At 37.8% G+C, this 72,089-nt stretch overlaps 2 protein-coding genes, 4 long non-coding RNA genes and 1 pseudogene across 6 annotated transcripts; 2 read left to right on the forward strand and 5 right to left on the reverse strand.

Moving 5' to 3' along the window:
- The first annotated feature begins 10,955 nt into the window (after positions 1 to 10,955).
- On the forward strand, positions 10,956 to 11,627 carry LOC112203540. Its single transcript, XM_024344498.1, has one exon. The coding sequence runs from the start codon at positions 10,956 to 10,958 to the stop codon at positions 11,625 to 11,627; it is 672 nt and encodes a 223-aa protein (XP_024200266.1).
- A 928-nt stretch (positions 11,628 to 12,555) lies between these two features.
- On the reverse strand, positions 12,556 to 13,163 carry LOC112166724. Its single transcript, XR_002923390.2, has 3 exons — positions 13,097 to 13,163; positions 12,911 to 13,009; positions 12,556 to 12,827 (listed from the first exon to the last, which is right to left on the reverse strand). It is a non-coding gene; the product is annotated as an uncharacterized LOC112166724 (long non-coding RNA).
- Positions 13,164 to 13,782: 619 nt separating this feature from the next.
- Positions 13,783 to 14,278, reverse strand: LOC112166723. Its single transcript, XR_002923389.2, has 3 exons — positions 14,184 to 14,278; positions 14,032 to 14,088; positions 13,783 to 13,905 (listed from the first exon to the last, which is right to left on the reverse strand). It is a non-coding gene; the product is annotated as an uncharacterized LOC112166723 (long non-coding RNA).
- Positions 14,279 to 17,829: 3,551 nt separating this feature from the next.
- On the reverse strand, positions 17,830 to 20,126 carry LOC112167523. The gene is made up of 4 exons (XR_002923819.2): positions 19,733 to 20,126; positions 19,571 to 19,646; positions 18,965 to 19,079; positions 17,830 to 18,128 (listed from the first exon to the last, which is right to left on the reverse strand). It is a non-coding gene; the product is annotated as an uncharacterized LOC112167523 (long non-coding RNA).
- Positions 20,127 to 26,631: 6,505 nt separating this feature from the next.
- LOC121049101 lies at positions 26,632 to 27,248 on the reverse strand. The gene is made up of 3 exons (XR_005799320.1): positions 27,172 to 27,248; positions 26,986 to 27,093; positions 26,632 to 26,772 (listed from the first exon to the last, which is right to left on the reverse strand). It is a non-coding gene; the product is annotated as an uncharacterized LOC121049101 (long non-coding RNA).
- Positions 27,249 to 60,349: 33,101 nt separating this feature from the next.
- Positions 60,350 to 62,640, reverse strand: LOC112203541 (annotated as a pseudogene).
- A 744-nt stretch (positions 62,641 to 63,384) lies between these two features.
- On the forward strand, positions 63,385 to 65,913 carry LOC112167648 (3-hydroxybutyryl-CoA dehydrogenase). The gene is made up of 4 exons (XM_024304699.2): positions 63,385 to 63,622; positions 64,553 to 64,774; positions 64,940 to 65,052; positions 65,147 to 65,913. The coding sequence occupies exons 1-4, from the start codon at positions 63,437 to 63,439 to the stop codon at positions 65,514 to 65,516; spliced, it is 891 nt and encodes a 296-aa protein (XP_024160467.1). The 5' UTR covers positions 63,385 to 63,436; the 3' UTR covers positions 65,517 to 65,913.
- The last annotated feature ends 6,176 nt before the right edge of the window (positions 65,914 to 72,089 follow it).

Here is a 72,089-nt window from a genome sequence, read left to right on the forward strand (position 1 = left end):
ATGCACAACTCACGCCAAAAACGAGGAAAACCTTTCAACTCGCAAATAAAGAAAACATACCATGCTTCCAAAAACAATACTCTCTTCCCAAAAGAAACAACGAAAGTCACACCGTGACAAAATCATATAAATCGTTAACCTAACAATTCAAATATGATAAATCGATCCAACCTAGATAAAACAATAATTAGGTCCAACCTGGACAAAACAGCAAATAGGTCCAACCTGGACAAAACATCAACACAAATAAATCATACCTATCGTTAACCTAACAAGTAGAATATGATAAATCGATCCAACCTGGATAAAACAATAATTAGGTCAAACCTGGACAAAACAGCAAATGGGTCCAACCTGGACAAAATATGTACCCAGGAGTCTTAAGTAACATACTTAGATCCCTGAAGTACGATGGCAGACAGACAAGAGCTTTAACTGAATCGTAACCTGTCACCCGGCCAAGGTTCATCCTTACGATATAATATTGCCATGAGGATGCAACCTGCAACCCCGGATCCTTAGGCCAACCTGACCTTCAGATCAAAACGTCAAATCAAATCAAAAGGAGAAATCACAACCTGTGACTCTCAAATCCTCAGACCACCGGTCGTCAGATCAAAACGTTAAATCAAATCAAAAGGAGAAATCAAAACCTGTGACTCTCAAATCCTCAAACACTTTTCAAAACAATAGAAATACCATTTCCCACCATTTGTTTTCCAAAGCCACAACCCAAAACAATAAAAAGCATCATTTCATGCATATTGTTTCACAAATTCACAATCCACCAAAACATATATATTTCACGTAAATATATATATATATATATATATATACGTAGCCATCCGCTCAGGAATGCCTACTAATACCAACTATAGTTTGCAGTTAACTAAATAACTCTCAAAACGATAAAGGTAAGCCCGTTCGTGAATGAACTTCGTGAGATTACTCACCTCAGAATCCCGCTGCGTCTTCTATACAGAACCGAAATAATACTATCACCAACAACCCGTCCAATTCACCTTTAGAAACACCTAATCACCAATGATCTCAAATCAGTAACGATTCACAAATGATTTAAGTCTGAAACCCTTGTTTTTGAACTAAAATCCCCAAAGAGGCGCCAATCGAGGCGAAACCACATCCGAGACCTCCCAAAGTCTCCGGAATACGTCCACGATCGATGTGACCAAACCACAAGTCGATCGAACGCTCAAATCCTCACGGATAGAATAAATCGATCGGTATGAAACTGCAAAAATCATAACAATTCCAAACGAACTCCAAAACTTGCATATTATATATCGAAATGCTCGTATCAACGAGTAGAACATATATAATACCAAAAACAGTTCCTTAAGTGGCCGGAACACCGCCGCCGGCCAAAACTCAATATGTCACAAAACTCCCAACATCAAAAAGCTTCATCTAAGCATGCTTGTGAATTCTCATAACTAGCTCGAAGTCAGAAAACAAGCATAAAGGGTCTAAAACTACCTCACAAGCTTTGGATTATTGCTCAAACTGAGTTGAACCAATTTCCATGTAAATCGATCAAAACAAACACCATAGATCGATCAGGAAGCCTATTCTGAACTCAACCAAGGAAGCATGAAGCCACGAAGTCGCCGGAGTTGTGTTTTCCGGCCGGGTCCGAAAACACTAACTGAACCGCCTTGCAGCGCCGCACACGGTGGATATCGTCGCTAGAGAACACCACAGGGATGACCGGACAGAGGAGGCGAACCAGCTGACCAAGTTTCATGGCTAGAGACCGCCGCAGTTCGCAGGAAAAGCCGGGTCGGGTCGGGTCACCGGGTTCGGGTCGGGCAGTCAAAAAACTTCGACTCTGAAGATATCGACCGAGAGAGAAGAGAGAGTGAGGATTTTTTCCGGAAATGGAAATATGGAATTATGAAATAATTTCCTAATTTTCTCTATTTATACTAAAATGGAAACTTCTTCCGCTACCCATAACTTTCTCATACGAACTCCGATTCTCGCGTTCCATATGTCCACGAACTCGTATCGACACGCTCTACAACTTTCGTGAAGGAAGTTTTCTGAGAATCCCAACAAATAAAAAGTCAACCTTTGCGCCACCTCTAAAGTCACATTTTCCGAATGAAAATTCGTCCGAAACACTTCCGCTCCATCCACGAGCCACGAAACCGTCCAATAACCATAATTTAGCTTCCGGAAGATCCTTGGAAAATAAATACGAATTTCTGGGGCATCACACCGGCTTTGGAACACCATGACCACTTTCAGTACGGGCATCTGTACGTAAATCATAATTAAGTGATGAAAACTTTGTATCCAAAAACTCAATTTAATTAAAAATTTTGAGAATTGGGAGTAATATCTAAACATCTCTGATAACAGTATACCAACGTGCTTCTATATTCAATTAATTTAATGAAAAATATTGTACTGATTACCAACTGGAGATATATATATATATATATATATATATATATTTTTGTGCAGCTTAATTGTATGAAGTGTAATATAGGATTGTGAAATCTTCAAAAATTAAATGAGGTTCAACTACTGATTTTGGAGGTATGAATAGAACGTAAAAGAAGAAGTTTTTATTGATTTTATGGGACGATGGGCATTGTGGGAAAATTAGGGAGGTATAGATAGCAAATTTGTTATCTATAAAAGTAAGTTGGAGGTCTATTAAGTTGGGAGGTCCAGATGCCAACTTTGGAGGTATGAATAGAAGCTTCCAATTTTAAATACACCCCTCAATTACTAAATGCACATCCCTGATTTTTTTATCAAATTTTCATCTATGCCCCTCCTCATTAAATAAATAAATAGGAAAGACTTAAGGGAAAAAATAGGACGACTATATATCATAAATTTTTATTTAATACATTCTTTTTGTTTTATTGTAGAATTAATTTTGGCACATATCAATATGGTCATTATTAATTACCCTTCTTTCTCACATAAATGAGGTTGATATATCGCTAGAAGATTGAATAACTTAACTTTCTTACCTTGGTTGTTTTTCAAGTTGAAAAACTTGATGCTTCTAAGATTTTAAAAGGGTCGTGCTATTCACACACTCATTTTCTCTATTCATACACCCCCTCTTTTTTTTTTTAATTCAATTTTTGTTTACAATTACCCTAACTACCCTCCCTTGCAATTATGTTTCTTTTTCTTTTTTTATTTAGCAAGTTAATCATGAATCAAACATCATTATGCAATAAATCAATTTTTTTAACCTTTATAAATGAAGGAAAAATAATACGTTAATTAAGTTGAATGACGTGTTATTAAACAAGGAGTATGCTTCACATATTCATCCAACTGAATCTAAATTGCAAAGTTTGTCTTCATACAAGTAGGAGGGGTAAGACGCATGCTTTACTCCTTTGTTGTCTCGGCCAATATTGCACCTAGAGTTTCTCGGCTCTTATAGATTGGCTATAAACTATTTTCAAACGCAGTTTGCAAATTTGGTTTTGACTTGAGTTGAATGATAATTTTGTAAACTACTAAAGTTAAAATGAAACAAAATTATCAATCAACTCAAGTCAAAACCAAATTTACAAATTGCATTTGAAAATAGCTAGAAATTTCCCAAATTTGCAGACTAAGTTTGAAAATGGCTTATTGCCAATCTATAAGAGATGAGAAACTCTAATAAGCTATGTGCAATATTGGAACCCAAGACAACAAAAAGTAAAAAGCATGTGTCTTACCCCTCCTACTTGTATGAAGACAGACTTTGCAATTTAGGTTCAGTTGGATGAACGTTATTACTTGGAAAGCATATTCTTTGTCTAATAATACATGTCATTCCACTTAATTTTTCCTTCATTTATATAGGTCAAAAAAATTTATTTATTGTATAATGATGTTTGATTCATGATTGACTTGCCAAATAGAAAAAAGAAAAAGAAACATAATTACCAGGGATGGTAATTAGAGTAATTTGTAAAAAAAATATAAAAAAATTAAAGTAATAGAAGAATAGAGGGGTGTGTAAATAGAGAAAATGGGTGTGTGAATATCAACACCCTTTTAAAATAATCAATATATGTTAATATCTTCGTAATCGATATAGTTATGGCCAATATAGAAATCGCTAAAGAATGAGCCATGGTGGTTGTTTTGCAAACAAAGTGATTGATCATGATGTATTCATGTATCTAAGGTATATTTGATGGTTTTATAACTTCTTTCAATATGTTTCAATCAATTTAGTTTGTTATTTTTTTATTTTTTTTTATACGTCCAACCAATTTGGTTACTTGCTAATTCTTCATGTTGACTACAATTATTATATCTGTCATTGACGTTCACGTATGATCTTGAAGAGACGTCTATTGTATTATGAAGACGAGGAGAATATTTAATCTATAAGAAAATATTTAATTAATATTTTGATATATAAAGCATTTAATTCTTATTTTATTTTTAAAATGACAACAAATTTGTGTAAATCCTCTATTGCTTTTACAATAAATTTAACTATAACATGGCTTTCCCTCTCTCTCTCTCTCTCTCTCTCTCTCTCTCTCTCTCTCTCTCTCTCTCTCGGGCAAACCCTAGCCACCGTGGGTTGGGAATCTATCAATGGTGTACGACGCTACAACCAAGTAGACACCCTATCTCTGCCTCTCGCTGCCATCTGACGGCAATCCAACGTCGAATTTCGACGAATCCGGGTTTGGTTTCTCTCTCCATGGAGACTCACTGAACTGAATTCAACACAGAGAGTGGGGTGTCGTGGGCAGCCTCTGGATTTGGATACTAGAAGGGGAGTCGGTTGGGGTCTGGCCGGGCAGGAAGTGTCTTAAAGATCTATTTCGTTTGGTGATGCACAAAGTATGGCTTCGTGCTGTTATGAAGCTGGAGTTGCAAGCGCTGATCGAAGTGAAGCAGAGGTTCTGATCATGTTACAAGCAGGGCCTCAGTGCCCAGAAAATGGCTGCGGACACCTTGAGGACGGTGGATGAGGCGGCGCTGGGGTTTAGGCTCCACGATTAGGTGGAGGTGATGCTTTGTTGTTCAGGGCCAAGTTGCGGTTCTGGTGGCTCGAGAAGGAAAAAGAGCTCCTTGGCGCTCAAATGTGCAGGCACGCAGGCAGCGGTTTCGATGGCTGCTGACGTTGTGCAGACGACTATGGTGGTTTGGGTGATGGCTACGGTCGGGTTGGTAGTAGCGAAGACGTGCCTCACTAGTGCAGGGGTGCCTAAATCATTTGGGTGTCCAAGACTGATTTGGTGGCCCAACCCAAACTCTGAGTGGGAGCCCAACGTAAAGATGGAGGCCTAATTGGCTAAGGGCCTGGATGTGGGCTCAACTATGGGCTCAAAGTGGGACTTGGGCTCTTTCATGGTTCAAACTAATGATCTCTAATTCTCTAGGGTTTCATAAATGGGATCCCGGAGGTTTAGATCTAGCAGAATATGTTTATTTTAACATATTGGTACTAGCGAATCTTCTGGAGTAGTACTAAAGGAGGGTTCAAGCTATTATCTAATAGCGGAGCACTGGATGTTCAATGAGTGGAGCTATCTCTATGTACCACCATGGGTACTACCACATCTTCTTGTTCTGTCTGTAGATGGCTGCGGAAGGGTATGTAATGACCACTCTGGCTTGAGGCTAGCACAAATTTCTTATCGTTTATTAACACTCCAGTAAGGTTATCTGGATGTGTTACATTATGATTGTAATGAACTCTATTGAGTTTTCTGTTTTATAAAGATAATTATCTTATTCAAAAAAATTCTTATTTTATTTTTGTGGACTCTTCTTTATTTGTTTTTATTTATTTATTAATAAGGATGAGTATAGATGGAAGTTTGATGACAAAAAGATATAGCTGGTGTCAAATTATGATTTGGGGGATGGAATTGAGATAATAAGTAATATTTGGAGACATTTTTTTTTTAATCAAAATCAAAACGATTTTCATTTATCTCAAGCCATAATGGTCATTACATACTCTTCTGATGCCATCACATAGAGACACATTAGACAAACAAAAAGTTGTGGTGGTACCACGGTGGTACATAGGAATGTGTCCACTCATTGAACATTCGTGTTCACTTATTCCTAGCAAGCCTATCACACTATGAAAAGTATACATAGTACATAGACCTACTACATAAATATAGAACATAAGTGTGATTAACTGAGTCGATCCTCCCAGATCTCAAATACAAAACCTTGAGAAAAAAACAAAGTCCATCAGTGTGGTCCATAAAAAGTCCCAAATCCAATAAGTATTTCTATTAGTTTTGGGCACCTCAAGCCCATATGATTGCAGCACCCAAACTTCCTTGGGCCACCAAAACCATTTGGGCCCCAAAAATGATTTAGGCATTCCCAATGCCACACCCTTGCTAATCGCGGACTGACGGAGGAGCTCCGCATCTCCACCTACGCGAAGTTGGAATAGCGGTTTGTTGACGGGCTAGATAGGTCAGGTCACCCAGATTTTCTTGAGGGATCTCTTCTTACACAGATTTGTATTTAGAGAATTAATTCTCACCTAGAATCGCCTTGAGGTTATTTCTCTTCACCCAGAATCGCCTTGAGGAAATCTCTCCTCACACAAATTTGTATTTAGAGAATTTCACCCAGAATCAAGGTTTTAAGTTTCTTCGAAACTGCCGAAATTTCATTCGAAATTTCCATAAATTTGAAGTACCGAAACGAAATTCATATGCTATATCATTTCCGTCAGAAGTTTCCTGAAATTTACCGAAATTTTCCGTACATTTCCGCGAAATTCTAAATTTCTGAAATATCTACACACACAAAATATATTTAAAAATTCAAACCGAAATTTTGAATTTCTGTGAAATTTGTATTTCACAGTTTTCCACTTTTCGCTGACAAAATATGAAATTTTGATTTTTTTGATTTTTTTTTTTCAATCCTCCTTCATAACATAGAAGCTCTCTTTCTATCATCCACCATATAATAATTAAGAAGGTATGTTGAAGGCTTTACTGTTCTTTTTACTAGTATTTTCTTACTGCGTGGGAGGATGGAGGAAAGTATCTTGGTTTCTAGGGCTTTTTGACCACCCTGACCATAATGATGTCTTTTAAATTTTTCGTAGGCTTGGAGTTCAGTTTTCTCACAACAAAGTTTGAATGAGGTCATACTGCCATAGTACCTCTTTGCTTTTATCTGCTACCAAAGCACTCATGCTCCAAGTCTCCAACCACATCATGATTCTATTTGCAATCATGGCTGGATACACCCAAAAACCCATCAAGTCATGTTTATTCACACTTCACACAATACTTCACAATAATTCTAAATCTACCTATATGGCTATATCTATCACTCTCTCGTCTCTCCTATAACTTCTTATCACTAAATTCACAAAGCAAGCCATAAAAAAAATAGAGAAAGCAAAGACTGTGAAGAATTGGAAGAGATGCAAGCTAGAGCTGAGAAAAAGAGTTGAAGACTCAATACAATAACAAGCTTGGTTGATTTTAAGTTCCACAAGGTATGTTGAAATTTATATATATTGTTGGTTGCATGATTTTTATATACGAAAAGGTAATTATATTTTAAATTGTTCCTTTGTTATGAGATTTATTATTTATGAAAATGTCTAGTAATCATGTTTTTGTAATTTATGAAACTATTTAGTATCACTTAGTAGATAAAATATTGTAGTCATCACTCAGTAGATAATTTAATGGATGTAGGAAGTTAGAATCAATCAAAGATCTTAATCTTATTTAGTGCCTACCTATATTTCATACATAAATTGTCAAGATGTGTTCTTCAATTAGTTTCAATAGGTAACTACAATATGAATACAAATTAAGATAATAATTTTAAACATAATGAGAACACTTTAGTATAAATAATTTGTTCATAAATTTTAGTTTGTTTTTTGTAGTTCTGATCCTGTGGGGAGCAAAAAAGACCCAACTTGGAATTATGCTTTTCCATATCAAGGCCAAACTAAAGGTACAATATGCAAGTTTTGTAATACGATCATAAAGAGTGGTGGTATCACTCGATTTAAGTTCCACTTGACTGGATTAGATCCTGCCAAGAATACACGAGTTTGTGATAAGGTGCCACCAGAATTTCAAAAATTAGTAAAAGAATGGATAAGGAGAAAATGTACTGCAAAATATCAAAAGGATTCAATAATCCGTGATACTCGAGAAGAATTGCGATCAGGGTTATCACAATTATTGAACTCTGAAGATGAAGATGAAGATGAAGGTTTTGTAGGTCAGTAGGATGTAGATCCCCGTGATTATAAAGCTGCTATGAGAGCATCAAGACAATCAGAATGGGAAAGGGAGCAATGTATAAGTAGAGGTGTTTCAGGGCCTGGCGGAACAAGTCGAAGCCAACCAAAATTTGATAGATCAAAAAGTGTACAATAAGACCATGGAGACCAACCTCAAGCTTCATTCCCACAGTCACTCTATAAATCCAATGCTGCAAAACAAAAGAGCATCATTGACTCCATGTCAATGGGAAGCCTCAAGGAGAAGCTTGGTCGATTATGTGGGAAGTTTTTCATATATACCAATGTCGCTGCGTACAAAGCGGAATCTCATGAGTACAAAAACATGATAATTGGAGCACAAGAGTGTCCAAATGTTCCTCCGCCAAGTTCGTTTCAGATAATGAACAAATATTTGGCCATGGAACATAAGGAAATAACTGAATATATAAATAGCCAAAGAAAAATGTGGAAAACATATGGCTGCACCATAATGGCTGATGGGTGGTCCGGTCCAACAAGAATGCAAGTTATCAACTTCATGGTTTACTGTAAGGGTAAGAATGTGTTTTTGAAGTCTGTCAATGCGTCAAGTGATATAAGGGAGCACAAATACATTCCCAAGCTATTTAAAGATGTCATTGATGAAGTGGGGAAGGAGAATGTGGTTCAAATATGTACCGATAATGGCTTAGCATTTGTGAAGGCTGGTAAAATATTATCGGAACGTTATAACTTCTATTAGACTCCATGTGCTGCACACTGCATCGACTTAATGTTTGAAGATATTGGTAAAAAGAAAAAGGTAAGTGATGTGATTACTATTGCTAGACTCGTGACTGTATATATCTACAATCACGGATGGGTGCTTGCTCTTATGAGAAAAACATGTAATGGTGATTTGATTCGACCAGGACCAACACGGTTTGCCACTAATTACATTTCTCTTCAAAGCCTTTTCCAAAAGAAGGCTAGACTTAAACAATTGTTTACTTGTGATGACTGGGTAGGGGTCATCATGGGCCGGGCTAGGGCCGGCCCTACCCTAAATTTTAGGGCTTAGGGTCGGGCCGGGCCGGGCCGGGCCTAGTCAAAGTCAACAAAATTTAGGGCCAGGTAGGGTCGAGCCGGGGCTTAAATATACTAACCCTTACCCGCCCGAAAAGCCCGATCGCTAGGGCCGAAAGGGCCGGGTCGGGCCGACCTTCCAAATAGGGCCGAAATGGGTCGAAAAGGGCCTTAGTTTGTTTAACAAAAAAAAAAAAAACATTATTTTTCTTCTTCTCAAAATATGGCTCAATGGTATATTTAGGTAATAAAAAAACTCATTGTTTTTTATTGAGCATATTTAATACACACACACACACATATATAGGAATTAACTTATAACATTTATTAATATTAGTTAAGGTGGTTATATTCAATTAACAATCTATATGAATCTCCCAATATTAATTGTTGTGTAACAAAGCAAATAGAAATTAAAGAAAACAAAACTTATGAAATCAATTACAAAGAAAGAGATAAATTGCATATTATAGAAAAAAGAGAAATATAATTAAAAAAATAGAAAAAATAAAGAATTATTAGGGCTTATTCGGGCGGGCCTAAAGGGCCGGGCTGGGCTTCATTTTCATGGCCCATACCCTACCCTATTTTAGAAAGGGCCGGGCCGGCCCGCCCTAATGCAAGGGCCGGGTCGGGCTTCAGCCCTACAGGCCGGGCGAGTTTAGGGCCAAAGGGCCAAATGATGACCCCTATGACTGGGTTACTAGCAAATATAGTCGAAGCAAGGAGGGAAGACGTATAGAGGAACTCGTTCTTGAAAACATGTTTTGGGACAATGTGCAAGCAGTGATTTCTATTTACGAGCCATTATACGGTGTTCTTCGAATAGTTGACACAGAGGTTAACTCGACAATGCCAATGCTGTATGATTTATTTAAGAAGGTGAGAACAAAGCTGGAAGAAGTTAGGAATACAGTTTGGGTCAGAAAAATCATCGATGATAGATGGTTTAAGCAATTGTGTCATCCATTACATGCAGCAGCTTATTATTTGAATCCAATGTTCTAGTATAGTGAAGGAATTGGTGATGATCCAGAGCTACTAGACGCCCTTCACTCAGTTTTTGCAAAGTTAGACCCAAACTCTATAGGCATCGCACAATTCGGAAATGAGGTAAATTTTCTATATTTGATTAATTGTTATTTTCATTTACGAACATTCATAATTCTTTCTCATGCAGATTATAAGCTTTAGAGACTCATTATACAGATTTGGAAGACCAGCTGCCATTGCTGCGAGGAAAGCAATGACTACATATGAATGGTGGAACATGTATGGGGGTGATGCACCTACACTTCGTAAATTGGCAATGAAGATCCTATCTCAAACCACATCATCTTCTGCTTGAGAGCGAAATTGGAGCACATTTGCTCTTATCCATACAAAGCAACGAAATCGTTTGGCACATAACAAACTTGAGCAAATTGTGTATTGTTATTACAACATGAAGCTACAACTGCGAGATGCAAAAGCCGCTACAGATAGAGTTGCGGAGACCAGTTATTTAGACCTATTCAATATAGCTGCAGATATAGGTGCAGAGGAAACTGCTGATCCAATATACCATTTGGTTTGACCTTTACATTTAGATGATGCAGCAGGAAATCCAAATCCAAATATAGCAACTCATGCTCGTGGAATGGGAATTGATGTGGATACGATAATGAAGAAAGAAGTAAGAGATCATTCTGATGAAAGTGTTGGAAGTGGTTATAAATTATCAAGAGGCACTAGTGAAAAATCAATTGATGATGATGATGGTGATGGTGGTAATACTGGTGGTGGTAGTAGATATCATGCCTATGGTGGTAGTGGACGTGATAACTCGTGTGACAATAGTAGTTATGACGACACTAATCGTGAGGCGAATTATGGAAATGACAGGGGGAGTGGCAAATCATGGTACTACAACCAATATAGTAGTGATGATCATACTACTTATCTTGGTGCAAATCCTGAATACAATTCTGGAGCTAGAGATACACAAGGAAGACGCGATAGTCATTTGTCTCTAAATGAGTTTGACTCAGTTTCTTCAAGTCTTCGCTCAATGGACATAGGAACTCAATATAGTGATAGCCCTAACCGATTCCATTCTCATTATCCTCATCATGAAATGAGTTCTACCTCAGAAAGTACTTACGGAATTGGATCAAGCTCACAAGGTGGAAGCACATATGGCCTTTTTGATCATTCTTCGTCCCAAATGCCGCATGCTTCATACAATGAAACACCATATTGGGTAATTCCACAATTCCGATTTATGGATGGCATGTGGGAAGAGATCAACACATATACATTACCCATGTGATGAAGTACCAAAATCATTTCTAAAATTCATGTACTTGGGAGCAGTATTGTATGATACTAAATGCACTACTAGAATTATGGCCCCAGACATCGGCCAAAAACCGATGAGAAACAAAAACCCAACCGATGTCTTTGTGGGTGATGAGAAAGATCCGGAAAATGCAGACATCGGTTTTTAGCGGATGTCTAGTATTCGGGTAGACATCGGTTCCTTATTATAAACCGATGTAAATAGGTTTAAATGATAACAAACTTGCATGCTTTACTATTGTTAAACCCATATTTTATTGTATTTAAAGCTTAAAGAAATATAGATTATACAACACAAGTTTGCGTTTTAACATCGTTATTGATTTAAGAACCGATGAGTAATACTGTTACAGACATCGGTTCCCATAAACATTTCTTGTTCTTCATGATTTTGAAGCGTAATCTGCCACATATGCCGATATATTTACTTATATTAACATCAGTGTGTAACAAAAAAACGATGTTAATAATCTATTGCACATCGTTTCTATTCAAAAATCGATGTCTGGATATTTTAGTAACATCGGTTTTCATTTCGGAACTGATGTCTGGCACTCGGTAGTATATCGTTTTTGACAATGAACCGATGTCTGGACATTTTAGTGACATCGGTTTTCATTTCGGAACTGATGTCTGGCACTCGGTAGTATATCGTTTTTGACAATGAACCGATGTCTGGATATTTTATAACATCGGTTTTCAATTCGGAACTTATGTCTGGCACTCGGTTTTATATCGTTTTTGACAATGAACCGATGTCTGGATGGAACTGATGTATCTGTATTACTGGACATCAGTTTTTATGGCTAAAACTGATTTCAACTTTATATCTAGACATCACATTCTATAAAGAGGATGATGTCCACAAAATAGAACTGTGATTATAAATTGCAAATTGGGGTATTATATCCGACAGTCATCATCCTTAACAATTTACAAAATGGGCAAAATAAAACCCCAATTCATGCACCTATATACTACAAGGCTAGCCTAGCAATTAGTATTCTTGTTTGTTCATAATTGCTACAAAAAAAGTTAATTAAAAGCTAGTCTAACTCAAAATCAAGAAACTGGTCAGAACCTACAGCAGAGTCTGTAAGTAGTTGGCTACTTCAATGCGGACCTCATCAAGTTGTTGTTGGGTATACCCTTTCCGATCCTTTACCGCCCACTACAAATACATATAACAATGTATGTCATAATGATACACCAATATTTAAAACATAGTTTTTTGTCAAATGACAATGCTTATACCTTGGTTGAAAACGAAAGCGTGTCATCATTAATAATATCCTTCATGTACCGCATAACATAATAGCCACACTCAACTCCACCCGGCTGCTTAGGTGCGCCCTATTTATTCAAGTTATTGAATTAGAAAGAGAATTATCATAGTAAAACATATATTGTAACTCGATCAACCACAAATACTATGCTTACCGGAAGTAATTTTAACTTAGGCACTTTGTTAACCCTCCCCTTTTCAGCATTGTAAGTTTTAACTGCACTGCATACCATTAGGTAACTCTTTTGTGTAACTAAAAGCTCACACAAACTTACCCTACAAAGAATGAATTAGTTGCTTGTAGACAGGGAAGCAGGGGTCATTACCCACAGAAGATTGAATAACTGGACTAATGAACACAAAACAGATTAACTACTCTGACCAGAAACCAAAATGAAAACAAAAACCTAACCTAAACTGCTCAGATATCAACGAAATTTTATAGATATTAAGCTAACATCCTAAACTGGATACTGGTAAATTTTTAGGGATTTTGGAGATCATTTTCTATGGTAATTAATTAAAAGAAAACTGAGGACAGAAACCTGCAAAAACAGAAACTAAAGAAATAAACAACAAGATGATTTTTGGGCTTTTGGTTTTGAGACAACAATCGAAATAAACAAGTTAGAGACAACCTATCCACTCCAAAACAATCAAGCAACAAAGCTTTACAACTTGGTGAATTCTTTTTTGACTTCCTACTTCCCCTACCAGTACCCTACCCAAATCTTGACTTCTCCCTACTGTGAGAATCTCACCCATAATTGGAATGGTAAATGATCAATTTAAGAAGATAACTAAGCCAATCCCATTGTAAAATGAAGATAACCAAGCTTACCCACTTGCTTCAAGACTCTCTAGGAGGAGACTTCAAGAGTTTCTTCAGATTAGTCTTCATGAAAATGACTTGAGTGAGACCATCTGCTCACTGAACTTTGCAAGTAGAGGATAGAGTTGGGTCCTGCAAAGAGACAAATGGACACTTCTGAACTTTTAAAATACAAACAGATGTTTCCAACATATGCAACTCAGATTGAAAAAGTTAATTCAGTAATTTATTAACGAGTTAGAAGAATTACGATCTTACCTCATTATAGTCAACAAACAATTTATTTGCCCGAAGATAACCTTCAATCATTTCCACCTATAATTCAATAAATAAATCACTTATCTGAAATAGAAAAGAAAACAATTGGGAAGCTAATTGCCATAACTCTTGTTACTTGGTAAAGTACTTACAGTTTCATCGCTTCTACCAGTCAATTTGAGATATTGTAAGGCATAAGGAATTAGTAACAGTTCAGAAGAGTGTCAAGCATGCTAGCTTTAGCATGTAAGTACCGAAGTACGCATCAAGAAAAAGCCTGACACAAGAAGCAACCCTTTTTAAAATCAAATATGTGCTGGTATATTAGTTAGGACTTGACATACCTGACCAAGCAATTGACAAATTACTTCTAAATCACACCAATTACCAATACCAAAGGGTAATGGCACACCCTTAATTTGGCATAAAAATTGAAGCCTGTCTCTAGTGAACCAACACACAGGAACAGAGGACCTTGTTTTTTGTTTAATTAACTCGAAATGAGCCCAAATTGAGCATAAGATTCTATTCTCCACTTTTGAAATACAAGTTTACAAGAGAAACCCTTTATCACATAAATTAAATTTCAGATTGGACTACCTTTAACTCTTGCCTCTAAGCAATCTTTCGGGTATTAATAAGAGTATGTATGTTTATAAGCAATGGAAGATTTTGAGTTTAACAACACAGTTACTCCAACTATAGTACAATACCAAAGTTCTGAATTTCATTACCAGAGAAAACCAAAGGATAATGAAATTCTGGACCTTCTTGATCCTCATCTGTCAAACTTGATACAATACTTTCTGATAACCATTTCTGCTAACTAATCTATACTTTAGCCTATAAATATAGACTAGATTACATATATGTAAAAGCATTGAAATCTTTTGAATTGAAACACATTCACTCCATAATAAACAAGACCAATTTCTTGTCTGTCAAACTCAATACCCAAAGGCAGGCAAACCTCACAGGTGAAAACCATAGCTCCAATCCAGAAATGAGACACATTAACTAGACTTAACGAGAAGAAACCCACTAACAGAACAGAGAAAAGCTGCAGAAATATTCCACTTTCAGCTGATGAGGATTTAAGAAACAAGAAAGACATGGGACAACCTCCTACCAGATGAAAGCATCAACTACAGCACACTAAACAGCAGAATTCTTAGTGCAGTTAAAGAGTATTTACCGGTTCAATGAATTTTAGAATATTAGCAACACAAAGCAGTTCTATAAAGGATCCGCTTCTAAAAATAAGAAAATCAGGCACCTGCTAATCTGTTACGATTTTCTCCTGACCACTGAATAACCAAGCAATCCTTGTTGAATTTATATCTGAAAACAAAGATAAAAAGGAAAAACATAAGAGTATAAAAGTGCGTATGAGCGAATATCATATACAAGCCAGAAATATATGTGAGTAGTAAAATCATTATAACATTCCAATACAGTCTAAGTTGATCGATATTAACATCTGCAACGGTATGATTACGATATGCTGTAGCTCCTTGCGGCAGTGCTCCAGCTCATTCTTTTTCATATCAATATGATTCTCCAATTCAATGTTCTTTAGTGGAAGCTGATGCTTTTCTCTCTGCCATAGCTAGTCAATCATGAAAAATACAAATTAATCTTAAAGTTTCATGTACACATGTGATTGCTCCAACCAACCAAATTACCAAGTAAAAGAAAACAAAGTACAACAAACCTTTCTCTCTTGTGCCAACATTAGCTCCAGTTCATAAGTGTCCTTCTTTTCCTCTGTGCTAGTTGTCTCATTCTGAAAGAGAGGCTACATTAGCTCCTAGCATGTCAACAAAACAAGTTCTGAACACTAGAGAAATAAACAACCAAAAAGTTATTCTGCAAAGGCAGAGATGCTAATTAATCAAGACAAGTATCAGAACCAAGAAGCAAATAGTAACGGCTCCAACGAATGCCTATGCACCCAACCTTAAAAAACAGAGACTCACCCATATTAAAAACTTCATTTGTTCTCAGATTCTCTCAACCCAGACCGCTCCTCTCTGAGTCCAGCATCTAGGTTGAGTTACCATTTTAGTAAAAACAAACATTTTAGAAACAAAGGAAGTAGGGAAGTATATATACACTCTCTGAATATGCCACAAAACAACGTAAAAAACTAGAAATGTCTTTAGCAACTAACTTACATACATATCATATATATGTAAACTGTCTTCAAACTGACTTTGGAATGTTAAGTGTAGCAACAAAGACATGGGTAGAACACAACAGGGCACTGTACATTAAAAACAAAAAAAAATGGGACTTTGGGTTTAGATTAACACAACACAACTACATATGGAGTTGACTAAGTGACACAGCAAACACACTTAACCATCATCGCCATACCAAAGCAACACGCAATCAAAACTTGCCTTGATTTACAAAGTCAGGTTGGCTGCTCGTGCTACCAGCGCCGCTACCATAGAGGAGGGTCTGGTGTAAGGTGCTGATGGATGAGATGCTTCTCTGGGACTGAACAGCGCTGTTGTCCAAATCATACGTGCTGCTGCTCCAAAAATCATCCGATATGCCAGGTCTCTTCACCGACCGGCCTTGAATTTTCAACCCGTTTGAAGGCTCGTCGACAGCAATAATCGGTGTGGGTTTCGTGCAACATCCAAAACAACCACTGCTCTGTTAAAAACTGGGTTAAACCATATGTACCCCAATTTCCACCAACAAAGCACCATAGTGTATTGATACCATAGTAACCATTCTCAATATGTAAACCACTAAACTAATCCTGCTTCCCTTCTCTCTCAACCCATTTTGAAAAAGAAAAAAAATATATATCAATCAAAATGGCCGAGTAGTAAACACACTCCATTCAAACACAATTATTAATGCTTCTTCCAAAGTCCAAACATATATAAGTTACTGCATGTTAACCATCAATGGGTTAAACCATATATAAGTTACTCCATCAATGGGTTGAGAGAATCTGAGAACAAATGAAGTTTTTAAATATCAACCTTAAAAAACAGAGACTCACCCATATTAAAAACACCAATGAAGTTTCCTCCAACTGTTTCCTACAACCGCAACAGTCGCAAAAAAGATACAAAACAGATACATAACTAAAGATACAATCTTCAAAATCTACGATATGGGATCCAAAACCAATACATCAAACAATTCAATGCTTTACCAAAACAGATACAAGTCTACAAATGCAACTCAATTTCAAATTTTCAAGTCCAAAGTCAAAACAGAAAGGCAAAAAGTGACTGATGCAATTCGAACCCAGAAATCCAGAAGGACAAAACAGATCACATATCCAATTTTCATCTCATATCAATCATATGTATAGCGTATAGCAAAAGAAACAGATGCAATTCGAACCCAGAAATCGAAGCAAGAAACACTACTAAAAAGAATTGCTTTTGCGACGCCTATTTTGCGACGGAAAAAACTTTTCGCGACGGAAAATTGAGCCTTTTGCGACGGAAATGTTGGCGTTGCAATAGGTGGCTTCACAAAATCCATTTGCGACGGTAAAATGCCGTCGCAAAAAGTATTTGCGTCGGAAAACTGGTGCCGTCGCAATGGCTAAACTATTTGCGACGGATACTTTGCCGTCGCAAAAAGATATTTTATTTTTAAAAAAAATTGGGGTGAATTTGTTGTGACGGATACTTTGCCGTCGCAAAAGAATATTTCATTTATAAAAAAAAAAAAAAAAAAAAAAAAAAGTGCTAGGCCTAATCTTTATGATGAGCAGCCAATTATTCACAAGTAATTTGTGAAACACCGCATTGTTGCATATATATACATTGCTTCCTTCCCTTCCTTTCGTATTAATTTTCCTATCCAAGTTAGTATACTGTGAATGTTGCTTTCAAGTTTGGAGAAACAGAAAACCATATTTATAGATACAAAACACCCAATACTCTGTCAAGAATTTGCAACAACAGAAAAACCAATATGTATAATTTAACAATAGCCATCCAACTGCTTCTATTCTAGGTACAAACAGAGAATCAAGCTTGTTGTCCATATTATCCTCACCAGTTGTGAGTTCGCTTTGTAACGCCAAGAGTGATAGCTAGCACTGCAATAATTGACTGAAAATGAAGTATATAGTTCCATGTTAGGGCACGAAATGTATAAAAACCTCACTTTAGAGAAACCAAGAAAGACGAATACACTCAACTTTCACAAACGAAAACATTAAGTACTGGATAAGGGATGAATACAGGATAAGCTAAAGAAAAACGGGCTGCATGCCTCCAACCGCATTTTCTACTTTCACAAACAGACATGAGGAGAACAGGAAACCTCAGACATGCACCTAGAATTACCCTTACGACTAACAAGGCTCATAAGTAGCAAGATGTGCACATTGCGTGATAGGTTTAAATAGTCCTATTATAAGAATATGGTGCCATGAACTAATTAAACAAATCCCTAAAATGGTATGTAGCTTCAAACAGGCAGAACAGATACAACTGCAATATATATTGCAAGCACACAAATTTTAAAGGACTACTAGAAGTTCAGGCAAATTGCACGCTACAACAAACTTGACTGGAACACAAACTTTCCAAACAATCATAATCAACACTATGTTCTAATCCAAAATGCCAGTTTCTATAATATATGCAAAATTCCCTTATATCATTAAGCTTATCCTGAGTTTGAATAGAATATCAACAAAAACTAGATACGCATACAGCCACTCTGTAACCTTGGTGGCAAAATTCAAGAACGTGAAGATCGAAGCTATTTGCCAATTCATGAACATGGAACTGTACTTATGAGGAAACGCAAACAACAATGAAAACTGCTTCTGGAAATCCATCATTACAAAATAATCACAGTTATAAATATACAGGGATATATTTGATTAGAAAACATTACTTAGCAGTTAGCACGTAAAATGAAATGAAGGAAAACTTACTGCTAATGTGCATGCAACATATCCAGGTTTTTCTCTGTAGTCCACCCTCACACAAAGTAAAATAAAAGTTCCAATATACCAGGGGATGCCACCAAGAAAGAACCCCATTATAAACCTTCAGAGACAGTGAAATTGTATTTTGTCAGTTACAACCAGCCAGAATATGCTAATTGAAATATGCATTCAAAGTCAAATATACAATCGAAGTTCATAATGAATAATCTACGATGTCTTTCATATCAGATATCATGATCCCTTCTTTTTTCTTGGTCTGAAGATATCATACTATCTGATTTAAAAACTAGCACAACTCTTTAAATTGCAACGAACTTGTTTGAAGAAATAACTCTGCTCCTGTAACTCTGTAAGCACAGAGTTATCCATTCGATTAATCTCTTTCAGCTCGAAAGTGATCACTATGATTTGCACAAACAACACAATTCATACCGGAAAACATTTTTGCTTAGTTTGATCCCCAAAACCATCAATCTTAATTCTTTAGGGTTTATTTATACACAAATTTCAGTGCCCTAAAACACAGAATGGCACAAACAAACAATAAAAAGTAAAAAACTGAGAAATAAGAGTGAAAGTGAATCAACTCACAATAACCAGCCGCTTCCAAGACCACAGCACGGAAGCCTTCGTTCCCTCACAGGCCTTCCCTTAACAACAACATAACCTGAACAAAGATCAAACCAAAAATCTTAAGCTCGAAATTGAAATTGGAAAACAAACGAGCTACGGATCATCGATTGAGATCGTTACCGGTGACAGTTTGGTATCCCTGGTGGTGGTGGTGGTGGTGGTGATGGTGGCGCTGGGGAGGTAGAGGAGGTCGGTCGGAGGAGCCTAGAGGAGGGACTGGCGTAGGGAAATCGACTACCGGCTCGGACGGTGGCTGCGAAGGGGGGTAGTTGGCGACGCCTTGGAAGGTGTCGTAGTACTGCTGGCTCTGGTGGTCGGCGACAAGTCCTCGGGTCTTGGAATTCGCGTCATAAAGATTAGGCCTAGCACTTTATTCAGTAATAATTGGCTGCTCATCAGAGGACGACACTGACGAAGTCCCACTGGAAACCGATCCGGACGCAGATCCCAAACCAATCCCCTGATCATTTCCCACTCCCTGCGCTGACGACATCGACAGCCGCGGCAGCGGATGTCCCTTGGAGCTGCCGCCATCGGAATCGAAACCTAGGGACGACGAGTCGTTTATAACCGTCCCCAAATCCTTACTGACTCTCGGCGAGCCACGCAGCGTCAACTCATCGAAGCTCCTGTCTCTCTTGGTCTTGAGAGAGAGGAGGCCGAGGATCACTAGGTGGATAAAGCGTGAGAGAGAGAGGATGAAAGAAAATCAGTTTTGGTCTAGATCTAAAGGATTGAATAGTCTTATTATTATTATTTTTAATTATACAAGCGACGGCGTGACCGTACCGTCGCAATAGATGTATAATTATGCGACGGCAAGGTTACGTCCGTAGTAAAAATTCTCTGAGATGCGACGGTAAAATAACCGTAGCACATGCCGTCGCAAAAGTTGACTTTTCACGACGGAAAACGTTTTCGTCGCAAATTTCCGAAGCAATTGCAATTGTTTTTAGTAGTGAAAGATGGCAGCAATTTACCAAGCTTGAACTTTCCAAAATCGAGTCGAAAACTGAAATTGAAGCTGCTTCACCTAGTAGAGTTCGAGCCAAACCCAGACTTGAAGATTGAAATTGAATACCCAGAAGCAGAAATTAAGAGGAAGCCATAAATCGATTAAAGAGTGAAGACCCAGAAGCAGAAATTAAGAGAAACAGAAACCCAGACTCACCCGCGCACCGTCAGTCCATCACGGCGTCACCGTCGAAGAAAGAAAAGGCGTCGTGCGGCGGTGTCAGAGAGAGAAACAGAGAGAGAGAGAGAGAGAGAGGAGAGCGGGGCTACGGGAGAGAGAGAGAGAGAGAGAGAGGTGAGCTTTAGAACCATGATGGCACTTGGTGCTCGAAGTCGCACCAATCGAGGAGGATAAACTCCTTGGAGGCAGGTTGGACTAGTTGGGGTTCGGATCTCGGAGCAACGACGTGGTGGTGTTGGAAGAGAAACACCGGCAGAGGCGATGGCGCCGGTGAGGGGACGGAGGCAGTAGTTCAATGAGGGAGAGACAGTAGCCGTGGAAAGAGAGCAGGAGAGGGAGGAGAGCGCTAGGGTTTCAGAGAAGAGCGAGAGAGAAAGAGCTGAACGTAGAGAACGAGCTCAGGTCGGGGACGCGAAGGAGGCAGTCAGAGACTCAGAGTGAGAGTCTATCGATTAGGGTTCGAAATTTTTTAGATAAAGTGACTAAGTGTTGGGGGAATTAAAATTTTAGACCTCGCGTTTCTCAAACTTTTAAACTTAGTCCCTCCGCATTTTTGTAAATTTTTCGTACGAAACTTTTCTTATCGGTTTCTTTGATGACTGATGTCCATAATAACAATAGAAATCAGTTTCTTCACAGTTAACATGATTTTTAACATCAGGTGCAATCCTGACCGATTTAATAGTGGTGATGTCTAATGACATTATTCTAGTAGTGATGGGAGCAGTTCGACAACATGGATCGAACCACATCGTAGTAGCTCTTATTACTAATATTTTATATTTCTTTTGTTGTACTCTTGTTTATTTTGATTCACGGGGTTTTGGTATTACGTCCCCCCCCCCCCCCCCCCCCCCCCCCCCCCGCGGTTGTATTTTTCTAATTATTAGTGAAAAAGGCATGATGGCCAAGCCTCCCACTGGGTTCCAGCCATAAAAAAAAAAAGATAAATCACATTCACATTATCAATATACAGAACATTTATAATTACATATAGAATTATAGATAGTGTTTAGCAACTTACTACAGTTTTAGTTAATTACTCGTCGTCTCGTCCATATTAAATATCACAATTCTATTATTTATGTATAATTTTAGAGAGTTTTCATTGTAAATAGGTTTATTATAGGTTAGTTTAATCTATGTAAAAGTTTCATTCAAAAATATCATTTTATACATGCAATTAATGTGATTTCTTTATTTTTAACCGAAATTTCCACCGAAATCGAAACTTTCTCCGAAATTTCCTTAAATTTGAAGTACTGAAATCGAAACCGGAACCGAAATTTGAAATCTTGCCCAGAATCTCCTTGAGGATATTTCTCCTCACCCAGATTTGCTTTGAGGAGATCTCTCCTCACACAGATTTGTATTTAGAGAATTACTTCTCATTCAGAATTGCTTGAGGGTATTTCTCCTCACCCAGATTCAAGGAGATCTCTTCTCACACAAATTTGTATTTAGAGAAACTTCTCACCCAAAATTGCCTTGAGGGTATTTCTCCTCACCCATATTCGAGGAGATCTCTTCTCACACAGATTTGTATTTAGAGAATTACTTCTCACCCAGAACTTGCGGGAATTTTTCCTCACCCAGATTTGCCTTTAAAGAGTTTCGCTTCACCCAAATATGCCTTTAGAGGTTTCACTTCGAGGTATTTTTCTCAAACATGTAAATTTGCCTCTTTATTAGGCCACATCCTAACTAGAACCCGTTGTTAAAATTTTATACCCTGATATAACCTTCATATTTATATATATATATATATATATATTCCATAATGTATATTTCTCGTTGAATAACTGAGTTTTTTTCCTTTCTATTCTTTGTTTTTTCCATAAGATTTTATAGATATTTCTTTATTTTATCGGGGATATATTTCGAATATCTAATATATAGGCGATATTTGACAATATCGGAAAAATTTCTCAGAAACGGTGGAAGATAAGATATTTTTCCCTATGATATATCAGTCCCTCCAGAAAAGGAGATATCGAGGGATATATTGGAAATATCGCAGATATTTCAATCCTTGTTCATGCCATGCAAAATATCTCTAACGAGGATGGATAGACACCAAAGTTAAAGTCTCCCTCCTGACTTTAGTGGAGAACTCTGCATCACTACTTCAATCCCTGAATTCATCTCGATCCAAGACAGCACTTGATATGCCTACAAGTGCCACCATCACTTTAATCCCTGAAGTCCATCTTAATTAGAGACACCACTTGTTATACCCACAAGCACTCTATCACTATAATCCCTGAAGCCCATTTCAATCCGAGACACTGCTTATTATCCTCACAAGCAAGGTTTTAAATATCTGCGATATTTCCGATATCTTTTTTTTTCGACGGACCGATATATCTTGGAGGGTAAATATCTTATCTTCTACCGTTTCTGTGAAATTTCTCCGACATCGTCAAATATCCCCGATAAAGTGAAGAAATACCTGTAAAATTTGTTATAAAAATATATAAAAAAAACTAAGTAATTCTCTAAATGAAAATCTGTGTAAAGAGAGATCTCCTTAAGGAAAATCTGAGTGAGGAGAAATCCCCTCAAGGTGAATCTAGGTGAGTAGAAAATCCCCTGAAGGCGAATCTAGGTGAGGAAAAAAATCCCCTCAAGGCGAATCTAGGTGAGGAGAAATACCCTCAAGGCGATTTTGGGTGAAAAGTAATTCTCTAAATGCAAATCTGTGTGAGGAGAGATTTGGTACTGTGTAGTCTATGACTATGTCTGTACCTTTGTATGTAGTTTGTAACTCTGTAGTTGAATAATAGAAAGAAGATAAAGGTTCAATTATTCAAATGAGGTCAAATGACATTAGAGAAGGTAGTCAAGACCTCTTCCACAAGTTGTAGAAACTGCAACTAATGCTGGAATCAACATAGAGAGAGTCTTATATGATGAAGTTGTTAAAAATCCAGAAGATAATTCAGATAGTGATGATGCGTGGGGTGGTACAGCAACTCTAGATAGTTCTGATGATGGTGGAGAGGGTGGAAGCGGAACAGGTAGTGGGAGTGAAAGATATGAATATGGACAATCTTCTATGGATGGAGGATTAAACCAATTTACATGTGAATGTAATTTTGATCATACCACCCAAGATGAAGACCACGGAGTGAGAACAGCTAGTCATGGTGCTCAAGAGAAGACCCGATATGGCAGAAAGACTAGAGGTGTAACTGATGATCAAAGTACCCCATCTGATGTTTCTTTAATTGCCTTAAGTTTTGACTCTATCAGTTTAGGCACAGAGCGCAGTGGGATTTTAAATGAATCTCATGAAGGCAACAATCAATTTGGTTATGATGCTTATGGATATAATCAATATGGAGAACTATATGATTAGTCATCCAGTTGGGTTCATCTTTATTATCCCCTTATAAGGGAAACAGTCGGCAGCTCTAAAGAGATCTATAACTATCATGTTCATCACTACAATTCGCACTATATGGGTCATATGTTTTGGTCTGATTATTGCATTTTCGTAGACCAACGAGCGGCTTTTTAACAGTCTAGAGTCTCTTTTTGGATGTAGATGAAGTTGACATTAATATGTATTTATATATAATTCTAAATTTCTAATAAATTGACATTTTTCAAAAACGATATTTTATTATCCTGTATCCCCGATATTTCCGATATCTCTCTTTTTCAAAGTATCGATAGATATGAAGATACCGATATTTAAAACCTTTCTCACAAGCATTAATTTACTTCAATCTCTAAAGGATATCTCGTTCCAAGACTACTCTTTATACCCACAAGCCTTACCGTCGCTTCAATCCTGAAGTTCATCTCTTTCCGAGACATTGTTTGTTATGCGGTTATGCCTACAAGCAATTTATTGGCCTTGTACTAATTACACATAATTCGAATCAATTGCACGTGGTTCTAACTCCCCTTGATTCAATTGGCCAATACAATGTATAACAGTATAACTGCAGCGAGATAACAATCACTAGTTAACTCTGAAGAGGCACCTCGACTTTACCCATTCCCTTGTAGAATTTATCTTCTCACCATAATCTAAAAGAAACATATGACTGGCATTTCTGCTATACCGCAAACGAGACCCCCCTCAAGCACATGCATCCTTGTGCACATCGTTTTCCTTGAACATTTGATATGAATTTATTCCATCAAACGAAACAAATTTTCACACTTCTCTCCCTACATTAAAACCATTGAGCCACATATATCTCATTCTGAGCATGTACTAATTTGAAACCCAAATCAAATCTCATTCTGAAGCTTTGAACATTTAAAAATTAAATTAAATTTTACCCAAACTAAAAGCTAGATTATTAAACCTGCAAGGATACAAACCCACTTCTCATTCTAATCTCAATCTTCTGCCTTCGTTGTGACCAGGGATTGAAGCTTCAAGTTCTCCACTCCAAGTTGATTTCACATTTTACGGATCATTCAAATTCTTGAGAATTTCGAATCTGGTTTCATCCTTTGCCTACTATCCTCGAAGCTTTTATCAGATTTCCCAAAGCTTTTGTTTGGTTTCTATGGGACTGAATTAGATTTGAAATATTTTCTTTTGGACTCAGTTCAACCTCAATGGAGATGTAGTATTTAGACCTCGGCAATTGATATGTGAACCTCCACAATTTTTGTAAAAATTGATTTCCCATTCTGCCCCTGTAGATGCTTGAAAGAAAAAAAATTTCAAAGCGTCCTTGACTTTTCTCTCTTTCTTCTCTCTCTGATTCTCTTCTTTTCTCTTCCTCTCTCTATGTTGGTTCAGTAGTGGCCCTTCTCTTATTTTGTTTGGATTTTGAAAAAGTTTGATGGATTCAGTTGAATTTGAAGAATACTGAATGAGCCTCAACCTTGGTGATGTTGATGACAATAATTTTAGAATTGGATGATTAGATTTTCCAGTAGTCTAGTATATATCAAAAACCCTATATATTTTTCACAAACTTCATGGAATCATGGATGTAATTTTCTTTAAGTTTCCAAAGAATTATAAGAATAATATGACCCAGGAGTAAAAGGGTTTTAATTTAGAAATAGGGAAATTTCAAACTTTGCTAGAACCAAATTATTAGTTTAAAGATGGTGTTGCCGTGTTGGGTTATAGTATCCATAAGCAACGGTGCCCGCGCTTTGTTGCGGGATGTGAATTACAACCATGAAATGTACTTAAATTTAAGCAAACTTTCTCTCTGAACTGAAGGCTTCCCTTTACTCCATAGTGCATTTTCCTACTCCCTCATTCATCGCCTTCAATTGTTAATATAGAACTAAAAAGGGCAGAATATAAATTACAAAATAGTACAATATCATTAATGCAGATCATCTAAAACAAAAGATGAATTAGGTCATGTCCTAGCTTTGAGATCTTATCAAAGTTTCCAATATTGATAGCAACTGCCAACAAATAGGCTATCTTAGTTTAAGGTTAACTTAGTTATAGTGGCTGCTGGAGCATTTTCCAAAAAAATAGTTGTTCTACTGGCTCTAGGTGTATATACACGAAAATATTAGCCTATCAGAAATTGGTCATGGTTTTTCCCTCCAATAAATGTGAATATAAAACTAGGGAAGAGAAAAAAGAAATTTTCGAAATGAAGTTCTATTCATGCTAATGCCAACTCAATTCATTAGTGCTTGCTTTTCAACTAAACATCTCCAAGAGAAAGGCAACCTCTTCATCATTTGATGCTTCAAGAATCTGAGCCACAGGAAAGAGTTAATTGTCATTAACTTCCACAATAAGCAAATTAGACATGCCAGATTTAATTTAGAGCATAGTCTGTTTCTGATTATATAATTAAATAGTTTGTTGGCTACAGGAGGCAATCCTTACCAATTTGTGAATGCTTGCATTAAAAGATGAATCTTGACTAAGTATGAGAAGTATGATCAGCAACATGTAGATTTGATTAGATGTCCTTTTTGGAGCATCATATAATGCTTCCAGGATGGGCATCAACTGTCCATTTCATCATATGAATATAGGTCAGTATCAAGTGTTGATTTCATTTTAGTACCAAGATATTGTTAAATCACCAACTCAAGGCTATGACCTATTTCCAAAGACATTAAATGCATGAAAAACATTATGTATCTTAACACAACTTTTGCCAGAAAATACTGGTCCCTTTTTTTTTTTTTCCAATGATAGTGATCAGTTGCTGTTACATACCAGTGTATCCAAATAAGTTCGCACCAAGACATACTCCAGAAAGACAGCATTTCATTGCAATAAAGAGTAAAGTAAAGAAAAAGTGCAACAGCTTCATCAGTCAAGTACCTGCAGAGGCAGTAAATGAGAAATTCAGAAGTTACGGATATGAATAGATTGCTGAGAAAAAAATATATTAAAAGTTACATAGTTCGTCAAGATTGTCAGGCGATGATACAAATGATTCAGCAATTTGGGTCTGACGTACAGAAGCATGCTCCAAAAACTACATTGATAACAAAGCGCAATTCTCAATAAAACAAATACTACGCGTGATGGCTATTAACTTTGAAACTCAGAAAAATAGAAGTACCTTAGCATCATGATATTGTAGAAGATTTGTCAATATATAATAGGACATCTTGCATCACAAAGTCAGCTCCATCTGAAGGAAGTTTTGATCTCTTAACATGTGTCTGAATCAGGAAACTCCAGTTTGAAGGTCTTGCTGAACTCCTCCATGTGATTTATCACAACCACAAAATCAAACACTTCATCAGAATACAATAAAAGCAACGAAGCAATGATAATATAGATATTAGATCCTGATATGAAGCTCAATCATAATTACACAACAGCACAGCCTCATTAGCATGTCACCATATAGAATAGTTCCAATTCAAGAATGTTGAAACCGCTAGATAAAGTAGAGAGCAATACAATTCAAAGGGTAGTGGACATGCAAGGGAGATGCACTGCTCCTCCAAGCCAACCAAAAGCTAATCAACCTTCGGGTTAACTGAGGAGGTAAGAAGAAACATCCAATAAATTTGTAAACTTATCTGAATCAAAATATTTAATAGTTAGCTACATTAGTATAAAATGCAGTAATGAATTAAACTCAGTAATCAAGGTTATCAAACAAAACATATCAGAATGAAACAAAAAAGGCTAACTATTGGTACCTACAAAAAGGGAAGCGATACACAGAAGCGACCCAAAATCAGACTTCATGATCAAGATTCAAACTTGATTGAACTACTCACTACCCACAAAGGAAAAGCAGCAATCTTTTGTGAGACTATAAGCCAAAGCAATCCACATCCAAGAAAATTGAGCACTGCACCAATGGTCTGAAGCCCTCACATTATGAATGGAAAAGATGAAGTTGTTACCATGGAAGAGGCACTTGCATATTGTGTTCCATATAGATTAGCAGATCATTGTTCTTCTTTTGTTTCAGTTGGCGAAAACAGTGTGGCCATGCTTAGTACCACCGACTGTTATGTCTTGCAAATCTGGAGATTAGAGCCTTGCAGTAGATATATTTGGGATGTAAACAAAGTTAGATGGTTATTAATGATGTGCTCATAGTATCCTATATTTCTATGTCTTTTAATCTTGGTTTTTATGTTTAGTTCTCCTTATTTATGATTCATTTACATCTTTTAGTGTTTTTGTAGGTTTGTTTCGTAGAAAGAAGAAAAGAAGCTAGAATGAGCTACGTGGGATTGAAAGAAGATATGCAATCTCAAGTCCCAGAATCTGTCTGTGCAGAACACCCAACTTCGCCGAATTACTGGGAAATTCTCGGATCGAATCAGACAATGAACCTTCCATGCATGGAAAGCTACGGATGTCTACTGTCTGTAGAATTTTACGGATCTCGATTTCGATACTTTTGGAGTTAGTTATGATTATTTGAGTGAAGATAGGTCAGAACAGAAAATCTGCTCAAGACTTTACAACCATTCATGGAGAACTCAAGTTCCGTGGCACAAGATTATCAATCCTAATGTTTCAAGGAAATTAATTCAGATGAGGATTCAATGATGAGATTATTCCTACTTCTACAAGAGATATTTCAAGGTTTCCCCATTCCAAATGAAGAAATGAATCGAAACCCAAGTTTTACAAGGAAACATGAAGCCAAAGATGAGCAGAAATCTTCCCTATATAAGGGAGTACGAATTTACATGAGAAAGGAGTCTCGAGAGCACATTGAAGATGCCTAAGGAGCGGAGACGACTCAGCTTTTCCTTTCCATTTTTGTATGTTTTTCCTATGTTTTACTTAGTTATCTTTTGTTAAATCTTTTCTAGGGTTAGGATGATGCACTATCATGATTGTTTATGTACTTTGATGTTATATTGATGGATTTATAGTTTCTTTATGATGAATGCTTAATCACTATTTAAATTGATGCTTTATGTTTAAGTTCTTTGATTGATCACCTTAGGGCTTTGCATATTGTAATTGAAAGACAAATTTGAAGTAGAGATGCAATATATTTTGATTAGCTTCTTATGATTAAGTGTAGTAAATTACATTATTACTTGAGAAAGACTAATGGTTTGCTTGATTCCCTTGTTTTCTAAAGCGTAATGAGTCTTGCATGTTAAATTTATACCTGAGAATGATAAACTACATAGTTAGGATATAAGATCTTTACCCAAGAGGGAGAGCACCATACACTTAAGGAAAACTATGGTCTAGAGTACCTAAGAAGGACTTAGATATGGGAATTATCATCTAGAGAAACAAAAGAATCTGTTTATTTCATTGAAACATAAATAGGATTGTTAGTGATTGATTCTGAAACCCTAGGTTTTATCATCTTTGCTTTTGAACTTATAAACTTTATTTTGTTTGTTTGTTTGTTTCACATTATTTCTTTATTCAAAAATCTAAAAACAATATCTTCTTTCTCTTCATTATTCATTGTGTTTTTGTGTTCATAGTTAGGATTAATTAGGCTAGGATTTAAATTAATTATCAATCCTCAGTTGGAACGACCTCGTACTTGCACACTATACTAACAACGATTCGTGCGCTTGAGAGTTTTAATTAAAATTTCACAACAGTTAATTTGTTTTTTTTTCAATATGTTATATAAAACATGAAATATATTAGGAAAGCTACCAACTCTTACTGAATCATATTGAATGCTATAGATTGACAAAGCAAAACATACTTGATCTTGATCGCATGCCAAATAGTACCTAAATGAAGTTAATAAAAATATACTATGCATCCGAAAACAGAAGCCAACATTCAAATTAGAATATCCATCAAGTGTGTGTTATAACAAAACAGAAACCCATAACACCGAATTAATATCCATCAACATTCAAAGTAGTCAATATCCATCAAGTGTAGAAAAAGCCTTGGTATCATCTCTCCCAATGCTCATACATTAAGATCATACAATCAATGATCCCAAAAAAAAACCATGCAAACACGGGAAACCCAAAAACTCAAAAGGGAAAAAAATTGGGAGAATTGCGATTGTAGAAAGAAAAAAAATTACCGATTTTGATTGCCTCCCGTCCCCCTCTTCCTTTTCTCTGAGCTGTCTACCTGTCACGCCCCTGATTTTTACAACAATAAAAATCGATATATATAATCCCATAATTATACATGCGTGAATATTCAGTCATCAATACAAATACCTGGAACATCTTTCCCTTAAAACAAGTACTTACTGATACACTGAATCATCCAAGATAACATACACTCGCTCCACAGAGTTATATATTATACAAATTTACGAATTTAATTGTCATCACAATAAAACGTAAATGCTCCTCAGAGCTTACTGCATAGCGGAAGTCATATATTGGCAAAGCCAACAAAAATTGCTTCCTACCCGTTCTGCTGCCAACAAGCTCCTTCAGCTTCAGCCACGATTTTCCTGACCTGCAGGATTAGCCCCTACACCATTTACAATGGTGCACCGGGGTTGCCAAACAACAAACCCGGTAAGCTTCTTCAAGCTCGTATGAGTAACTCATGAACATCAATCAACAACTCACATCAATCTACTTAAGGAAACATGCAGCCATGAATCCTTCTAACATTCAATATCCTTTCCACAGAAAGGACAACATGAGTCACCGCTATGACCATATCCTATTTGCTAACTTAACCATCAAGTAGCAATTCAAGTCTCATCTAGACAATTAAAGAAGAATACCATCGAAACTCTCCTTTAAGCTGCATACCTATGAGTCTCAAGCAACCTCGACCGTTACTCCCATAAGCTATCATGGCAGATAAACTAGAACCCTATTGAAATTGTAATCACTCGTCCAAATCAAGACGTGATTACCTATTTCCTGCCTTGATCACCGTCTGTGATCTATCACCATCTGTGATCTGTCACCATCTGTGACATATGATTTCAGACTCCATCTAGTTAGGAAATCAACTTCAAGGTCGCCATCTGCAACCTGTCACCATCTGTGACCTATAATCTTTAGACCCCATCTGGTCTCAGCTCAACCATTTATCACCATCTGTGACTCATGATCTTCAGACCCCATATGGTCATGAAGTCAAACATCAAGGTTACCGTCTGCAACCTGTTGCTATCTATGATCTATCACCATCTGTGAAGTAAGATCTTCCTAGACCCTATCTGGTCTTGAGATCAAACATCAAGGTTACCGTCTGCAACCTGTCACTATCTATGATCTATCACCATCTGTGACATAAGATCTTCTTAGACCCTATCTGGTCTTAAGGTCAACGTTAAGTAAGTCGCCTTCGACTTAAAAACGTTACAACATCTAGTTTCGGTTTTCCTAATCCCTGCTCACCATCTGTGACCCTTGATTCTAAAACCAATACATCTAAAATGAGTCACGCTTGACTCAAAATGTAACATCAAGCTCAATACTTTCCAAACAATAGAAAACATCTTTTTCTATAATATCGTTTCTTGAAAAGTCGCATTTAACAATAATATGAACACCATCATGCATATTATTATTCATCATAATCATTCACAAGGATATATATATTTCATCTAAACATATATATGTAGTCATTCACTCAGGAATGCCTACTAATACCAACTATAGTTTGCAGTTAAATAATTAACGCCAAAACAATAATGGTACTTCTGTTCATAAAGATCCTTGTGAGATTTACTCACCTTGAACTCCTGCTGCGTCTTCAATACAGAACCGAACCAAAACTATCACTAACCACTCGTCCAAATACTTCGTCAAGTACCTAATCACATATGGTTCCAACTTAGTAATGATTCACATTTGATTTAAGTTCGAAACCCCTGTTTTTGAACTAAAATCCCCAAAGTGGTGCCAATCGAGGCAAAACCACATCCGAGACCTCCCTAAGTCTTCGGAATACGTCCACGATCGATGTGACCAAACCACAAGTCGATCGGACGCTCGTATCCTCACGGATCGAATAAATTCATCGATATGAAACTGCAAAAATCATAACAAATCCAATCGAACTCCAAAATTTGCATATTATATATCGAAACGCTCGTATCGACGAGTAGAAGACATATAATACCAGAAAAAGTTCCATACATGGCCGGAACACCGCCGGAACGCCGCCACAGACGGTGGCGCACCGCCGCCGGCCAACACTCAATATTTCACAAAACTCCCAACATCAAAAAGCTTCATCTAAGCATGCTTGTGAACTTTCATAACTGGATCGAAGTCAGAAAACAAGCTTAAGGGATCGAAAACTACCTCACAAGCCGTGAACAGTGATCCAATCCGAGTTGATCGAATTTTCACGTGAATCGATCCAAACAACCACCAAGGATCGATCGGCGAGGCAGCTCTGAGCTCAATCAAGAAAACTCGAAGCCGTGCCGACGTCGGAGCTGTGTTTTCCGGCCGGGTCCGAAAACACAAGGCTGCACCGCCTTGCAGCGCCGCCGTGGAGAAGAATCGGCGATAGAGACCACCAGAGGGACGACCAGACGGAAGAGGCGACCCTGCTGGCCAAGTTTCAAGGCCGGAGACCGCCGCAGTTGGCCGGAAAAGTCGGGTCGGATCGGCCGGGTTCGGGTCGGGTCAGTCGAAAATCTTCGATACTGAGGGAGCGGACGAGAGAGAAGAGAGAGAGAGGGTATGGTTTCCGGAAATGGAAAGGGAAATAATGAAATAAAATTCTAATTTTCCCTTTATATACTAAAATGGAAACTTCTTTCCATAGCCATAACTTCCTCATACGAACTCCGATTTACGCGTTCCACATGTCCACGAACTCGTATCGACGCGCTCTACAACTTTCGTGAAGGAAATTTTCCGAGAATCCCAACATATAAAAAGTCAAACTTCACACGACCCCCTAAACTGTGAAATTCAAATATTTATACGTACGAAAATCATTCCACTCCACATACAACCTACGAATAAAGCATAATAACAATTATTCGTACAACTGGTCCATTATTAAATACCAAATTTAAATAACAGAAAACCAGGTCATCACAGTCTACCCTCCTTAAAGGAATTTCGTCCCGAAATTCACGCTTGCTCATCAACAAACAACTGTGGGTACTTCGCTCTCATATCCGACTCCAATTCCCAAGAAGCATCACCCTCGTCATGGTGACTCCACAATATCTTGACCAAGTCAACTTCCTTCCTTCGAAGTTGCTTTGTTGACCTATCCAGAATACGAACAGGTTCAACAACAAAGGTCGTATCTGCGTGCACTTCAATCGTACCATAATCAATCACATGTGACTCGTCCTAAACATACTTCCTCAACATAGACACATGGAAAACATTATGCACACCAGACATAGTAGGAGGTAAGGCAAGCCTATAAGCCAACTCTCCTACCCATTCCAGAATTTCAAAAGGTCCGACAAACCTTGGTGATAACTTTCCTTTCTTGCCAAATCTCACCACACCCTTCATGGGCGAGACTTTCAAGAACACATGATCACCCTCATTAAACTCAACATGTCTCCTTTTCAGATCTGCATAACTCTACCAACTTCGCACTTGAGAACTCATCCTCTGTCTGACCTTGAATGTTCCTGGAAATCAGGGCAGGCTGTACCGTGATACTTCCAAGGAAACTCCCATTCTCAACTCCTACTTGCACAAGGTCAAACTCAGATGCAGTTTCCAGCATAAGCCACTCCTGAACCATAATAGAAGCAACCATACTTCTGGGCTTCCTACTCAAAGCATCCGCCACCACGTTGGCCTTTCCTGGATGATACTCCAAAGTAAAATCATAGTCCTTTATGAGTTCCATCCGCCTTCTCTGTCTCATGTTCAACTCCTTCTGAGAGAACAGATACTTCAAACTCTTATGATCCGAAAAGAGTTCGAACTTCTCCCCATACAAGTAATGCCTCCAAATCTTCAAGGCAAACACAACAGCAGCCAACTCCAAATCATGAGTGGGGTAATTACGCTCATGCACCTTCAACTGTCTAGAACCATAAGCGACAACACCTCCATGCTGCATCAATACACATCCCAAACCTTGATGAGACGCATCACTATAGATGACTAAACCGCCACCGCTTGTGGGAATAGTCAACACTGGGGCTGTGGTCAATCTAGCCTTCAACTCATTGAATGCTCGTTCACATTCCTCAGTCCACACAAACTGGACATTCTTCCTGGTCAACTTGGTCAAAGCCGAAGCAATGCTAGAAAATCCCTCAATGAATCTCCGATAATAACCTGCCAAACCCAGGAAACTACGTACCTCAGTAACTGTAGTGGGTTGGCCCCAGTTCATCACTGCTTCCACCTTAGAAGGATCCACAGAGATTCCATCCTTCGAAATCACATGACCAAGGAACTTGATCTCCCTTTGCCAAAATTCGCACTTCTCGAATTTCGCAACAATTCCTTTTCTCTCAAAAGTTGTAGTACAATCCGCAGATGCTTATCATGGTCCTCCAACGTCTTGGAATAAACCAAAATATCATCCACGAACACTACCACAAACTTATCCAAGTACGGACTGAACACACGGTTTATCAAGTCCATAAAGGCTGCAGGTGCATTGGTTAAACCAAAAGGCATGACAACAAACTCAAAGTGTCCATACCTAGTCCTAAAAGCAGTCTTAGGAACATCATCATCTTTCACCCTCAACTGGTGATATCCGGATCTCAAATCGATCTTCGAGAATACAGCAGCTTCCTTAAGCTGGTCGAACAAGTCATCAATCCTAGGTAAAGGGTACCTATTCTTAATCGTCACCTTGTTCAACTGCCGATAATCCACACACAACCTTAGTGAACCATCCTTCTTCTTCGCAAACACCACAGGTGCACCCCAAGGAGAAGTACTAGGTCTAATGAACCCTTGCTCAAGTAAACCATCAATTTGCTCCTTCAACTCTTTAAGTTCAGTTGGTGCCATCCGAAATGGTGCCATAGATACAGGTGCAGTACCTGGTATCACATCGATAGCAAAATCCACTTCCCTCCTCGGAGGTAATCCTGATATTTCCTGAAATACATCACTGTACTCGGAAACCACAGAAATTTCTGCCCTAACCGCAGTACAACTCACTGACTCCACATGAGCTAAGAATCCTGCCCTTAAAGCAGTATCTGACCTAAGACACCGATAACGAAACACCGGCTGCCCAGGTATATGAAATGATACTACCATTTCAAAGCAATCAATCATAGCATGATTTGGCCTCAGCCAATCAATACCCAAAATGACATCATACTTATGATTTGCTAACACAATCAAGGCCGCGGTAAACTCCTTACCACCAATCACAATTGGACAAGCATCACAAAACTTATCAAGCTCAAGGGAAACACCAAGTGGGGAAATAACACACAAGGATCTAGCAAGAGGCCTAGGAGTTAAACCTAACATATCAACCACAGAACTAGATATGAAAGAGTGGGACGCTCCCGTATCAAATAACACCCTAGCAAAGAAATCAAATAAGGATAAGGTACCTTCCACTCCGGCATTCTGCTGACCAATAGCAAACACCCTAGCATTTCCCGGAGGTAGATGCCTCTGCTGATTTCCTTGTCCCCTACGCTGCTGGGTACAATCCCTTGAGAAGTGCCCCGTCTGGCCACATGTGAAGCATGCCAAGTTCTTAGGTTTCGTGCAATCTCGAGCGACATGGCCCATCTCATTGCAATTGAAACACTTCGGGTTCGCCACTGGCCTATTAGGTGCAACCCTAGCAGGTGCAGCTGCAGCCCTAGCTGGTGCCTGCTGATTAGTCCTCTGTCTCTTCCAGAATCCACCTCGATCCCCAGATGCCTTACTGCTCCCCGCAGTTGCCTTTCCCTTTCTTTGGAAATTCCTTTCAGCCGATTCGTGTTCTTGGAGAGTCAAGTTCTCTTGCTCAATGGCCATAGCCTTGACGAAAATGAGCTCCACTGTCTTCAGTCCCAGAACAGCGACATCGCGCCGGATTGAAGCATTCAGTCCCCACTGAAACTTCATAGCTAAGCTCTCAGCATCCATCTGCCTCACAAAGCGATACAACCTTGAGAACTCAGCTTCATACTTCCTCACACTCTTAGTCCCTTGGACTAACGAGATGAATTCCCTTTCCATCTGCTCCCTCACTGAAGGCGGAAAGTACTTCTTCCTGAACAGTTCCACAAACTCATTCCAGGTCATGGTGGACACGTCCATCACCCTCTGTGTGCCATTCCACCACACCCGTGCATCGCCTTGGAGCATAAATGTGGAAATCTTCCTCTTCTCAATGTCGTCACAGACGACCATCTCGAAGTAGGTCTTCATATTCTCAATCCATTGGTCTGCCAACATGTGATCCGTACCTCCCTGAAATGGAACTCCTCCCAATCTCGAAATCTCCTTTGCCAACTTCGACAAACGAGTAGGATCTACAACATTAGCAACCTCCACCACAGGTGGAACAGGCAACTCAACATTTGATGCCTCCACATCATTCTCAAACATCTCCTCAACAGGAGGAGGAATCCCGCCTCTACCTCGGGCTCTACCTCTGCCTCTGGGTCTACCTCGACCCCTAGCTCTGCCTCCTCGAGGGTCCATCACCTAAGGAGTATAACAACATGTGGTTAATACATGTATAACTCTCAAACACAAGTATAAGTCAACGCTATGACTCAATCAACCACAATGCTACGTCAAGGATACAATTCCATCCCCTACGTAAATCTTGAGTTAGACTAAAGGTCATCATTCCTTAAAAGTCTTTAACTCATAGAAGCTACATCTAGCTCCTACACTTCATCTCCTAAGCCGACACTACCCTGACGACTCACATCCTACCGTTCATTACATACCCAATGACTATATCAATACCGAAGAGCATATGATGGGGATCCGCTGCAGACGGGCCATCACTCGAGGAGTATTGATTGTGTCACCAAATATGTACCTTACGCTCTGATACCAATCTGTCACGCCCCTGATTTTTACAACAATAAAAATCGATATATATAATCCCATAATTATACATGCGTGAATATTCAGTCATCAATACAAATACCTGGAACATCTTTCCCTTAAAACAAGTACTTACTGATACACTGAATCATCCAAGATAACATACACTCGCTCCACAGAGTTATATATTATACAAATTTACGAATTTAATTGTCATCACAATAAAACGTAAATGCTCCTCAGAGCTTACTGCATAGCGGAAGTCATATATTGGCAAAGCCAACAAAAATTGCTTCCTACCCGTTCTGCTGCCAACAAGCTCCTTCAGCTTCAGCCACGATTTTCCTGACCTGCAGGATTAGCCCCTACACCATTTACAATGGTGCACCGGGGTTGCCAAACAACAAACCCGGTAAGCTTCTTCAAGCTCGTATGAGTAACTCATGAACATCAATCAACAACTCACATCAATCTACTTAAGGAAACATGCAGCCATGAATCCTTCTAACATTCAATATCCTTTCCACAGAAAGGACAACATGAGTCACCGCTATGACCATATCCTATTTGCTAACTTAACCATCAAGTAGCAATTCAAGTCTCATCTAGACAATTAAAGAAGAATACCATCGAAACTCTCCTTTAAGCTGCATACCTATGAGTCTCAAGCAACCTCGACCGTTACTCCCATAAGCTATCATGGCAGATAAACTAGAACCCTATTGAAATTGTAATCACTCGTCCAAATCAAGACGTGATTACCTATTTCCTGCCTTGATCACCGTCTGTGATCTATCACCATCTGTGATCTGTCACCATCTGTGACATATGATTTCAGACTCCATCTAGTTAGGAAATCAACTTCAAGGTCGCCATCTGCAACCTGTCACCATCTGTGACCTATAATCTTTAGACCCCATCTGGTCTCAGCTCAACCATTTATCACCATCTGTGACTCATGATCTTCAGACCCCATATGGTCATGAAGTCAAACATCAAGGTTACCGTCAGCAACCTGTTGCTATCTATGATCTATCACCATCTGTGAAGTAAGATCTTCCTAGACCCTATCTGGTCTTGAGATCAAACATCAAGGTTACCGTCTGCAACCTGTCACTATCTATGATCTATCACCATCTGTGACATAAGATCTTCTTAGACCCTATCTGGTCTTAAGGTCAACGTTAAGTAAGTCGCCTTCGACTTAAAAACGTTACAACATCTAGTTTCGGTTTTCCTAATCCCTGCTCACCATCTGTGACCCTTGATTCTAAAACCAATACATCTAAAATGAGTCACGCTTGACTCAAAATGTAACATCAAGCTCAATACTTTCCAAACAATAGAAAACATCTTTTTCTATAATATCGTTTCTTGAAAAGTCGCATTTAACAATAATATGAACACCATCATGCATATTATTATTCATCATAATCATTCACAAGGATATATATATTTCATCTAAACATATATATGTAGTCATTCACTCAGGAATGCCTACTAATACCAACTATAGTTTGCAGTTAAATAATTAACGCCAAAACAATAATGGTACTTCTGTTCATAAAGATCCTTGTGAGATTTACTCACCTTGAACTCCTGCTGCGTCTTCAATACAGAACCGAACCAAAACTATCACTAACCACTCGTCCAAATACTTCGTCAAGTACCTAATCACATATGGTTCCAACTTAGTAATGATTCACATTTGATTTAAGTTCGAAACCCCTGTTTTTGAACTAAAATCCCCAAAGTGGTGCCAATCGAGGCAAAACCACATCCGAGACCTCCCTAAGTCTTCGGAATACGTCCACGATCGATGTGACCAAACCACAAGTCGATCGGACGCTCGTATCCTCACGGATCGAATAAATTCATCGATATGAAACTGCAAAAATCATAACAAATCCAATCGAACTCCAAAATTTGCATATTATATATCGAAACGCTCGTATCGACGAGTAGAAGACATATAATACCAGAAAAAGTTCCATACATGGCCGGAACACCGCCGGAACGCCGCCACAGACGGTGGCGCACCGCCGCCGGCCAACACTCAATATTTCACAAAACTCCCAACATCAAAAAGCTTCATCTAAGCATGCTTGTGAACTTTCATAACTGGATCGAAGTCAGAAAACAAGCTTAAGGGATCGAAAACTACCTCACAAGCCGTGAACAGTGATCCAATCCGAGTTGATCGAATTTTCACGTGAATCGATCCAAACAACCACCAAGGATCGATCGGCGAGGCAGCTCTGAGCTCAATCAAGAAAACTCGAAGCCGTGCCGACGTCGGAGCTGTGTTTTCCGGCCGGGTCCGAAAACACAAGGCTGCACCGCCTTGCAGCGCCGCCGTGGAGAAGAATCGGCGATAGAGACCACCAGAGGGACGACCAGACGGAAGAGGCGACCCTGCTGGCCAAGTTTCAAGGCCGGAGACCGCCGCAGTTGGCCGGAAAAGTCGGGTCGGATCGGCCGGGTTCGGGTCGGGTCAGTCGAAAATCTTCGATACTGAGGGAGCGGACGAGAGAGAAGAGAGAGAGAGGGTATGGTTTCCGGAAATGGAAAGGGAAATAATGAAATAAAATTCTAATTTTCCCTTTATATACTAAAATGGAAACTTCTTTCCATAGCCATAACTTCCTCATACGAACTCCGATTTACGCGTTCCACATGTCCATGAACTCGTATCGACGCGCTCTACAACTTTCGTGAAGGAAATTTTCCGAGAATCCCAACATATAAAAAGTCAAACTTCACACGACCCCCTAAACTGTGAAATTCAAATATTTATACGTACGAAAATCATTCCACTCCACATACAACCTACGAATAAAGCATAATAACAATTATTCGTACAACTGGTCCATTATTAAATACCAAATTTAAATAACAGAAAACCAGGTCATCACACTACCTTCTTCCCTTGTCAATTTCATATATAACCAATCAGATGACTCCAGCTCTTCCAATTATGGGAAACAAATGAAATTCAACTACCAACCTTATCAAACTGCGAAGAATTTGAAGGTCCTTTATTCTTGTTCTTCTTTCTTCTCTCTTTCTCTTAGTGATGAATTTCAGTCTTTTCGGCAAACAGAGCTGAGGTTGGCGTCCCTAAACACGGTGGCAATGATGGTGTCCTTAGCAAACTACGTTGCGTTGATTGCCCATTTGATTTGCTTATTCTACTATCACTATTCTCTCTATCTTGAACTTCTTCTTTTTTGCTTACAGAAGGTGATGATTTGAGTGGTGTCTATAGCACTTTCTGATGTGATGTCTCTCCCCCCAGTGGTCGTTCAATGGAGAAAAGAGAAGAAGACACGGGGAAGATGAAAACACGGCGCCACATAAATCGTACAAGTGGATTGTGCAATTCTTTCAAACACATTAAGTTGTCACTACACTATTCATAAGGATGGTTACTGTTCATAAGGAGTTGCATCTTTAGAAGAGAGAATTTGTTATGTCCTCATGATCAAGAAAGAGAGAGGAGAAATAAAATGATAGCGAAACAATGACAGAAAATAAGATAGAAGAGAAGATGACAACTCAGTTATGATTTTTTTTTTTTTGGTGTTAAGATTTTTAGAGGGTAAAGTGAGAAATAAAATTTAACAAAAATTTGAGGATATCTGCATATCAATTGTGGAGGTATGAATAGAATCGCACTTTTTAATATGAGTTAGGAGTTAGTGGGTTGTTAGTAAGTTGCTACATGTCAAATTATGATTCAGGGGATGGAATTGAGATAAGTAATATTTGGAGACAATTTTTTTTAATCAAAATCAAAACGATTTTCATTTATCTCAAGCCAGAATGGCCATTACATACTCTTTCGATGCCATCACGTAGAGACATATTAGACAAACAAGAAGTTGTGGTGGTATCACGGTGGTACATAGGAATATGTCCACTCATTGAACATTCGCGCTCACTTATTCCTAGCAAGCCTATCACACTATGAAAAGTATGCATAGTACATAGACCTACTACATAAATATAAAACATAAGTGTGATTAACTGAGTCGATCCTCCCGGATCTCAAATACGAAACCGTGAAGAAAAAAAAAAATAAAGTCCCTTAGTGTGGTCCATAAAAAGTCCCAAATCCAATAAGAATTCTATTAGTTTTGGGCACCCCAAGCCCATATGATTGCAGCACCCAAATTGCCTTGGGCCACCAAAACCATTTGGACCCCAAAAATGATTTGGGCACTCCCATTGCCGCACCCCTGCTGATCGTGGACTGACGGAGGACCTCTGTATCTCCGCCTACAAGAAGTTGGAATCGCAATTTATTGACGGGCTAGATAGGTCGGGTCTACAGCCAAGAAACCATTTTGACTCTGCTTCTATAGATTGCTTGTTGAAAGATGGCAGAAACAAGGGCTTCCTTATGTGAAGCCATTGCCCCCTCCAACTCCAGTAACCTCTATCCAGATCTAAGAAGACCCTGGAGTAAAAGGGTTTTAATTTATAAATAGGGAAATTTCAAACTTTGCTAGAACCAATTTATTAGTTTAAAGATGGTGTTGGGTTATATAGTATCCATGAGGAGAGAATTTGTTATGTCCTCATGAGCAAGAAAGAGAGAGGAGAAATAAAATGATAGCGAAACAATGATAGATAATAAGATAGAAGATGACAACTCAGTTATGTTTTGTGTGTGTGTGTGTGTTAAGATTTTCAGAGGGTAAAGTAAGAAATAAAATTTAACAAAAATCTAAAGATGTCTGCATATCAATTGTGGAGCTATGAATAAAATCTCACTTTTTTTATATGAGTTAGGAGTTAGTGGGTTGTTAGTAAGTTGCTACGTGTCAAACTATGATTCAGGGGATGGAATTGAGATAAGTAATATTTTGAGACTTTTTTTTTTTTAATCAAAATCAAAACGATTTTCATTTATCTTAAGTCAGAATGTCCATTACATACTCTTCTAATACCATCACGTAGAGACACATTAGACAAACAAGAAGTTGTGGTGGTCAGCGGTACATAAGAATATGTCCACTCATTGAACATTCGCCGTCACTTATTCCTAGCAAGCCCATCACACTATGAAAAGTATATATAGTACATAGACCTACTACATAAATATAGAACATAAGTGTGATTAACTGAGTCGATCCTCCCAGATCCCAAATACAAAACCCTGGAAAAAAAAAAAAACAGAGTCCATTAGTGTAGTCCATAAAAAGTCCCAAATCCAATCAGTATTCTATTAGTTTTGCACACCCTAATCCCATATGATTACAATACCCAAACTACCTTGGGCCACCAAAACCATTTGGGCTCCAAAAATGATTTGGGCACTCCCATTGCCGCACCCGTGTTGATTGCAGACTAACGAAGGACCTCCTCATCTTCGCCTACGCAAAGTTGGAATCACAGTTTGTTGACAGGCTAGATAGGTCAGGTCTACGGCCACGAAACCATTCTGACTCGGCCTTTATAGATTGCTTGTTGAAAGATGGTAGAAACAAGGGCTTCCTTGTGTGAAGCCACCACCCCAAGGTTTTAAAAAAAGGGCTAGGCTGCTCCACTCCATTCCGATTCTGGCCTAGTCGATCGAGCTAGGCGTTGGGAAGAAAGTCGGCCGCCTAGGCAGTGTTGGGCGGGTCTTTCTGGGCATTGGGCAGTCGGCGATTAGGAGTTTCAGTGTTTTTATTTTTATTTTTTTATAAACTCTTCCACAAAACACAAAGCCAAACCCGATCAAAAACCTATACACCAACCTCGCCGCACATCCTCTCTCCCTCCATTTTCTCTCTCTCCGGCAAGGTGCTTTGAATACTTTCTGGGTTTTCAAGTTTCAGTCTTCAATTCTTCAAGCAGCAAAGCAGACGTCCTCAAGGCTCAAGCAGATTTCTAGGTTCGATACTTTGATTTTAGTGAACAAAAGACAGAAGAGAGTAAAGAAAGAAGAAGATGCAGAATGTAGACCATGAGAGAAAAAGAGAGATGCAGGAGATGAGAAAGTATAGAGATGAAGAAGATGAGATGTGCGGCGTGGGGGTGGTTTGTTTTTTTTTTTCTTTCTTTTTTCTTTTAAGAAAGAAGCGGTGTGGTGGTTGACAACTAGAGCTTCATCATTAATTGCCCACTTTTTAAAAGTTTCATCATCAATTAATCTAACAAGGCTTGAGATAATTCATGCATACTAGGTGATTAAAAATTATTATTTATTAAGTTCATGTCATAAAATAATTAAAAAATTAAAAAAAATAAAAACCGCCAAGTCCCCAGGTCACCTCCAGACACGCCTAGTGTTTTTTAGAACCTTACACCGCCCCCTCCAACTCTAGTAACCTCTATCTAGATCTCAGAAGACCGGCGCCGCCTCGCCTAGAGGCAGTCATCCGCTCTCCCACTGCTACGGGTCGCTCAAGACAGAGTCCCTCATCCTTGAGTCTAGCCTGACATGGACGGCTCCACCATCCCGATCCTCCATCCCGATCTAGCAAAACCCTCAGCCACTGGAAACTCACTCAAACACTGATTCATTTCCGGTAAATAAGATTCAACGTCCAAACTGTGAGGCGCTAAAATGGGTTGGATGCCTGATGACTAAGGCTAACCATGGATAGCTACAAAGATGCAGCGAGAGGCGAAGAAGACCACTTCGCTTAAGACCGACGCCGGATGTTGATTATGGAGCCCAAAGCCGAGACGGTGAGGGTTTAGAGAGAGCATTTTTATTATATTGTATTTTCAATAGCATAGACATAATGTAATATTTGGAGACATCTGATCTCCTCCCCAGTTTCAATTGATGAGGTATCATCAAAAACATTAGAAACACCATATAGTCATTGAAAATGCTACCTATAATTCTAACATAGATATCATCAAAAACATTAGAAACACCATATATTCATTGAAAAGGCTACCTATTGTTTGGCTCCAAAACCAGTCTGGTTGCAAACAGTCTCTTTTGAACGTGTGTGCAAGCATGCCAGCACCGTGGAGTGTAGTCGTTGGGGAGTCCCTTGACCTAACTTCTTCTCAAACGCTGTGGACGAGAAGAGCACCAACCTCATCACCAGGTTCTTTTCTCTGCCTTCCGAAAAAGGACTTCTTGCCTTACAGATAAGGACTTGTGTTGTGATCTCTTGCGTTCACCGATTCGATACTTAACGTTGTAGTTTAAGCAGAGCAATCACTGGGAAGTTTGGAGAAAGCACAGGTTTGCTAAAGCATATCTTTAGCTTCGTTGGGTTGCGAGGGCGTTATCCTTGCTTCGCTGGTTTGTAACTAGGTTGCAGGTAGGTTTGCTCTGGAGAGACTTTGATAATCGTTGAGATTGATTGATTGAAGAGTTGTTGTTGTTTTGTCCTTGAAACCTAGTATTTATACCCTAGGGTTTTGACTGTTCCTTGCCATAGAAGGATTATTGATTGAAGTTTCCTATTCAATCTCCGCTACTTGATTCCAATAAGGGATTGTTTTCCTTATGGATTCTGGAATGAGTGAAGCTATAACCCAAACCCAAGTATACTTATTTTTGGGCCGCAGGTAACGGCCCGCTATGCTAAATCCCCTAAAGGGATCTTGCCAAAAGTACTTTTGGGCTCAAATACCTATAATTCTAACATAGATGCTATACAGACTGTACAGCAGTAAATTATATGGTTTTGCATATTGTATTACATGTATAATAGAGATATTTTTTTCTCTCAAGCCTCAAAATAGCATGGAATTTATTAAAGAAATGAAAGAAAAAAGTAATCAAGAAATGGCCAAAAGCCAAATAAAATTCACCCAGTACCATTTGATCTAGTTGTATAGTCTCATTTTTGTAAGTGAGAGGTTGATTAGTTGTAGCGTTTGAGTTGTTTATTTAATAATAAATAAAAAAATCAAAGCAACCAAAGGAAATAAAAAGAAATCTTCTAAAAAGCTGCAAAGAAAAAAAAAACTTAGTTTTAGTGTATGCGTCATGTTCCTGATGTGGTAGAGAGGTTTAAGCAAGGAGATATGTTTTTATAAACATTACAACTCTATCACAATACATGACAAATACAATAAGATGGAGTGAACCCAACTTTATTTGACAAAAAGGAAAAAAAAGAAAAAAAGAGAGAGAACAAATTGAACCCAACTTTATAAATCATCACGTCGTTAGACAACAAAGAACAGTTACTCTATTGGGTTTGGGTTTTGCTTCATATTCATAAATCTATCAACATTTTTGTCACTTTAATCTCCAACAGTCCAACTCTTCCAACAATTAGCTTGAGCTACATTTATACACTATTGGCTTTTCCCACCAATTTTATCTCCTTTTTTGGCTCAACTCTTTTCGCTATTTTGTTTTGTCATCTTGTAGCTCCATGACATGAGTGAACTAATTGGGAAGAGGACTCATTCTTGCTTAGCCGAAAGACACGAGATGAAGAGATGATGGCAATCTCTGCTCCACATAGGGTGCAGAGCTCAGTCGCCTTTTTGAAGAGCTCAAAACAATTTGAAGAAACTAACTAGGAGGTTAGTTTCGTTCTCAATCTTTTTCATTGCTATCTTTCGGAGATCTTTGCTCTCTCTCATGGCTTTGACTGCAACGATATGTTTTTCACCTAAAGCAATATGAAGTTAAAGAACTTTAATGTTATAAAACAAAAAACATATTGATGTGCAATATGAAGTTAAATAGTTAAAGAAACTTGATAACACGTCTTATAAAAATAATGTTAATATCCATACTTCTCATTCGCACCATTTTCATTTTCATCTCTTTGCATTATACAGATACATGACTTCAAGTCTCAACTATTAAATGTAAACTGCTAAACACATTCTAAGAGTTTTTGTTTTGTCTCACACATTTTAATTTCAATGCAATTTATAGATATGGTTCGAGGGTTTCAGAACGTTGTTGGTGGATTTTGTTTTCAATTCTTACCTACCCACAATCTTCTTTTTCTTTTCTCATTTAGTTGTTAGATTATTACCAACTTTGCAGTGTTTTTTCTTATTTCAGAAGCCAAAAAATCAGTTGTTGGATCCTAGCTACTTTACATATATACAAGGTCCTAAAAAATGATGGGCACTGGTTGAACGGTGACCTGGGGACTAGCGTGTAGGGACCTAGGCAGGGACTAGGCAATTACGAATGTGGGAATAAAAGAAATTACGAATGGAGTAATCTCGACCATTAGGTCTCGCACCACTCAATCTAGACCACAACATTTACCACTGATTGATCTCAACCATTGGATTTGAGAATATATATATATATATATATATATATTATATAGGCCCAGATAAATTTTGAAGGAACCAGACTTCTCTATTTGCCACATAGTTTCGGACTCGCAACGCCTCACACCCAAAATTTCACAAGTCAATTTTATGAGAGACAAATGAAAAGACGAGTCACTAAACCCGCAATCTCGTTCAGCCTTCAAGCAAGCCCATTGCAGTCCAAAGAAGCGCTCTAGTTAACTAGAAATAGTGCAAGCCCAAATGCTCAAGCAATTAACACGCATCTTCAAGAATTTGTCACACCAAATTACCATGCAATACACATGGACCCAAGCCACGTCTATACACTTGGGACTTATACAAAAGGATGTGGTGTGGAAGGTAATGGATCTCGTCTGGCCTACGTTAAGATGAAGTCTGTCAATAATTTTGGACTTGGGAACCAAAATTCATGCTTGATGGACGAAATTCTTAATATGGGATAGTGAGAGGAATAAAGAGCAAGCCTAGCAAAACCCAAAGTCTACTAAGCCATTATCTCATCCAAAGTCCATCAGAATTAGCTTCTCATCCAAAGCTCAATAGAGTCATATTCTCTCCTGAACGAGAAGCACCACTCTATCGAAACTATTGCTGGGATTGGTGTTCCACCATTTTTGGCAAGAGCCCAGAGTCCATGAAACCCTCATAATTAACCCAATCTCATCTCAACATTCAATAATCTTAACAGTCTATCATCACAAGTTTCAATAACAGAAATTGAGGAACTAAAATCTTCAAAAGATCATAGCAGCACAAATCTTGGGGATGATCATTGTCCTAAACATACTTGTGCCACCTCCCTTCAGTCTCATAGCCTGAAGAAATTTCCATAGCCCCTTTCACCAATTTACTTTCATAGATAAAACCAAATTTGAAAATTTAAGAATCATCTTCCCTAAATATTTGAGAGTGATCTCTAAAAACCCTCAGTCCTTGTCACCAACCTTCTCCTCCTATCTTCGCTGTAAAAGGCTGGTTTGCTACTGTTGGAAACCAAGCCATAACGACCCAGTAATTTCAAGCAAGAGATCAAGCTTCATCTCTAAAAACCTTGCCATCAATTCCCATATAGCCTTATCCCACAACCCAAAACCAAGCCACTGCTGAAATTTCCTTCTCACTGAACTCACAAGCATCTAGCTCCCAAACCATATCCATTTATAAGCTCCATTTTCTTAAATCAATTCTAATCGTTGTTGTTACCATCCAGCTAGTCACAACAAAATCGTTCCTGGGTCACGCCTTCGATCGATTTTGGGCTTGGTCTTCGCTCTATTAAGAAGGCTATTGCTGTTGGAAATCCATAACACAAACTTGCCCTCACAAGGTGAATGATCTATTATGCTGCCGGTGTTGGTGAGAGGAGAGACTAGAGAGAGAGTCGAGTTGTCGTGCCATAGAGTAGAGAGAGATAGCAAGGGAGAGGAGAACATATGCACTTGGGTAGCCCGCCTAGCTCCCAGTGCCCGCCGAAACCCAACTCGATTTCCCTTTTCGTCTAGCCCAAAATTAGGGCGGTCACTCCACGCTCAACGCTTAGACAGCTGCCCAGACCTTTTTTTAAAACTATATATATATATATATATATATATAATTATTTTTTTTTTCATGACTTAAGACAATAAATTAACTTGTATTTAATCATATGTTTTAGCTGTAATTTTCTAATTAACTAGAAAATCTTGTAAGAGAAGGAAATTGTAAAATTTGAGGTTGGGAATGAAAGAATTCAAGAAAAAATGAAAGATGGCACATAAGTTTATACAAAAGAGCAAATCGAAGCTCCATTGGCTTTACTGGCAAACCACCACAAGCGGCGGCAACACCCTAGGCTGAACCACCATATTCTCTTCCTCTTATGGTTACATAACATTCCTTTCGCTTTCACCATTTAATTTCATGCTAGTTGCCACCATGCTTTCTTTATTTCCTAAATCTAGTAATCTTAATGTCTCCTTAGGGTGGTACTGCGTACTTTTCTCTCTCACCTTTTGCTTTACCAAACACCAGTACACCACCATCACCATGTTCTTTATTCATGACATCCACATCCACATCCACGTCCACATCCACATCCACATACACTCATCCTCATCTCATTCACTGCATGTCTTTACCCATTCTACCTCCCAAAGATTCATACTCATACAAAGATGGACCTTAGTTAAGCGTTGTCTGTGTTATAGCCCAGTTAGAAATTTTCATATTTGATCATTTAATAGATTTAGTTATCCTACAAACTCCATCATGTTGGAAATTTGGTTGATGGATGCTACTTCCATCACCATATTTTGATTCTCCTACAAAGTCACACAAATACAATATAATTTAATAATAAATAATTATCATTATTTTATTGTCATATGGATTAAAATAATAAGAATTATAGGACTTATCTCTTGCATTTGTAGACTTTCGAAGGACACTTCATTCGAAAAGAGTTTAAGGTTGAGGTGTGTAAACACTGCCCTTAAGAGTATATTTCGCCCCTCGGAGACAATGTTTCGGTGTAGCAGGTTAGTGACGCTCTACCCTCCAGGATATAACAATCGTTAATCCTCGTAAGCGTACATTTGCAATACTTGGATCTTAGAACAGCTTGCTAATTTTCTTTGGCATAGGAAAGAAGGAATATTGAGGGCATAAAATTGACTAGAATATGAGAAAAGAACTCTTGAGGAGAATGTATGATGATCATACACATACAAAACATAATAGGAAGGAAACGATGGTATATATATGACTCAGCAAAGAAGGCTAGTAATTAAGGTATGATAATGATCATCAATATTTATAATGTTGGCTTTGTAACTGATATGGAAAATCTTACTGGTCAACAATGGATAAAGAAGCAATTAACATGCCTTACAATTGTAACGGATGTAGTGAGCAATAAAGGATATACCAACTTATGCAATGAAGGTTTTATTGAAAAACAAAGCACCAAATAATTGGCTATGATTAAACTCAATAAATAATATTGTATTTTGAAATATTATATCTAAAATTCCAACAATCCCCCACATATTTCAAAGAGTATTGCTAGAGACACCAAATATTTATACCAAATTCATATACCGAATGATGTGGCAGGTACCAACTAATCAAAGAAATTGCTAACATGGACTTTCTCCATGTTAGGCAACGGAATCTCCATGTTAGGCAAAGCCAATTACTTTCGCTTCAAGAAAAATATTGGAAGCAACGATCACGTGCCCTTTGGTTGAAGGAGGGAGATTGTAATTCTGTGTTCTTCCATAGAAAGGCTTCCAACAGGAAATGTCATAACACTATAAAGGGCCTTACATATGATAATGGTACATGGCAAAGTGATCCAAGAACTATCGAGCACATGCTCTTGGAATATTATCAGAAAGTTTTTGCAAATGAAGGAGTGGATGATGAGGCCATTTCAACTGTGTTTCGTGCCACACCAATAAAGGTTACTACCAGCATGAATGCTGACCTAACTTTGCCATACACTGATGAAGAAATAAAAGCTGCTCTTTTTCAGATGCATCCCTCAAAGAGTCCGGGCCTTGATGGTATGTCCCCATTCTTTTTTCAAAAGTACTGGCACATTGTGGGACTAGATGTGTGATTGGCCATTCGAAATTTTTTGGAAAAGGGAGAGAGTTGGGATGAGTCCAATTTCACTCATGTACGTATGTCTCATTCCAAAGATTAAAACTGATGCTTCACATTTTCATCTAATAGCACTTTGTAATGTGATTTACAGAATCTGCTCAAAGGTGGTGGCTAATAGACTAAAAAAGTGGTTGCCTGAAATCATCTCACCTCTTCAGAGTGCCTACGTACTAGGCAGACTGATTTCAGATAACACTCTAGTAGCTATAGAAGTTGCTCATTTTATGTACAAGTTGCGAACACAAGCAGAAGGTTTCTTCTCTTTGAAGTTGGACATCAGCAAGGCCTATGATCATCTTGAATGGTCTTTTTTGCAGGCTATACTCACCAAGTTGGGTTTTGCTTCCAACTAGATCGGTATGATTATGAGGTGTGTTACCTCAGTTAGTTATGCTATTCTTGTAAAATGGTGAAGCTACCACTACCATGCGGCCACAAGGGGAATAAGGCAGGGAGATCCTCTCTCACCATACTTGTTTATTCTATGTGCTGAAGCATTATCTGCTTTAATTTCTCAAGCAGTTCAGGCTGGATCTATTCAAGGTTTGAAGATGAGTCCACAATCTCTTACCTTGCATCATCTCTTTTTCGCAGATGATAGTCTATTATTTGGTGCAGCTACTCCTGAAGAATGCTCTACTTTTCGAGATATTTTAAACACTTATGAAAGAGCTTCAGGTCAAAAGGTAAACTTTCAAAAAAGCAGTGTTATTTTTAGTAAAAATGTGCATACAGACACACAAGCTGCCCTTGCTGCTATTCTAGAGGTGAATCATGTAGCAAAACATGATAGATATTTGGGTTTGCCATTGAGGGTTGGCAAGGCTAAAACACAACGTTTTCAATACATCAAAGAGAAGTTGTCCAAGAAGTTGGTTAGTTGGAAGTCCAAGATTCTAAGTTGTGTAGGAAAAGAAATACTAATAAAGGCTGTTGCTCAAACCATGCCTTTATACGCAATGAATTGCTATCTTCTTCCTAAGGGCCTCTGTGATGATATTTATCAGTTATGTGCCTCATTTTTTTGGGGAGACACAGATGAGAAGAAACATATTCATTGGAGAAGTTAGGATAACTTGTGTCTAACAAAGCATGAGGGTGGTATGGGATTCAAGAACATATATGCCTACAACTTGGCAATGTTAGCCAAGCAAGGGTGGAGGATTACTAACCCTCACTCTTTAATTGCTCAAATTTATAAGGCAAGATACTTTCCCAATTGTTCCTTTTGGGAAGCTTAACTAGGGCAGGCTCCTTCATTTTCTTGGAGGAGTATACTTGAAGGACGACCGGTGTTGAAAGCGGGTACTAGGTGGAGAATTGGTGATGGTTCAAAAGTTCACATTTGGAATGATGCTTAGATTCCCAACTGTCCTTTATATCTCATCCAAAGACAAGAAAACACTATTTTTGAAAGAGTGAGTGATCTCATTGATCATCATAATCACACATGGTGTCATGCCTCTGTGAATACTCTTTTTAGTCCACATGCACATTCTGAGCTTTCCTCTGCCTCGGAATTCTATGCCAGATACTTTAACTTGGAGCTATGAGAGAAGAGATCTATTCACTGTCAAAAGTGTATACTGGGCTACAAGAGAACATGTTCTAGGTTCGGCACTGGCAACCACATCATCAGGTAACCCTTTTAAGGAACTTTGGAGAAGGCTGTGGAAGACTAAAGTTCCAGGTAAAGTTCATATTTGTGTTTGGAGAGCTTGTAACAATTTACTTCCGACAAGAGAACGGCTTCATTCTAAGGGTTATAAGAGTGATGTTCACTATCTTCTTTGTAATCACGCATGTGAAAATATAACTCATCTATTCTGTAAGTGCCCTACTGCTCTTGCAATACTCTCGGCTGCACCATTTTCTTTACAACATACACTTCTACCTAATTTAAACTTTAAGGAATGGATGTTGAAGCAAGCGCTTCATATGAGGGCTGAAGTATTTGAGAAACTAGTCATGGTTATTTGGGGATTGTGGAAAAACTGAAATGCACAGCTGTGGGAGAATAAAATGCACATAGCAATTGATATTCAGCTTGGCTGCTTCACTTGGCTAGAGGATTTCCAGAAAGCTCGGAAACCTGATGTACAGCCTCCAACACGAACAGTAAAAGCATGGAAACCTGCTTCTACTCTGAAACTAAATGTTGATGGTGCCTACTTAGAGCACAGGAAAACTGGAGGTGTTGGTAGTATTTTACGTGACTTAACAGGTCACTTCATTGCTGCCTACTCTACACCACTAATGCATATTAGCTCAGCTCTACATGTTGAGTTTCTTGCCATTAGAGAAGGAATTGACTTGGCTCAAAAGATGAAGCTACAACAAGTTGTGATTGAAATTGACTGCTTACAAGCAGTAAATGATCTCTATAGTTCAACTCCAAACTTATCTTCCTTGGCAGTCTAATTGATGACATTCAAGATGTAATGAAGAGTTATCCGGGTGTCCAAATCAATTTTGCTTCTCTTTCTTGCAATAGAGTAGCTCATAGACTAGCAAGTATGGCTTATGAATCTGCTCAAGGGACTGTGTTGTCTGAGTATATTCCAGACTGCATTCTTGACCTTGTGCAGCAAGAATGTACTCCCCCTTAATCTTAAATAAATTTCTTGCATCTTTCGTAAAAAAAAACAAAAAAAAAAGTACTTTTGCAATCAATAGAAAGCCAACTAATAACATATAATTGCAAATCAAATGGTTCCTATTGCAAAAATGAACAACTAATTCATAAATATAATTCAAGATATAGTGATCCTCCATTCTCAAAAGAAAATTTCAATAATTCTTTTCAATTCTCGGAGCTGAAAAGTAATATGTTTAACCATATAGAATTATGTTCATTCAAAGAATAAAAGACTTATCTTCATGTCTTAAGCATTCCACAAGGAAACATCCACCAACATTCTTAGGAGTAGAAATTGTTGTAAATTTGGTTGATGGATGCTATTGCAGTCACCATATTTTGATTCTCCTACAAAATCACACAAATACAATATAATTTAATAATAAATAATTATCATTATTTTTTTGTCATATAGATTAAAATAATAAGAATTATAGGACTTATCTCTTGCATTTGTAGACTTCCAAAGGACACATAATTCGAAAAGAGTTTAAGGTTGAGGCGTATAAACACTGCCCTTAAGAGTAGATTTCGCCCCTTCGAGACAATGTCTCGGTGTAGCAGGTTAGTGGCGCCCTACCCTCCAAGGTACAACAACCGTTAATCCTCGTAAGCGTACACTCGCAATACTTGGATCCTAGAGCAGCTTGATAATTTTATTTGGCATAGGAAAGAAGGAATATTGAGGGCATAAAATTGACTAGAATATGAGAAAAAAACTCTTGAGGAGAATGTATGATGATCATACACATACAAAACATAATAGGAAGGAAACGATGGTATATATATGACTCATCAAAGAAGACTAGTAATTAAGGTATGATAATGATCATTAATATTCATAATGTTGGCTTTTGTAACTGATATGGAAAAACTTACTGGTCAACGATGGATAAAGAAGCAATTAACATGCCTCACAATTGTAACGGATGTAGTGAGCAATAAAGGATATACCAACTTATGCAATGAAGGTTTTATTGAAAAATAAAGCACGCACCAAATAATTGGCTACGATTAAACTCAATAAATAATATAGTATTTTGAAATATTATATCTAAATTTCCAACACATCCTACCTACCACCTTAAATATAAGCTGATATCCCTACAATTTGATGTTGTTTCATTGGCTGGGCTACGGCTTTCTCTCACATCTCAAACATCAAACCTCTAAGCCAGAAAAACTTTATATATCTATCATCCACACCTCTAACCCATAAAAACTATATCTGTGTGCATGTGTCTATTTAGTAGGCCTGGGCACGGTCCCAGCCCGGTATGTAATTTGTAAGGCCCGGGACCGAGCCCGAATATTTCGGGTCGGGCTCAACTTTAGTTTTTCAGTTTTAAGGACCGGAAAGGCCCGGACCGAAAAAAATCGGGCCGGTCCTCGGGTTTTTTCGGGCCCAAAAGGTGAAAAGGAAAAGAAAGGGGAAAAAAAAAAAAACAGATCTGGAGAGCAGATCTTGCTCCAAAGCACCTTTCCACCACCATTGAAAGTCTGGGTTCATGGAATCAAGCTCAAACTCGGATTCGTCCTCCGATTTTGGGGTTGAGTACAGACGAATCTGATGGGGAAGGAGGACTAGGGAGAGAAAGGACAAGAAAAGAAAAGAAAAGAACAGACAGTGGAGAGTTTGGGGAGGAGGAGAAGAAGAAGAAGAAGATAAGGAGAGAAGAAAAATGGGGGACAAAAGAGGGGAGGGAGGTAAGAAGAGACGGGAAAATAAAAAGGAAAGAAGATAGAAGAATGTGAAGAGAGAAGAGACAGAAGAAGACGAGTCCAGAAAGAAGAAAGTGAAGAGAGAGAAGAAGACAAGAGTCAGAAAGAAGAAAGAAAAGAATAAAAAATTAAAAGAAGAAAGTGAAGAGAGAGAAGAAGACAAGAGTCAGAAAGAAGAAAGAAAAGAATAAAAAATTAAAAGAAGAAAGTGAAGAGAGAGAAGAAGGAGACAAGAGTCAGAAAGAAGAAAGAAAAGAATAAAAAACTAAAAGAAGAAAGTGAAGAGAGAGAAGAAGGAGACAAGAGTCAGAAAGAAGAAAGAAAAGAATAAAAAACTAAAAGAAGAAAGTGAAGAGAGAGAAGAAGACAAGAGTCATGTATAATTAGTTCGGGCCTTCGGGCTTTTATTTTTTTGACTTTCAAGGACCGGGCCCGGACCGTTTGTAATGCTTTCGGGCCGGGCCTTGTAAAACTATAAAATTATTTTTTTAAAGCCCGGACCGTTTGGGCCGGTCCCGGGCCGGTTCCGGGCCGATTTTCTGGTTTTCGGGCTAAATGCCCAGCCCTACTATTTAGCTTCTCAGTTTGCTAACTGTTTTGCGGTTTTGGAAAAAAAAATAAAAATTTAAACTAGCACCAAAAGAAAAAATTAATAAGACTTTATCTTTTGAATATCTTAACAGAAGTCTAGCCCAGCCAATTTCGAAATCTAGACTCTGTCTCTGAATTTATAATATATCTCACCTCCATCATCATGACCACCTATCATCTTCCTAATAGCCAAATAGTCACCCTCAAATATAAAGGGCACAAGTAATAGTATAGGGATTGAAAGTTAGGGTTAGAGAATCCCAACTCTAGTTAGTGAACACCGAAGGAGAACTAAAATATGCAAATATACAATCACAAACCAATGCTCACATTTGAACCAAGGGCACAAGTAATAGTATAGGGATTGAAAGTTAGTGTTAGAGAATCCCAACTCTAGTTAGTGAACACCTAAGGAGAGCTAAAATATGCAAATATACAATCACAAACCGAGGCTCACATTTGAACCAAAGTTTAGGGTGAGTATATGCAAGTTGGAGCAGAGATTTGATTTTAGTTTTTAGAGATATTTTTGAATAAAATAAAAAAACTAAATGCTCAATTGATTTAGAAATCAAGTGGACTGGAGTTAAGGCTTATGTTGCCCATCATTTGCCTCCCTTGCAAGAAATAATACATATCAATATGAATGATGCTGAATTAGAAAATCAAATTCTTTCTTTGCATACCTCTTGGATATGACAAGGGACATGCTCTTTTTGTGATATCAAGTAATCTCTCTCAGGTATAATACTTAACTACGTACTTAAATAATGCATCCAATAATCTGATTATGTATCTAATGTATTATATATCCTAAGTATATAAAAGAGATGAAGAAATCATACAAACCAACCAAGTTATTATAATTCACCACCCTACATGAAAATATGATGTACTTTATTACATCAATTAACATTCAAAGGTTACCAATCTCTAAACATTCTACCATGACATGGCAAATACACATATTCAAAGTGATAAAGTTTAAGCATATGCATTTGACTTCTGAACTGGCATATAGGCATCTTAATAAAATTACATTACATTATATTATAGCATTAATCTATACATATTGACTTAGGCTTTCAATTCTAGCCTCAACAAAGTGACTACACACTCTTTATCTCTTGATCACTGTACTATAACTTGTACCCTTTATATGTACTTAAATGTGGCACAAATTCTAACAGTTATCATTGAGTCAGTTGCATGAAATACGACCAATTAAGCACTTACCAACAATCTAAAATATCTGTGGGTTTAAGATATCACATGCGTCCTACTATACTTGTTATTGGAATTAAGCTTGAGTGATGAGAGAGGATTGAATATTGGGTTAAGATTAGACCATCTCCAAGGTATCTTCACAGACTTTTGACATGAGTAATAGTTACAGCTTCCTCTTCTTTTGGTGTTCAATTTCTCTTCTTCTTCTTTTTTTAATGGATTGAGGGCCATTTAGGTGTGGTTGAAGCGTGTAGAGCTGGATTGTTACTTGGTATTCACCAAGGATGGATAGAAGTTGAAATTGAAAGCGACTCCACCCTCCTTATAGCAGCCCTGAAAAGAGTGGGGAATGACTTCTCCGATGTTGGTCGGGTATTGGAAGATTGTAAGTCCTATATGACGGCTTTCCAATCTATTGAGATCCAACATATTTATAGGGAAGCAAATGGTGTAGCAGATCGTCTCGCTCACCTTGCTAGCTTGTTTGCACTTAATGATGTTTGGTTAGAGGAGACTCCTGCTATTATTCAGGACGTTCTCTACGAGGATTATTGTAAATGCTCTAATGTAGCGCGGGGTTCAGGTTTTATGTCCCCCCCAGCGCCAAGTACTACTATTAATATAATAAATGGAACCAGGCGTGGGGCTGAGCCTCCCATCTAGGCTGGGTTCCAAACCCCTTTCAAAAAAAAAAAAAAAAAAAAAAAAACTTTAGTATGGGTGTGGGTGAAATGAGAAAGAAAAGAAGTAGGAGAATGAAGGTGTGAAATTTTTTTGACGAGGAGAAGTGAGAATTTATAGGAAAAAATTGGTAATTTTTAAAATAGCAATTACAAACAAATTAATTAAAATTGAGTTTCCAAAATTTTGTCATGTTAGCCGGCTTTGAAGATTTCACAGTCCATTTAAGTCTAAACCAATGTTTATTTGTAGACTAATGGATGGACTTTGAACCCCAATATGTATTTCTGTAAAAGATCCAACTTTACATCGGAGATGAATTTTAAAAATTTAGGGTTTAAAATTTAGACTTTAAACCCAGTAACGAAGATAGTCTTAGGGGTTCGTTTCTCCTTCAATGTAACAAATCATAGGTCCACAGCTCATGCTTCAACCAGCTTTTCTTTTTGTTAAAGACACTAGTGGATTACCTGACCGGCTCGACGACCTGAATTTTATCGAACCTAAACTACTTGCATTCCTAAGCTCCTCCCCTTTCTATTTAACCATAACTTAAATTGTGCAAAGAGTCTGGCAGATTGGACCCGGCCCAATTCAGTCCTAAACTGGTGACATGATCTGCCTGACTCGGCCCAATTCAATACTAAAGAGTATGAAAACAGAAATAAGGGCCATGTATTACACATTTTGATCTTCAAGGAAGCTTGGAGAACGTCAAGAGAATACACAGCTAGGCCTTCAAGAACACGAACAGCCTTGGAGAAGTCCTAAAGCTCTTCACGGCAAGAGGCTTTTTTTTGAATTTTTAGAGAGAGTTTTGGAGAGAAGAGAGCGAGGCTAATGAACTGAATTTTGCGTCAAGAAGTGATCATTTTGGAGTCAAGAATTGCTGCTATTTATAGAGGAATCCTTCTCTCTTGTGATGTGATCTTGGCCATTCATCTAGAGGTGAATTCTCCTCTAAGTTTCCTTGATTTTCTCATGACAAAGTCTTGAATTTTCTAATCTCTTTTCTCCTTAATGACTGACGGTATATTTCTTGGATATCTCTAGAGTTAATCATGCAATGCTCCTTCTCTTTCTCTTGAATAGTGACCAGATACATCCCTTATTCCTCTCTAGTATTTTCTGATTTTATTCCATAAGAAGTACACCACATATCCTCTTAAATTCCCTAGAATTTTACACGGCAGACTCCACCTTTCTCTCTTTTGAATTATATTAATTTCTTCCTCCAAGAGTTGTTCACACAACGAACTCCTACAATAAAGGAAAATCATAAATCAATTAGACTTTATAACCAATAGGAAATAAGATAATTAGGATAAATATTGAATACAAACACTCCCCTTTTATCTCCACGAAATAAGGAGAATTTATGTGAATAAAACTCCTTGATTTCCTCCTTATTTTTGTGTGTCATCTTCTCCTTCAAGTTTCCTTGATTTCATCACTCAAGAGTTCTCAATGGGATGGACTCCCAAATTCTCTCTTTAAATCAAAAAAATTAGAAATAGGAAAGTTCAAAGGAAGAAAGTTTCCTAAAACAAAATAGGAAATATTTCCTAAAATGAAAGAGGAAAGTTTATAAAATGATTTATCCTTCATTTACGCTCATTTCTACTCTTTTTCTCATTTTTTTCTCCATTTCTGTCCTTGAAGTACCTAAAAACAGAAACTATGTTAGAGTTAGTAATTTTAAGAGAATAACTTAGCCAAATGAGAGAAAATACATACTAAAAACGTCACAGTTTGTGCTCCTATCAACTCTTGACATGAGTAATAGTTGCAGCTTCCTCTTCCTTTAATGTTCAATTTCTCATTTTTTATTTTATTATTATTATTATTATTATTATTTTATTTTTTTTATTTTTTATTTTTTATTTTTTTATGGATTGAGGGCCATTTTGGAAGAAATAGAAACTTTTGTATGGGTGTGGGTGAAATGAGAAAGAAAAGAAATAGGAGAAGGTGTGAAATTTTTTTGACGAGGTGAAGTGAGAATTTATAGGAAAAAATTGGTAATTTTTAAAATAGCAGTTACAAACAAATTAAAAAAAAAAAAAAATTGAGTTTTCAAAATTTTGTCATGTGAGCCTGCTTTGAAGATTTCATAGTCCATTTAAGTCTAAACCAATGTTTATTTGTAGACTAATGGATGGACTTTGAACCCCCCAATATGTATTTATGTAAAAGATACAACTTTCCATCGGAGATGAATTTTAAAAATTTAGGGTTTAAAATTTAGACTTTAAACTTAGTAAAGAAGATAGTCTTAAGGATTCGTTTCTCCTTCAATGTAACAAATTACAAATCATAGGTTCACAGCTCATGCTTCAACCAGCTTTTCTTTTTGTTAAAGACACCAATGGATTACCTGACCGGCGCGACGACCTGAATGTTATCGAACCCGAGATACTTGCATCCCTAAGCTCCTCCCCTTTCTATCTAGAAAAAATTACATATAAGTGCATATTTGAATGTTTTTTTAGCTTTAAGGTCACCAAATATTTCTTGTTCTCATAAGGCCACTAGGTTAGAAATGATGTTAAATTTTGGATATAAATACCAACATATTTACATAAATGCCACTAGAGTAAAAAGTCAACAATCATTCTCCCTCTTCTCTCCGGCGAGGTCTCCGGCCAACTCTGGTCGACCTCCGGCCAACTCCGGCATGTCTCTGGTCGACTTCCAGTGACCACAAAAGCTACTGTCACCAGCAACAAAAGCTATTCTGGTGAGATTTCTGTCAACCTCCGACGAGGTCACAAAAGATACTGTCACCAGCAACAAAAGATATTGTCATTAGCAACAAAAGCTACTCTAGTGAGATTTCCGGTGACCTCCGGCGAGGTCACAAAAGCTACTGTCACCAACAACAACAGCTACTGTCAAAACCAAAAGCTACGCTCCCCAAAAGCATAAGGTACTAACCCCACCAACAAAAGTTACTATCACCGACAACCTCTGACGTTTAAACGCTACTGTCACCGGCCAACACCAGAAAGATACTTTCACCATTAACAAAAGCTACTTTCATCATCACCAAAAGTTACTCTCATCAACGCCAAAAGCAATAACCAAGCAAAACAAAAACTACTACCAAACATAATAAAAGCTACTCCTAGAGACTGAGAAAACTATTCTCAACAACTAACAAAGTTACAGAAATGAAAAGGATACAACCAAAATAAAAATGCTATTGCAATTGAGAAAATAAAGCATATTCAATAATACAAAAAGTATACAGGGGGTTCAACAATGATATAACTATGTAAAACGCTACTTTCATAGTTGTAAAAAGTCACTTCCATAGTTGTGAAAATCTATTACAATAGTTGTATAAAGCTACTGTCAATATTGTAACGCAACTGTCATTTTTTAATGGTGACACTCTAAACCCATAGGCATAATTTTACCACTTTCAGCACGACACTTCATTTCAACATTTCTTGGTTCGCCGAATGATCTCTTTGTCAATGGAGGCTTCAATATCCAAATTCACATGATTTTTGAAATCTACTATTACAAATACAAAGGGGAAGAATTCTGCAAGAACAAAAATCAACAAAATATTAGTATTTGAAATGAAAACTAAAAACAGTAATGTACCGTTGCGCCCCAAACGTGGCACTCTTTATCAATCAGATAATCAAAAACAAGTAATATAAATAGCTACTGACATAGTTACGAAAAGCTACTATGACACGTGTACAAAGCCACTGAACCAATAATAAAAGCTACTAATATATAAGTCGCACAAAACTTGCTGATTATCCATGTTGATAGTGCAACACAAATCTCAAACAAGAAATGTTTAAGAGGTACGAAATCATAACAAAAAGAAAATTAAATTTCATTCAGAATCATGTTTTTCCAATTTGATAACTTATTGACAGATGATCACTTGAAATCAATCAGAATGAAGAAAAAAAAGCTACTAACATTAGATTGAAAAGATACTAGCATAAGGATAAAAAGCTACTATCACCATGTTGAAAACCCACTATAATAGCTATAGAGAGCTACTGACTTGAATTAATCAAATTGAAAACAAAAAAGCTACTAACATCATATTGAAAAGATACTAAAAATAGAAAGCTACTATCACTATGTTAAAAAGCCACTATAACACTTATGAGTTATTGACTTGAAATCAATCAAAATGAAAACCAATATGCTATTAACTTGAAAAGATACTAACATAGACATAGAGCTATTATCAATGTGTTGAAAAGCCACTATAACAATTATAAAGAGCTACTAACTTGAAATCAAATAAAATGAAAAAAAAAAATACTGACATCACGTGGATAAGATACTAACATAGTGATAGAAAACTACTATCACTTTGTTGAAAAATCTCTATAACATTTATAGCGAGCTAGCTATTCACTTGAAATCAATAAAAATGAAAACATAAAAAGCAAAACTACATAAAAAAAATTAAGGTCGGACAAGGAACAGAAGTATGATTAAATGATTATGTACCTGTAGATAACAAGTAGAAGAACATGCAGGTCCCTTGCAAGACAACAACGCGTGGAAGCCAGTCATCAACATCAGTATCATCAAGTGGAGGAGGTTCTCTTGGTAATGCTGTCCACCTCTATTATAAAGAAAACAAAAAATGGACCAATAATAGGAACAAATCATATTTGACATAATCCATTCAAAGTAAAATTTGACTTGGGGATAGTCATTACAGTTCGAATGTACATTTAGCCAGAGATACGAGCTGATTGCAAAATTTGATCAACGTATTCCAATCTGCATAAAACATAAGCCTTTTAGTGATTTCATTATAACATTGTGTTGAGAGTTTATGAACCAAGGTACAGCTAACAGAAGTTGCCTCCAAAAATCTCAGAATTAGCACTAATATGTAGTTTTCAGTAAGTACATCACATTAAAATGGTCAAGCATGAAGTTTCTTACTGACCTTTCAAGTGTGCTTCCCTCTCTTCTATATCAGCAAGCTTTTGTTCGAAGTGATTCTAGTTCTACAACAGATAGCTCAACTTGCCAGTTACATTATTGTAGCAGTCAGATACATGGAAATATCACAAACACAATTGAGGAACTGCCAAAACTACTCAACCAACCTTTTTTTCACCATCCGTGCTAGAACCCCATGGCAGCCCCCTTAGACTAAACAAGTTCAACTTGTATGCAGCAGTTCTTGATTTTCTTCGACTCCAGCTATAGGACCTATCCTACACTAGATCAAGCAAAGTGAAAAAAATTAAAACCTAGCCTCTCAATTTACATCAAATTTCGATCTGAAACATATGAAATTGGGACACTTGCTTCATCGAAATAGTTGTTCCCAACTCTAAACCCTAATGAAAACGCCACATCTACAAAATCCCAGACTTGTTAACATGAACAGTAAATAATGATTACCTGTGTCCCAAATTGCAAGCATGCTTGAGCTTCTTGCCGCCGAGATTAACATACTTCAGCATAAAATCAACACCTATGCACACAGAACCAAGCCAGAAAACAAAAACATTACACAATTTCAAGAAAGACGAAGGAGATTTGAGAGGAAAAGGTACATTGGAGAGAAAGAAAGGAAATGCAAACCGATGGTAGGAGAGAGGTTTTCGAAGGAATCAGAAGTGAAGCTGAGGAGAAGATGATGAAAACCAAACGGACTGTTTTGCCTGGCTTTGGATTGCAAATCAAGCAGGATAACCAAGCGCACCTCAAGTGCCTCGCTGCCGCCATTGAACGATAATAGAGAGGAAGGGCTAAGGCTCCGGCTCTGGCGCAAGTCACCAAGGCATCAACTCAGACTGACAGTACGAACGAGTCACTGATTAGAGGTAGATTGAGCTTGATTCCGAGAATGGCGAAGGTCTGAAGATCGAGCGACGAGCGGGAGGCGAGGTTGGTGAGACCGAGGAGCTATCTGATCAGTTCGAGCTTTGGCATCGTCACCGGATCTGATGGTTCCATTTGTAGCTGTAAATGTCTTAGCCACCGGTCGGTTCAAGCTCGGGCATCGTCACCGGATCTAATGGTACTGTTTGTAGCCGTAGGCGTCTTGGCCGCCGTCACCGGAGGACGAAGAGGAAGAGAGAGGGCATTTGAGGGAGAGTCGGGGGGAGAGAGAATCATTTATTTATTTATTTTATTTTATTTTTTTGAAAGAGAGAGAATGATTTATCGGTCTATCAGATATGAGCAGTTGAGTTTGTCTGGTAAAAGGGCAAAATTTTCAGAGACGAAATTATTTGAAGATAAAAGCGGCATTATATGTACAAAAAAAAATTAAGTGACTTTTAAAGTTTGAACATGACACTTATGAGTAATTTTCTATTCTATTTAATAACTCAAATTGTGCAGAGAGTCTGGTTCTGGCAGACTGGACCCGGCCCAATTCAGTCCTAAACTGGAGACATAATCCGCCCGACCCTACGCAAACACACACGTCATCATACTATCCTTAAAAACGTAACATATTTGGTTTCCCAAAAACAGAAGAGAGTACCATTTGTCAGATTTGTAGTGACGTGGGAAAATGTCGGAGATGAAGTCAATTGCGGTGGTGGGCGGCGGCCAAATGGGTTCAGGTATAGCCCAACTCGCCGCCATGCACGGATGCGATGCTTGGCTCCTAGACACCGACCCTAGTGCTCTAACCAGAGCCAACAAGTCCATCACCCACTCCATCCAGCGCCTCGTTTCCAAAGGACAACTCACTCAGGTCAAAAATCCTATCTTTCTCTGATTCCTTTACCAAAGAATCTATGAGATAGAAATGAAGGGTATACTAGAAAGATAGAGAGTTTTAATGAAGGGTATACTGGAAAGATAGAGAATTTTGGTACTTATGTCGATGTTAAATTTGTTAACGAAATTGTGATGGATTGGAATCAACGTTAGGTGGTTAGTATAAGATGAGTCTCTGTGCTTCACACGCTAGATGTCTAGTGTGATTGTGGGAGTTTGCTATGCTAAGTTGGTCTTTGACCATTTGGTGACGCTTGCAAGTATAAAGAAGAAAAAAGATGTTGAAATCGTGAGACTACTGCTTTGTTAGGAATTTTGTGTATCCATGGCAAAAGGGTGCTGTTTGATAAAAACTAGAAAGAAACTGGAGCTGTACTAAACTGAGATCTAGGTTTTGCATTACTGCTCTGGCTATATTTGTGTCGCTTGAGTAGAGTTCCGACTGGATGTCTGGAGTAGGTTACTGGAGTCGATAGGTGTTATATTCTGCTGAGTTTTTGGTTGTTCACTTGTTTGAACCATTTAAAGTTAAGAATTGACCGCATTTTTTATCACTCTGTCAAAATCTCATGCTTTTTAGTTCGTAAACAATTACAAGCTGAATGAACTTGTGATGAGGAATTGCATTTCAGGGCTTTACTGATGCGATTGATTCTTTGAAAGTTAAAACTTAAAACCATCTATTGCACTATCAATGCTTACCATTTATTGCTAGGAAAGTTTTGCAATTGTGGCATTGTGAGCTCTTGTTATACCGTTCATTCAACGTATAAATAACTTCTTAGAAACAGATCTAAAAGAACAAAGAAACATTTGCCTATTATATGAAATCTGTCATCCCTATACACTAGTGTGATATTCTTCTAGTGATTGATCAACATATCATTGAACTTCTGTTTAACAGGCTGTTGGTAAAGATGCTTTGGGCCGTCTGCGGTATACCTCAAACTTGCAAGAACTTTCTTCAGCAGATGTTATTATTGAAGCTATTGTGGAGTCTGAAGATGTGAAGAAAAAGCTATTTATTGAACTAGATAAGATCACAAAAAGTTCTGCCATACTGGCATCTAATACAAGTTCCATCTCCATTACTCGTCTGGCATCAGCAACTAGCAGGCCGAAGCAGGTTAAGCTCGGAATATACTTTCTACTTCTGGTCCTGAGATTATGCTTTTGAGATTTTGCAGAGCTTGTGAAACTTAAACTGGATAAAAGATTTTTTTTTCTTTCTATTTTTGTCAAATGTGAAGTCAGAAATCTGATTATGTCAAATTACTATTGTGATTTGCAGGTGATTGGCATGCATTTTATGAACCCTCCTCCTATAATGAAACTTGTTGAGATCGTGCGAGGAGCAGACACATCCGATGAGACTTTTAATGCTACAAAAGCATTGGCAGAAAGGTTATTCACTTGGATTCTTTGAATTGCATAAAGATGAAAACTTTATCTTCCCTGTTGTGTGATAAACTTTAACTCTTCTGTGTTGAATTTTCAGGTTTGGCAAGACAGTGATATGCTCTCGGGATTATGCCGGCTTTGTTGTAAACAGGATCCTAATGCCGATGATAAATGAAGCATTTTTTACACTCTATACTGGTGTGGCAACAAAGGAAGACATTGATGTGGGAATGAAGTTGGGAACAAATCATCCAATGGGTCCTTTAGAGCTTGCAGATTTCATTGGATTGGATGTCTGCTTATCAATCATGAAAGTTCTCCATGCTGGCCTTGGCGACAGTAAATATGCTCCCTGCCCACTTCTTGTACAGTATGTTGATGCAGGTCGACTCGGAAGAAAACGAGGTATTGGGGTATACGATTATTGTCAAATGCCTGATGCAGTAAAACCTTCTTCCAAGCTTTGAATTCTGGGCTTACTTGGAATAGCAAACTGCTTTTGTCTATATGGTACCTCCCAGTTCACTTGGAATAATCGTGCAACAAATGTTGGTGGCCAAGCAGCTTACTGTTGTGTTGTTTACAGTCTTGTTCACATTGAGCTTGCAGTGGGATATTAATCATGAGTTGCTAAACATGATGCACCAAATTTTATGGAAAGGGAGCCCAATAAAGATGTATTTACATAATTAATAGGAGAGGGGGATCTTGATAGAAGAATGTTTCCAGAAGCCTGTAAACAGATTGTAGCTTGTGTAACCTTTTCCTTCATAAAGGAGCACAAGCCTGTAAACTGATACAACCCCATGCTTGGTATGGCTTGGAGGTATTCTTCTACGTGCTTGGTATTTGATAGAGTTAAAATCATTTTACCACCCTGAATTTTACACATAAAATTATTTGTGTCCCTAAACTTTTAATTTAATCACATATGTCATTATACTCCAACTAAAGCTATTAGTAAATTAATTTATGAATTTCTTCACAAATTGGTGAGGATGAGAGTCTACTGAGGGTCAGTTTTTAGTGGTGTGTTTCTTGCATGATTGAAGACTGAAATCTAGTTTGAGTGAGCAACACTATATGAAGAAATTAATGGATTAGTTAAGAATTAGTTATAATCAATCACATTGGAGAGTATGAAGGCGCAAGGGATTATATTAGAAATTTAGGGGCATAAATGATTTTAAATTTGAAGTTCAGGGTGCTAAAATGTTTTTAGCTCTATTTGATGGAGGAGGCTGGAATGCACAGGCTGGAAGTTACCGCCAGTCAAACCATTATACGTGGAACAAGAATAACCACTTATTTCAAACTTGGGGCATAGTGTAATTCCACACAAACGGACCATTAGTCGTAAAATTTTGAGCAGTTATGGTAAAGCCATAAAAGCGAGCGAGTTTGTAGACTATTCACCATGTATCACAAAACCAACACCAGGAGGCTCTGTTGTTTCATTCTAGCCTTTGCAGGAACAGGTCGCATCACGAACTCTTGCATCGATCGTGCCTTTTGCTTGTTGCCGCCGTTTACAGCACCTATTAACCTGTATTTTGGTTGGACAGCCTCGACGGAATACTGAATCCTGTGATTACTACTGAAAACAAAAAATTGATGCCAAAGAGGACACCTTTAATCAGTTTTCATGCGGTTGCAGAAATTGCTTTGTGGTTGTTGATAGCCCAAAGAGGACAAGGACGAACGATGGTGTGGTTATGGAGAAAAGGTTTGTTAACAAGGAGATGAATAGGCCAACGAGGAGGAGGAAGTAGTAGATGAATCTAAACTGGATTGTGGTGGCTAATCACCAACGAGGAGAGTGGTAAAACATTTTCTTACCCAGTCATGGAATTGCCATAAAAGCCCCTCCATCTTAACGTCGTTGGCTGCGTATCTTACAACCTGCGTATTCCAGATTTCTCCCTATTTGATATCACAAAAGACTAGCTACCGACCTTATGGAAACCAAAACATGGTAGTGATAATGACAACTAAATTGATCAATCAAATGCATTCTTTCCTTTAGTGATTGACAATCACATGGCTCCCTCACCTCTACTAAAAACAGAGGAGGCGAAAGGGACCCAAAGTCAGACCCTAATGTAAAATCACGATGAGTTTGCATTATTTATTTGCCAAACTTCATCCCCGGGTAGATAAAGGTAACTCAACGGTGATCGAATACTTTCACTGGACTCTTCTTGGTTCTTCTTTAGAGGAATAAAATTTAGATTCATGCTTAAGGTGTCTTGATCATTCCAAGACTGGAATTATCTACTTGATTCAGCTGTGTATATCCCAATACCAGTTAAAATCATGATTTCACAAAATTCAGTATCATATCTCACCAAAATTAAGTTTGATCAACCTAATAATGAGACACATATATATTTTGCTTTTATTGCCTACCAGCTCATGAATCTGTAGAGTGAGAAAAAGCAATCAAGAACAGTTCCTATAGTCCTTATAGCTTCATTATATTGATCATGGCTAGCCCCACAGACTCTATTCCCACTCCCAACTCTGGCATTATTAGGCAGGCATCTTTCTTGTTGATAGTGATTGAGGATTTGAGGTGGAAGCCAGTGGGTATTGTTAGAGTTTTTTATTTTATTTTTTATTATTATTATTTTATTGAAAAAGCAAACAACGTTAGTAGTTAGATAAGAAAGTAGATAGAGAAGGAAGGTAAAGCTCAACATTTGCTATACATAAGAAATAATTCTCAGGACAATTTGAGAGCAAAGAAGGTGAAGCTATGAAGTTCTTATTTCAGTGTCCTTGCTGCTCTTGCTTCTGCTTCATGAAGCCAAAGAAGGGCAGAGCAAAGGTGAAGGCTACAGCCAAGGAAGCAGCAAAGGAAGAGAAGAAGGTTGAAGAGAAGAAGGAAGAGAAGAAGGAGTGACAATGCGATCTTCATGTATCAGATTGAAAACATATAAAAGCATGTATTTTGAATCTTTACCCCTTCTTTCTTACTTATGTGTTTATCCTATTAGTTACAACAATTGTTGTTGGCATTTGCATCCAAGTTAATCCTAATGCTAGCTTGATATATTTGGTAATAAACTGCGCTGTGTATCCATCTCTAATGCTAAATATGATCAATAATTCTCAATGTCCTTGCTCTCTAATATAACTTTTCTTACTAACGTCAAGATGCAGCATTTGTTGTAGTGCTTCCAATGATATATGTTGCATTGTTGCCTGGATCTGGCATATGTTAACGAATCTGTTGCTTTGAATGGATTATCTGAACTCGGTAGAAATTTTTTGACAGATGATAAGGTACACAAACATATTCTACCTTGCTTAAATTTGATGCAAGCAAATTTATGTGTGTAGGTTAGTTTCATTTACATGAAAAAAATGCTTTGATGATAGAAGAATGCAGATTCTACAATGGTGCAGTTCCTTGTGTCCGGGTTTGACATCGACCGACATCTTCAGTAGAATGAGAAACTGAATAATATTCAAAGAATAACTCTTGGCAAATGAAAATTTCTCTTGTTGATATTAGTAAGAGATGAAGGAAATTTAGCTTAGGAAGGAAAGTTTGCAAGTGTTTAATCAAACATCTCTTCAGTTTTTTGATCAAAGATTACAGCTTTTGTGAATTGATGAGAAGAGTCTTGTGTTATGGAAGTGCCATCAAAATCTATTCACTGAATGATTCCTCACCAGTGTTGGGGAAGGAGGACCATTACCCATACTGAAAGCATGAAATTATTGAACCTGTTGGGTTTTAAAGGGACCCATACAAGGGAAATGGAAATGATATCAGCAAAAAAACATAGTGAAAAGAAGGACCCACTTCCAATAACCGCATCTATTCTTACCCTCCAAGTCATATTCATCATTATTGTAAGAAAATATGTGATTATTCAATAATAGTGACTCTATTCAGACCTCTTAATATTTGGACATCACCATTACTTTTTTTCACCAAACTCCCTCGTTTACTCCTTATTTTAGTACCCACTACACATTCGTTCTATCAACCTGATGTCAATTGTTCAGACTTTTGCATCTCCAGTCTGACTTGCAAATCTGTTGGGGAGAGGAGAAACTTGTATGTAAGCTTGGTTATTTCGTGGGCAGCAGAGCCCTAACTTCCCCAGTGATCATGAATAGCCAAATTAAAGAGGGATACTTTTTATTACAGAGGTTCCTATAGAATCCCGACTCTTCGGTGACTTTGTTGCTCATCTGATAACTGATTGATGTCCTTTGAAATTGAGGACTTCTAATCAAATATTAAGATTTCAAAGGACATCAAATTAAATAATTCTCAAGTAGATGGAGAGATAGAGAGGAAGGAGTATTTCTTCTTCGGTGGGATCAATTTATTTTTTTGGGTGATAAATGTACCCAGAAAATTTCTTTCTGCAGTCTGCACCCGGCAAATTTTTAACATCTTAATATATCACACTAGCTTTCCCATAGTACCCCTAAACCCAAACCCAGCACAAATAAAAACCTAACCTAATTAACTTGCCATAAATGTACATGGCAAACTGCAATCGTTGGCGTCCTTCACTATTCTTCTTGCGAGTAATCTTGATCTCTTCTTCTTTTTTTGAATTCATTGTTTCAGCCATTGGAAAGGTTTCCAAGCAACCTCACAGGTGCGTGTTGATGTTACATTCTCTATGTTCTTGTTCAGATAGAGAAGTGGTAAATTGTTCAAAGCAATTGATATGTATTCCTTGATCAGTATTATAACTTAGTTTTGTTTTAATCTACCCAGTATGGAAAATTGTCGTGTAAATTCATATCCCTAAAGTATAAAGTGGGACATGCTTGGAATTCCTCTTGTAAAATTGGATTATGCTACTCTCTAATCCAAAAATTTGCCACAATAATGCTAGTTAAATCGGATGGAAATATCTTAATTTTGCTGGGCACATGCTAGTTCAATCAGATGGAATTACAGATCGATATGCTTCTTTGCTGGGTATAGGTATATGGCCCAATCAAGCATAATTTATATATTTTTTTGAAACGAGCATGATTTATATTTTACATAATATAAATTTGTTAGGCACGTATAGAAATTCCTTTTTTTAAAATTATTTATTATTATTTTTTTAAAATAATAATGACAATATTACCCCGCTCCACCCAACTCATGATCTTAGTGAGATATGAACTTGTGACCTAAGATACTAGTGAGATTTGTCCTTCTAAGCTTTAAGTTTACCAGTTATTATAAATAACTAACAAACCACAACTCACATATATACTCTAATTTATGTTTTACTTTTCAGCCTTTTGTGTTCAATGTAAAGCATATAGACATATAGCCTTTAGTTAAATCTTTCGATATTGTTCGGTATCTTTTAATTGCTTTATATTATTTTTTAAAAGCTCTCTGATCAAGTTTTAACTTTTAGTCATTTTATTTCATTTTGTTTTACTTTTGCGATAGATAAGAGGATTAATGACACTGGATGTGTGTGTGTGTGTGTTGTGTTTTCTTCTTTTGTTACTGAGAGAGATCAAATTAATAATTTAACTGTTTCAGGAAAAGAGAATTGTAGAGAGAATTAAGATAATAGTTGTATCTTTTATTAATAATAGGAGCCCCTATATATATGGAGTACAAATACATAATCTTTGAGTAAGGAATCATATTCTAATTAGAAATAGGAATCTAGAACAATCTTCTTCTATTACAATAATAGAAAGTAATTCTAGTTTGGTAAGACACACATAATAGAATATCCTTCAACATTTCTCCTTATGCCATCCAAACGTGATGTCATCGTGAGACCATTGCGCTTCAAATGTTGCCTCGTTAAAAACTTTGCTCGAGTAATAAAAACCATGTAGGACAAAAAAACCTCGAGGAGGAGAAAAAGAGTACAACACACCCTTCACTCTTCTAGATCAAACATGTAGACATCATACCTCCCCTTGATGTCAAGATCTCGCCCCTGATTACTAAATTCGTGGGAGTTCGGATAATTTTCTCATTCCAATACTCTTCACATGTTTCTCGAAAGTGGATTTGAGTAACGACTTAGTAAATATGTCCGCTACATTATCCTTTGATTGGATTTGATTAACTTCAATCTTTAGAAGTATTTGTTGTTGCTAATTATAAAAGAATTTAGCGTATATGCTTGGTGTTGTCGCCCTTGATGAAACATTGTTTCATTTGCTCAATGCAATCTGCATTATCCTCATAAATGCACGTAGGTTCATATGTGGTAGACTTCAAACCACAAGTTCTTCGAATACGTGCAACCACGGACCTTAACCATATGCATTAATGAACTGTTTCATGAAGAGCAATAATATCTGCATGATTCGAAGAAGTAGCGACAAAGATCTGCTTTGTAGACCTCTAAGATATCGCAGTCCTTTCCATAGTAAAGACATAACCATTTTGAGAACGACCTTTAAGCGGGTCAAAGAGACACCCTACATCAGTAAAACTCATCAAAACATCACCATCGTTTGATGGAGGAAGGGAGGACGCCGACCACCCTTGGTGGTGGCGGCAGCGATGTGGATGGCGGCCTTTGGGCTAATGGAGTCCGATTCCATTCTTTGGTCCTTTATTTTGTCTCTCTAGCGATAGAACAAGCCCATATCTATCGTACATTTTAAGTATCGAAAGATTGCCTTTACACCAGTTCAATGGCATTGCGTTGGCGCAGGGCTACATCTAGCCAACAAGTTCACAATAATTGAGGTGTCTGGTCTTGCATTGTATAAGTATAATTTTGCGCCTATTATACTTAGATAGGGCACTTCTGCCACTAACACGTCTACGTCATCATCCTTGTGACGAAACAGATCTCTCTTAGAGTCAAGACTACAGACAACCATGAGAGTACTTCTTGACTTTATCAAAATGCCTAAGCATCCATTGACATGGTATTCAAGTTCTAAACTGAGACAAAACCGTGTTCACCCAAGGTTATTCGTCTCAAATTCGGATTTTAGGTGTTCAGCGGTTTCCCTTAGCTAATCAAGGGTTCCGATTATGGTCATTAACATAAACTGTGACAATTGCAAATCCAGAACCT

The sequence above is a fragment of the Rosa chinensis genome, chromosome 5, assembly GCF_002994745.2.
Source record: "Rosa chinensis cultivar Old Blush chromosome 5, RchiOBHm-V2, whole genome shotgun sequence".
Taxonomy (NCBI): Eukaryota; Viridiplantae; Streptophyta; class Magnoliopsida; order Rosales; family Rosaceae; genus Rosa; species Rosa chinensis.

Coding starts and splice junctions, on each gene's coding strand:
- LOC112203540 (XM_024344498.1), top strand. CDS start 10,956: ATGGGAATTGATGTGGATACGATAATGAAGAAAGAAGTAAGAGATCAT.
- LOC112167648 (XM_024304699.2), top strand. CDS start 63,437: ATGTCGGAGATGAAGTCAATTGCGGTGGTGGGCGGCGGCCAAATGGGT. Junction 64,775..64,939: donor CAACTAGCAGGCCGAAGCAG/GTTAAGCTCGGA, acceptor TGTGATTTGCAG/GTGATTGGCATGCATTTTAT. Junction 65,053..65,146: donor ACAAAAGCATTGGCAGAAAG/GTTATTCACTTG, acceptor TTGAATTTTCAG/GTTTGGCAAGACAGTGATAT.